Source organism: Mustela putorius, unplaced genomic scaffold (assembly GCF_011764305.1).
Source record: "Mustela putorius furo isolate JIRA1106 unplaced genomic scaffold, ASM1176430v1.1 tig00000738_pilon_pilon_pilon, whole genome shotgun sequence".
NCBI lineage: Eukaryota > Metazoa > Chordata > Mammalia > Carnivora > Mustelidae > Mustela > Mustela putorius.
The window spans coordinates 2096745-2157692 of record NW_025421463.1 but is presented as its reverse complement, the minus strand read 5'-3'; the positions used below and the strand labels follow the sequence as shown (position 1 = coordinate 2157692).

The following is a 60948-nucleotide window of genomic DNA, read 5'->3' as shown; positions in this document are numbered from 1 at the left end:
TATGCAGCCGTGAGCTGCATTAAACATGGGAGCCTCTCGGGGGGACCCCTCCACCCCGGTCTCCTTATTCCCCAACCCTCCCTTCAGCTTCTAAGCAACAGCAGCAACGGTGAACGGACAAATAAAGAGGGGAGTCACCGCTCGGACTGTTCAGATCGGGGTGAAACAGCCAGACCAACGTGGGTCTGTGCCCCCGGGCCCCCCAGGGTCCGCCCCAAGGACCTGGCGTCAACGGGGCCCCCAGTCGCGCTGCCCCAAAACGCTGCCCCTCTCCACCCATCAGCACACGCGCAACACAAGGCATGGGTCGTGTCTTTATTAAAGATGCAGGCAAGCACAGACGTGACCATGTGTGGTGCTCAGCGATATCCATACAGTACTGAAAATAGAAAAATAGAAAAGAAATTTCACAGAAAGCAGCCTCCCTCACAGATACACAGAAAAGGTGCCTCCAAGCCCACCACACACTCTGCCGCGTACCACCTGCCCTGTTCAAGCTGCTCCTTCACAAACAAGACACCGGCACGTGTCTGCTCTGTTTCCGAGACAACGACACGGCCCAGAGACCCTCACCCAGCAGCAGCCCCCGCCTTGGGCACTTCCCGGCCACGTGTGTATCCAGCCGACCCCAGTCCTACCGCAGGAGCGACACACAGCCTGGCTGCCGGCCCTGCTGCTACCTGGCTGAGTCTCGATGCTTCTCCCGCCAAATGTGGGTCAGACAGGTAAGTGAGGGGTGGGCGGTGAAGACACCACCTCCGCTCCCACGGGTAAACTGAGGTACAAAGGCGAGATGGCCAACCAGTCTGAGTGAAAGAGGGCGTTAAACCTGCAAAGTGGTTCTCCCATGGCTGAGAGCCTCAGGTACAGACGGAACGAACCGAATGATAAAAGTTGGGGAGGTTGGCTGTCAAGCACCTGCTCACCCACGTAAACAGGCCCCCGGCACAGGGAACAGGAGTTAGTGGGACAGGAACTCGGGCTCTGCCCACACTCAGGCTCTGGGGCAGGTTCTCAAGTCATGTGTTAGACCCCATCTGCCAGCCTCCCTGGGCAGGTTCCCTCAAGGAATGTTCCAATGGTTTCCGTGGATTGGACCTCTGAGGCCACCCACTGGGAGTCTCCAGCAGAAAGGGACAACCTTTCTGCAAGTGCCTACCGGGTAGTCTCTGCTTTGTTTAGGAAGGTTACAAAGAACTGAACTCATCAAAACGGATCAAGTCCCCCCACACCCCCACACCCAACTCATCCTGTGTCTTCACCTTCCTCCCGAGCCAGGTGAGAACAGAACATCTGTGCCTTACAGAACAAAACTACAAAAATAAAGAGTCAGCCCTGAGATCTTTCTACCATCCGGGTGTGGCTCGCTCCTGAGTCCCCTTGGAAATGAACTTGTATTTGGTTTACTGACATTTATTTAAATTTCCAGTGAAAAGCTCTATAAAATACAATAAATAATGTGGGGTTGTAAAAGGTAGACATTCTAGCTGCATATGTTACAGACTTTATACTTATGATACAGGCCCCCGAGACTGCAATCTTTATAACGTGTGTAATCAGACAGGTAGAGCCTTCACATGCCCAAGGCGAGACAGCTGCTCTAGGTCAGAAGCAAGGCCCCCTCTTCCTCCAGCGTCTCCGCTGCTTCCCTCCCTCCCCCGGGCCTCACACCGCTCCCGGAGTTCGTCCAGCAAGGAACAAATGAGTGCGTACGGGACTTTTAGCTAGTGGAGGGTCTGGGTACTGTGGGCATGCAAGTCTGCTGTCGCTGTTATTACAAATAGAAGTCAAACGCGAGGCCGCACTTCCCCATCTTCTGTTTATACACCAAGTCAAACTTCTCGTTCATGGAGACGGTGAAGATGTCCTTCCAGAGCCCGACTCTTCCTGAAACACAAACGAGAGTAGAACGTGCTGAACTCACTTGCTGTCAGGCCAGATCCCGAACCAAAGGGAGCCTTGGAAAAGGTTCTGGAAGGTTCCAGATCTATTCCTGGACCCCTCTGAACTTGGCCTACAAGGGTAGGACAGGCCACCTGAACTACAGACGAACCACCTGAACTTCCCGTCTCCCTGAGTCTGGCCGTTTGGGTGTCCCTCCCCTGCTGAGGCTCGAGAGCAGGGCCTTGGCCCCTGGCCACTGGCGCATCCCCAGCAGCTGGGCACATGGCCCGGGGGACGGATGGTGTCTGTGCAACGGCTCTACCACTCGGGGCACCATGTGCATTTGGCATCTCCAGGGTATCACTACTCACTCACGACTCAACAGCTCCACCAAGGTGGCATCTGCTTCTGGAGAATTTGCAAAGAGGAAAAAAACCATCCAAAAAGGCAGAACCTTTTAGGATGAGTAGGAAGCCTCCTGACAGAGTCAAGAGTAAAGATTTCGAGAAGCAACCTTGGGGAGGAATTTAAAGGGAACAGAAGAGACACAGTGTAAACGAGCTTTTGCAACTAGATGCCAGACGTGTGGCTAGTGGACTCGAGCCCCATGGAAGTAAGTTGGGGGCGATGCCCAGCCGCTCTGTGCCGCTCCAGCTCCGGGAGGCTCGGTCAAAACAGAGACCTTTTCTGGGCAGATGTGCAGGAGCACGGACCCTGTGGACTATCAAGCAGGCACAGGCTGGCTGCTCGTTTATGAACACTTAGGGGAGAAAGAGAGAGCTCAAAATGCCCAAGGCCACCAAACCCACTTTGCTCAGTAACTACAGAACCTTGGGATGGTCTGCTCAGACAAGAGCAGCGCCCAGGAAGATGGCAGGCGTGGGGGTTCCGAATCCCCAGCTCCAGGTGCCATGAGGACTGTTGCCGGAGCACTGTCCCCAGGCTTTTAAAGAACACCCTTGGGGGACCGAAACCCTCATTTTTAATACCTTCCTGCATCAGCATCTCTGAGATCAGAGCTACGACTGTCTCCAGCCAATATCCGTCATTAGCTCCACTATTACCAGAAGTCCTCGTCCTGGCGGGACTTCAGGAAGGAGAAAATGCAACCCTACAGATGCTGAGCTACTAGACCTGACGGGACAGGATTTTTCTCTCCGGTAATGAGACATTATACATCCATGTCCGGGGCAGGGGGAAAGTGTTCCTGGTACCCTCTACTGATATTTCAGGGACAAAATTAGAAGCTTCTAGACCAACCACACTATAAATATATTTTTCCATGATTATTTTTCTCAGCCGAGGCAGCTGAGAGCTCATCAAAGGAGTCACCCACCTGGTTTAGGGTTTGGAATCAAGACAGTGCAATTTATGCTGTGACATGAATCAAAGTTAAGCAATGCGGCTGGCTACACAGCCCTGCGTTCTCACCAACGCAAGGAGGTCTTCTGAGCAAAGAGGCAATGTGCTAAAAGAAAACAAAATCAAAGAACTGAAATAAAGCAAAACCAAGGTAAACAATGATAAAGCAAACACATCAGAAGGAACATATGGGCACGCAGTATGTTCTCGACACTTCTTTACCACGCAAATGAACCAAAAGGGATATTTTGGAGAAGGTCACATCCAAGGATAACAAAACACAGCAAAAGTGAAACGAAAAAAGAGCAAATAAATTTTAAATAATAAATATTTGTGAAGACGCAGCCAGGAAATATCTGCAGGGTGCTGTGGTTCCAGCCGCCTGCTCTGCCTTCGCAGGAGGGTGCCCTCCACCTGACCTTCAGCACCGCCCCTTTCTAGAGGAAGAGTGGGAGCCGGGGGAGCCCGAAGGCCCGCCCCGAGGCCCTCCCCAGGACGCTGCCATGGGCCGGCACCAGCCTGGATGGAGCCGTGCCTCTGATACGCGCTGCGGACTCTGGCGGCACCTCCGACCTTGTCACCTGAGGAAGGTACCAGCTCGCTCAGCTGGGAACCGAGGGCAGGTGCATAACACCAAGTGCCACAGGCAATTCGTACTTGCCAGGACGGTGGCTCCTGGGGCCACCGCCCCCACCAAGGGGTCAGGGCGCTCTAACACCGAGGTCTCCACCAGCAAGCAGTTTCAAACATCGCAAACCTCGAAGGACAGAGAGCAACCCAGGCAAATGTGCCGAGGGCTCCTGCCTGGACCACATCCTCTGCCTCACCTGTTTCATGCCCAGGAGGCAACTGCGGCGCCAGAAGCAAGCGCCAGTCTCCCGGCCGTGCCCCACATGGTGCTGGGGCCCACGGTACGGATGGAGAGGAGCCTATGGAGCCCCAAAAGGGGGAGACGCCCCTGCTCCTCACGGGGGAGCTTCTTGCAGCCAACTGCAGGCTGCCAGCCTCGGGCTCCCACATTTCACAGCCCGAACCCACCCCGGATATGCTCTGCAGGGCCGTCGGGAAAGGCACCGGCTTGCAGTGTTTGGCACACACAGCCCACATCCCGCAGTCACCCCAAGATCTCCAAGGCCACTCGCACAGTCACAATGCCATGCCAGCAGGGGCCCCCCATTGCTCGAGAGCTCCAGAGACACGAGGCCCAGGGCAGGGAACAGGCACGTGGGGGGACCACGGACCCTGGCTGGGAGGGCTGGGGGCGTGCAGGGCGCGTACCCCGGCCCACGGGCAGGGCCTCGGCGTTGCAGCACTGGTCCACCAGCTGGTGGCAGTGCTCGCTCAGGGCTTCCAGCTGCGCCTTGTCACAGGACACCCCGAGGAATCTGGCCAGCTGCTCCACCATCGTCACCAGGTCCTGGAACACAAGAGCAGAAAGCAGGGAGCCCATCAGGGGCGGTGCCTTTGCTGACCCAAGGCTCTTGGCTGATCACTCACCACGGGCTCTGCACACACATTCTTACTCGGTCCTCGAGACAAGCCTGATCCTGGCTTTGATTGGAAAGAAATGCAGGTTAAGGAACTGCCCGGGGCACTCCGTTCTCAAGTGGCAGGGCTGGAACTGAAACCCCAGTCCTCTGAGGGATCTGGAGCAGACGTGAGCTCTGCACGTCGCTGTGGCCATCTCAAAACAGCAGCAAGACAGGAAAACTCACTTTAGAGCTGTGCCAGGAGCCACAGCGGCTCTCTCCTTCCCCTTTCTTCCATGCCGTCAGCCGGAACCGGCCGGCACTTGGGCGGACAAGGACACTTCTGGGGACCGCAGAGAGGCCCCAGGGCCGGCCCGCCTCACCCGGCAGGAGGAGCTGGCTTGGTGGGAGGGTTCAGTGACGGCTGACTCGAGGGACGTAAAGCCATCTCTGGGCCCCGACACCCCCCCTTCTGGATAGAGGGAGCATCAGCGAGGGAGGGGCACACACTTGCTCACCACACAGCCCCTGCCCCCACCACCCTTCTCCCTGGGAAATACCAAGGCGCCTAATGTTCTCCATCTGTACATTGTCCAATGTCGTGCCCAGAACCCTGACCTGTCACCAGGCCGTCTCCCAACTCTGGCAATGTCCAGGCCCTGCATCAGGAAGACGCTGGCGGCCACTGCCTCCTTGATGGTTTATAAAGCAATTCACAGAGTAAAGCCTCTGAAAAGTCCTACGATAAAGAAGTCAATTTAATTTCTTTACCGGGTGGTTCTGCAAACCTTAAAATAAGAAAAGGTTCTGGGAAAGCTGGATTGAACGTCAGGTCCTCTCTGGATTCCCATGGTAATCACCACTGGGCACCGCGTCCCACTTTCACAGCTGTCCCCCGCTCAGGGGCTCCCACCGGAGAGCGGCACAGGTGCTCAGCTCCAGGGCCCGTGCGCAGAGCTTGGCTGGGATCGGCAGCGCGAGAAACGTCACAATAAAAAGGAACAGGAAGAGCTCCTCTCCCTGCTTTGCCACCCAGTATTTCTAATTAAAAGGCAAAAAGCAGCAACAGAAATTAAAGACAGCGGCACTTGGAGGCGACACCACAGGGGAGGGACCCAGACTGCCAGAGCGGCCAACAGAACCCTCACGGGGACACACACCACTGGTGTCACCTCCAGCCCGGGGAGGGGGGCATACTCGCCAGCACGCACCCAGCTGCCTGCCACCAGCCTGCTTCCCGGTGATGACACGGAGTCACGCGGGCAGGTGGCATCCCAGCCACAGACTGGCTCTGGACAGCAGATGGGACCTCCCCGGCATCCCTGGCCCAGCCCCAGCACTGCCAAGTGGGCACAGTCAAGACTCCTCACCTGTGGCTGGCAAGCACCCCTCACAGGTGACTGCGGGACCTCCGGGGGGACACACCTGGGCAGCCTCGATGTGTCCTGCTCACGTGCACAGCCCACAGCAAATGGGGAACGGGGGAACCCCTGGGGGGACGCATGAGGCGGCAAGAGCGCAGGTGCCAAGTATTATCCTCCAACCCCAAGATAAGAACGTGCCAGGCCTGGCTGCGCTCCCGCAGACCGATGACGTTCACTGGGGACTGTTTTTTTGAAGTAAAGTGTAAACAAGGTGAACTCCTAAAAATGTGATGTCTACTCACTCAACCTCTACCAAAGGTGTCCAGACCCTTGCTGAGGTTTCCAAAAAAAGAATAAACAGTTAGGAATTAGGATCTTGACCACAAGAAAGGCCATTTGGTCCGTCCAGCACTGGGAGCATGAGTCCAGACGGAGACCGGCGCGGGCGGGGCTGGTGGTTTGGACTGCGATGGAAACCAGCCCGTCTATGAACTTTTCGCTAAGGGGCCCAGTAAGGCACAGAATAAACACTCACCATGAAGGGCCAGGAACGAACCCAGCGCAGCCAGAACGAACCCAGCGAGGCCAGGCGTCCGTCTGTGTTTTAGCCACGAGTTGTATGTAAAGGGGGCGGCCCACTCGGTTTAGTGACTAAAAACGGTTTCAGTTGCTCGTTGCTGAGTCTCCTGCGGCTCCCGGCCCCTACAGGTGTGCACGCACTGGTCAGACACCAGGCCTGTGGCACAGGCCCATGGCTCTGAGTGACCATCAGACCGTCAGTGTCCCAGGACGCCCACCCCAGGGAGGCACCCGGGGAAAGAAAACTCGTGTCCTCTAAGACACAGGAACGTTCACAGCACTTTATCTCCAACTGCCCCGAACAGAAAGCCCTGGAAGGGCCAGTGACACCAAACAGACACATGGCACCATGTTCCTGCTGCAGCGAAATTTCCTATGGACGTGAGAACCAGCCGCCACACGAGGCCCAGAGGAACCACGACACCACGCAGAGCACAAGCCGCCTGACGCCCGCACACACGCCCCAGCATCCGCTCCTGGGAGGTTCCAAAATGAGCCAAGCTAATCGAAACCAACAGAAGTCAGAGGAGGGGCTGCCACGGGGAATCAGAGGCATCCACCAGAGAAAAAACAATGTTCTCGATCTCAATCTGGACAATCACACAGACACGTACCTGTAAAAAGTCTATTGAGGTGTGGACTGGTGATCTGCACACTTGACCTCAGCATGTGCTACAATGACAGACACCTGCTGAGTGCCCGCGAACAGCCTGGCCTGCCCACGCCTGGCCCTGCTTGAGGATGAGGCCTCCCGGTCCTCTGTGATGAAGGCACGATCTCGCCTCCCAGCTCTCAGGCCCAGACAGGTCCCAGTGTGAGCGGTCCACCCCCAACACCCAGCTCAGCCCCACAGAGAGCAGGGCGCTGGTTCCCCAGAGGCACCCCTCTGCAGCCATCTGAAGGTCGCCGGGGCCTGGGAGCCTCGGGACAATATCGCCCCCACGTCCGGCAGGCAGGCAGGGCTGGTGGCAGGCCCACTCTTCCCATGGCAACTTCCATGGGACACGTGGGCATCCCACATGCGTTGTGCAAGGGCAAGCCCTGGCCCCTGAGCCCTCCCCAGGCTACTGCTTACAGCGTACCTGTCCAGGTCTCCAAAGTCACGTGGCCTACCCTGGGACTCACAGGGTGGCGGGGCGGGGGGGGTGGGGGCAAACCACTTGTGCCCTCGTTGAGCTTGTCCTGTGGCCCCTGCTCGTGGCATCCTTGCTGGCTACTACAGTCCTCCTCACACTCCATGAGGCCAAAAGCGAGCTCTCCGTCTCCGTGCAGAGCCCGCGCTTCCTTCCGTTTCCCAGCGGGTCTCTGTGTGACCCAGACCAAATTCCACGCCACGCCCTGCCCAGCTTGCCCAGTGTCACCAAGTGCTCTCCCAATCCCTGCTGCCACCTGCACCGCCTGGACCATGTGGACTCTCCTGCAAAAGGAGAGAGCCAGGCCTGGGCCACAGCCTCGGTCAGGGCCCCGGGCTGGTCCGCCTGGTGCTGTCCTCCCCGCCCTCCCGCGGCCACCACGCTGTAGGGAGTGGCTGGGCCCCAGTGCGCACAGGAGCTGGGACAGCCCAGCCCAGACAAGCCCCTCCCTCCACAGGCCTCTGGCTGCTTAACAAGGAAGGGCTTCCACCTTGAAGGCCGGCCGTCCGACCCAAAGATGTTTCCAGAGAACCTGCTACCCGTGAGGCCCTGACTTAAAAGCATAAACCAGCACCAAAACTCCCCGCCCCAGGGGACCTTGTTCTGCCAGGGAAGACAGCGAACGAAACACAGACATGAACGGGCCGCTATGCTGTGGGATGGAAAACGCCACGGGGAAAACCGAAGAGACACGTGCTGGGTTGGGAGGGGTCTACTTCAAGTGGGGACCCGGGGAAGTGTCACTGACGGAAACCAACACCAGGAGAAAGTGAGGGAGTGACCCACGTGGACACAGGAGGGGAAGAACATTCCAGGCGGGGCCACGGCAAACAGAAGCCTGTCCGCCAGGCTGAAGGAACAGCAGGCAGGCCGGCGCGGAGCTAGGTGCCCGGGCACCAGGCCGCCATGTGTGCTCCGAGCTACACCCAGGACAACGTGTGGCCACTGGGCACAGTCTGACTGGCGCAGGTACCACTGGAGCAGACACTGCACGGCACACAGGCCTGAGGGGACACAGGGGGGCCACCCATGAGTCCACACCAGCGAGGATCCAGGCTGGAAGTGAGGGTGACCTGGACCCCAAAGATGGGGGACAGGTGGTCAGATAAGGGGCATATCCTGAACAGAGGCCACAGGACAGGGAAGATGGACACAGGGTACGAGAGAAAGTCAGAAGTCGAGGAGGATTCACGACTTTCACCCAAGTGACCCAGACAGAGCTGGCTGCCACCACCTCACACGGAGGAACTGCAGAGGATCTGAAGGAAAACCTCTAGTTTGGTTCAGACGTGCTCTGGGAGCAAGGTGCAGGCGGCGGTCAGTGGAGAGCGAGTCTGGGGAAGGTCCACGACTGGCCTGGGGTCACCGGGAAAGGGAGCAAGGCTAGGACGGGAGGAGAGCCGCGGCGGGCTGGGCCGCGAGAGAACGGCCAGGGACGCGGGACCAGCCGGCCACAGAGGGCCGGGCGGAGGCGGCAGCAGTCTCTAGTCGCCTGCTGCCAGGCCAGGAGGGAGGGCGGGAACACCGACCACCCACTGAGCAACGGGAGGCCATGGGCAGCCCTGACAGAGCACTAGGGTGCAGGGGCGAGCCCGGCCAGAGCGGGCTCAGGAGTGGGGACAACTCTGAGGGGACCCGCAGCCACGTGCGGCCAAGAAGTGAGAGAAGGCAGGGACTTGGGGAAAGCTCGCCTCTCGTCTGCTGTAAGAAAAGGGAAACATCAGAATGTCCCTCCAGAGATGACATAGCAGAGAGGGGAAAAGCCTTCTAGAATTAAGTGAGCCCAACCCAGAGACCACCCCTGGGGCCAGGGCTGGGGCCTGGTACTGGGGGCAGGGCCCTGGCCGGGAGGACTCTGTGCACCCCGGGAACGTCCGAGTCCTCCCGCCCAGAAGCCGGGGGTCTCAGAGAGTCCAGCTGCGCACTCCAGTCACGCCCACCGTGGCGTCTGAGGGGTGGGAGGGCTCCTGCACTAGGAGCCGCGGGGCTGGGGGGCGCCGACCTGCACAGCGGGCCGCCTGCCGCACTCACCCGGTGCATGTCTTCGTACTTGAGGAAAAGCACATTCGAGTCCATGCGGTGCTCCCAGAACTCCTGCACGTGCTCGAACCAGGAGCCGTAGCCTACTGTAGAGGCAAGGGAACAGATGAGTCATGGCCTTGGGGGAGCAGGTGTGCACAAATAGGGTGGCCTGGCTCCCTGCCTTCCGGAAGGTTCCCCTCTCACTGCCCAGGAGCTGTGGCTCGGGAAGGGAGGAGCAAGCTCTCAGCCTGGGGGTGGTCTCACAGATGAGCCCCCCTGAAGTCCCACGTCCCCTGGCCACGTGCAAGTCTCTCCTGCCAACAGCTCGCAGCCCCCTTCCCTACGCACCTCCTGCACACCCTGAAGCCCCGACCATTGGGCAAAGGCCTCTGCTCATCCGGGGGACGGAAGCTGCTTGGCTCCCATGAGTTTCTGTCTGACACACGGTCGCCGGGAAGAGCGTGAGCCCGGGGGGAACAGAGATGGGGGGGCCTGCTAGCAGGGGGGATGACGTGCAGGAGCCGCTAAGTCCCGAGCACAAAGCCCTGCCAGGCAGGAGGCCCACAGGAAGAAGCAGGGCCTGGTGGAAGCAAGACAGAGCAGAGGTGGAGAGAAGCAGCGAGCTCCATCCTGGCGCACGAGCCTTGCGTCCCACACCACACCCCTGCACCTCCCACACTCCTCGGGGCTTTGGTTGGGGTAAGGGTCACGTGGGCGGGTGGGGGACGCACCACGCAGTGTAGCCAGACTGCTTCAAGACATTCTTTATCGAGGCTACGGGTTCTCACCCCCCTCCTCAGGCTAAGTCTCCCGAGGGAGCTTCCGCACTAGACACAGGAAGGCCTCAGCCCCGCGGTGCCTGTCCCACCCAGCACCAGCAAGCAGCCGCTGGGTACTGGGTGCCAGCCTGGAGTGGTGGCCGCACTGCCTGCAGCCTCGCTCACCGGGGCTCCCACCCGTCTCACAAACCTGGGACCGTGGATCCCACTTCGTGGCCTGGGGCTCAAAGAGCTCCTGGGAGACGGGCAGCGAGTGAGGCTATGGACTGATCAGCGCTGGGAGGGAGGCACCGCGGACAGAGGGGAGCCCTGTCCCATGTGGGCACAAACCCTGAAGGGTGCACAATGGTTGCAAATGGACTCAGAAGGGTAAGGGACACGAGGCCATCAGGGTGGCTCGGGGCACAGCGACTAGGTCAGAGGGGAAAGAGGGAGCACAGCAGAATGGCAGAGGACAAAGCCTCTGGGTGTCGCAGCCTCTCCAGGACTGCCCCAGCTACGGAACCCGGGCAGGCTGCTTCCCCTTCTGGGGCTTCATCCTCCTGGAACATCCTTCTGGACAACAGAACCTGTGCCTCCCGGCACGGCCGGGGGCAGGGACAGCGCGAGTGCAGCCTGCAGAGGGAAGTGAGTCTCCGTTCCTCTCCCTCTCCATTCCCACGCTGGGTCCTGCTCACTGCTGAAGGGCACGGAGGCCGAGGAGTGGCAGGGGACTGTTACCACCCCTGCCAGAGCCACACCTCAAGGAGAGAACGTAGCCTCGGCCCCCAAGCTGCTGAGAACCTTGCAGAGAGACTTACAGGCCAACAGAGGTGGGGAAAACCTGAGACCCAGTTCCAGCAAGGCCAGCCCCTGCAGTCTGCCATCTCGCCAGCAGGTGGCAGCACAGCAGCGGCCTGGCCCATGGCCCAAAGGGTTTCTGAGGGATGGGGAGTGGGCCAGGGGTCGCTAATGGCTGGCCTTAAGGACCCGATCACAACAGAAAGGCCCCTTTCAGGCCAACCAGACCCCAACCCACATTTTATGAGGAACGAAACAGGGGCTCTGGCAGGGTGGGGGGAAAGGCAGAGATGACAGAACAAAAAGAACACAGGTTCAGCCAAGAGGCCTAGTTTAGGGATTTGCGGGGTAAATCCTGGCCGGCAGGGGCCTCGGTCCCCTCACTGTAAAGGTCTAGTGGCTGGGGTCCCTCTGGCACCCCTTCCTCGGCTAGCCCAGCACCTCACACTCCATACACCCTAGGCGGGCCCTGAAACAGCCAGGCCGGGCTTCCCACTGGAGAGAAGACAGGCAGAGTCCGGAGAAGGAATGAGGACCAACTCACCAACAGGCTCATAATCACGGAGGCCCCAAGAGGAGAACCTGCCTCCCGCGTCAGTGCCCAGGATGGCACGCAGTCTAGGTGACCTGAGCCCTGAGACAGAGTCCAACAGCCATGAACACAGAAGCTAAGAAAATCCCTGTTGTTCCAAGGGGCTGCGCGAGCAAACTTGCACAACAGGCAAGCAATGCCCCAGGGAAGGACTTGGGGGCTGAGCAGGAGGGGTGACGTGGGGACAGTGAGGGTGAAGGAGAGTGGTCACTACACACGACAACACAGGTGGGGGGCCCAGGGAGGTATGGGGACAGTGGTCACTCCCGTGGGGTCAATGATCACAAGGACAGCAATGGCCTGTGTCTCTGAGCCCTGACCAGCCAGCAGAGAGAGGGCCACAGACCTTGCTGGTGGAGACACTGCTCTTCCCACTCAGGATGTGTCACCCTGGGAAGGAACCCCACCAGGGCACCCCTACCCTCCAGCCACCAGGGTCCCTCTGTTGTGGGAGGTCAGTGTGCTTATCCAAACAGATTATCCGGGACAAGAGCAGCTCACTCAGCCCCCTCTCCAGGAGCGACCCTGTCTACACAGCAAGTCTCCCACACTCCTGTCACTGGGACGTGAAGCCCCAGGCACGCCTGCCCCAAGTGCACGGGTCACAACACCCACGGGCAGGCCTGCGTCAGCGGCTCCTCCACGCTCGCTCTGTCAGTAAACAGGGCCAGCCACTGCCCCTTCCATGCTCAGATGGAGGAGAGAATGCGAGCCTCCGAGGGCCCGAGCCACGGTGCACCGGCTGCGAGCGCCGGGAGGAGAGAACGTGGGGGCTAAGTACACTGTGTCCCGAGGCTTGGGCGGGATCACAGCAAGTGCCTGTGGCCTTGACCTTCAAGAAGTGGGCTGTGACCTTCAAAACAGGAAGAGACCTGTATTAGGATAACTCTGACATCCCCCGGCCCGAGCAGGAGACTCACGTAAGACCAACGCCAGGTGGCAGTTTGACTGGATGGACGCTAACTCCTTAATGGGGCGCAGGCCCCAAGCTGGTCGCTCTTCTCCAGAGGCAGAACACGCTGGGACTTAAGAACGTGGTTTTGAAAACCACATCAGTGGCTGACTCCGAACACCCAGCAGACCAGAAAGGGCCTGAGCCAGGTGGCAGGGAGGCTGGGGGACAGGGAGGCTGGGCAGAGGGTCTTCTGCAGGCTCCAGGGCAGACTCCACCCCTGGACGCTCCCTCTGGTGCCGCTGAAGCAGATCCCGAGGGGCTCGGGCACGGAGGACCCTGGGAGTGTGGCACCTTCCGTGCGGTGTGGGAGGCAGCTCAGGTCCAGCTGCCGGGCGCTCATCCAGGGCAGGGCGTTCCCGGCTCGCTCCAAGCACCTCACCCCACTCCTGCCACACAGGCTCGCTGCAGAGCCTCGGACTGGGTCACACAAGTGGACGGCAGGGCTGAGCGCTAAGACTGGAGTTGGGACATAAACCATCTGGGCCAGAAGTCGCTCCCCGCACGGACTCAGCCCACCTCCAGCCCTGCAAGTGATCCCTCACCCAACTGCCGCTGGGGGTCCCAGAAGGTGCCAGAGAAGCCACGGATGGCAATAAGGAAGCCACCTCGGCAGGTCCCTGATCCAGTCTGCTCCTGTCCCGGAGAGGGGAGATCGGGGGGGGGGGTCCCCAGCAAGCCAGCCCCCCCCGCCACCTTCTCTCCTGGGAATGAGCTCCGGCAGAGCACCCCTGCCCGTCACACAGCCCGGGGCTGGGGGCCAAGTCTCGGGCCAACCCTCGAGCACAGCTCAGGGCCCCCGGGGCTCTCCCACGAGGCCACAGCCCCCACTCAGGTCTCTGTCACCAACGGGAGAACTCTCCCCGCCTCCCTTTCTACTGCTCAGAATCCAGGTGGGAAGAGGAATGCTTCAACCAGGGACCTTCTCAGAAGCCCAGCGATGCGGTGCGAGCAAAGGGCTCCTGAGCTGGACGCCGGCTCTGCGTCCCCCCACCCCCGCTACGACCCCTGCCGAGCTTCCAGGCACCCCTGAGCCCCGCTTCTCCACCTGTCAGCGGGACAGCGGGCCCCAGCCGCGTGTTTACTGGGGGACCTGGGGGGACCTGGGGGAAACTGGGGGCGACGTGGGCAAAGCGTGAGCACACGCACAGGGAGCCAGCTGGCCCCGCCCACCACCGCGCAGGCTGAGACGCTGAGACACTTACACTTGTCGTTCATGAATCTCCGGCAGAACTCCTGGAAAGTGCCCCGGTAGCTCATGGTCCGCAGGGAGCGGTGGAACTGGTAATAGGACACCACCAAGTCCTTGGGGTTCCGCGCCATGTATATGACCTGTAGTGGGAGGGACGGGCAGCTCAGTCGCTGCTCCTCTGACCCCCTGTAAACCGACAGCCCAGTCCAGCCCCAAGGTTGGCCCCAAGGCTGGCCCCAGGTGTGCGCGGCCTCCACGCCAGAGGCGCGTTCTCCTCCGGCTAACCGCATAGGGGGGATGATGCCCGAGCATCTGATTACACGACGGGCCGGACCCTGGTGATGAGAATCGAGGCCTCATCAACAGAACACGCTGAGCAAACAAGAAAGATCAGAGACGGTGAGCAGCAGCGGGTCCTGGGCCCGACGCAGGAGCAGAGGCTGGACCCGGGCTGGTCAAGCCCAAGTTCGACTGTAAGGAAAAACCCTTATCAGAAACACGGACAAAAGGCTGGAGGTACAAGCTCAAGATGGCCTCTGCGGTGCTCGGCACGGCGGGCCTCTAGGAACCCTGGCGGCAGCCCCGAGCGCAGCGGACCAGCTCTGCCTGCTGGGAGCTCTGCCCGGATGGGGGCGCAGGTTACCTTGGACTCGCCGTTGTGGAGATCGGAGGGCAGGAAGCGGTAGGGGAGGTGGCTTTTGATGAGACGGGGAGACGTCAGCTCCTGCGGATGGTCAGAGGGAGAGGCGTTCAGACGACACACAGCCGCTCATTCACCGGCCTTTCTAACGGTCAGGACCTGCACTCCACCGGGAAATTTCTCACCCGAGATCTGGCCACCCTCCAGACTGGACAGGACGTATCCCTGTCTTTGGGCACCCACAGCATGAGCCGACCGATCACGGTCCCAGAGGTCTGCTCCAACTGAGGGTCTGCCCAGGCCGTGAAGGGCAGCCGAGTAGATGGGAGGCTGAGGCGCGTGGGGGCACCTGCTGACTCAGTCCCACTGGCCTCAGGCCTTCCTGCTGCTCCTGGAACGTGCAGGTCCACACTGTCCATGTCCCAGCTCGCCCGCGTGGCTCCTGTTTCACAACCTTACTCAGCGGGTCCCCAGAGAGGACGGCCGCCCTGGGTGCTGTCCCCACACAGTGCTGATCACCATTTAACCACGGCTCCTTGCTCCTCCCCTGCCAGTCTCCCTCCCTGGAATGCAGTGTTGTTGGTTTTGTCCTCGGCTACACCCCAGGGCCAAGAGCAGTGCCCCGTGGTGGGCGCCCAGCACAGCTCTCCCAATGGGCTCCATGACTGAGTTGGCAAGGGCTGGACCCACGCGGCTCCACACCAGTGAGCAAACAGCTGGGTGCCGCTCCGCAGCCACCGGAGGCCGGAGTGCAGGCAGGGACTGGGGTACGCGGGCCCCTGGACTTTGAGAGCTACGACATGGGGGGTGGGGCGCTCTCAGAGCTGTCCTTCAGAGTGCTCATCCGGGGGGGACGGACAGGAGGTCCGCGCAGGAAAGGAGGCCTGAGCTAAGAGGTGACAGGGATGGGAGGGGACAAAGAATCTCAGCAGTACCCAGCACAAGGAGGGACAGCACTCCAGGAGAATGACCGTTTCGTTCCTGACACTGACCACCGTAGCATCGCATCCTCCTCCACCCACTGACGGGGGGGGGGGGCGGTGAGCCACAGCGGGGGGTCCCCTTTCTACTGCAAAGTCACCCATGTCACCCACTGTTTTCATTTCGGGGTCACTGGCATGGGCTCCAGCTGATCGGTCTCTCACCTGGCTGTCTAGGGGACCGGCAGCTCTCTGCTCTCCTTCTACCATGGGCCTCCCGAACCCCAGGAGCAACTGTCTCTCCAGGTCCCCAGGGAATCCTAGGGGCTGGGTGCCACTGGCCCAGAGAAGTACCTTGATGATGTCCAGGCCCGGCTGCGGGTACTCCAGGACTGGGAGCTGCTCGTCAATGTTCATCAGGCCAATCTCATCAGGGTCAGCCCCCTGGCTCACCAAGTAGACCACCTCCTGCAGCAGGCTCGTGCCTGGAGGGAGAGAAGCCACGGCGGGGGGGGGGGGGGGCAGCACTCAGAGGAAGCCCGCTGGCCAGCCCCACTCTCCAGGCAGCACCTGCTGCCCCAGACTTGGGCCTGAAGACCCACAGCCCAACCTGTACCCGGCCAGCCACTAAGTGCAGAACCGCAAAGAGCAGGACACCCCAGGGCCTCTAGGACACCAAAGAGCATAACCTCCGGCACCTCGTCTGGTCCCCGTGTGTGGACCCCGTGCCGCTCAGGCTATCAGCTCCATGTCACTACCGGCGAGCCCAGGGCGATCCCACCACCACCCCCCAACCTCTCAGCAGAAACAGACCCCGCAGGCCGGGGCCTCCTCCTCCAGACTTCGGTCCTTGTACTCAGGGGATGCATCTGTCGCTCGCTCTCATCTCCCACCCTGCAAATGCTGGCTGCCCCCAACACCGCCTCAGACCCCTGCCCTCCTGGCTGTTTGTGCTCCCTAGAGGGCCTCACACTGTCCCCCCAACAAAGCCAGCTCCGCACTCCCCCGACCGTCCGCGCACCCCGGAACGCGTGCTGCCCACCGCCTCACAGGGACCGGACCTGCTCCACCACAAACGGCCAGCCTGCCCGTGCCCTGCTCAGACCCACACTCAGCAACCCCCAGATCTGCCATCAGGGGGAGCGAAGAGCTGTCCCTTCCACCCCAGGCAGCGCCACAAGATCCCCCACAGCGCTCTGCTTTGGCCGGGCCCACCCACCTGTGTGGTCTCCTTGAAGCAGCAGATCGGCCGTTCCAACGTGGACGTTAGATAGCATCCCTCGTCCACGAAGACCGCACAGGGACCTCATGTGTCCTCAGAGAAGACACCTTCCCTACGGCCTGCAGGCCTGTCCGCAGCTCTCTGTGTCCCTACCCGCACCCCTGACGCCCCGCTCTCCGACCACCGAGCTCCTCCTGGCCTCCCTGCTGGTCGGAGTGCACCCAGCTCTCCCCCCGTAAGACCTGCCGGCGCCTGCCTGGGCCCCTTCCTCCCTCCAGCAGGCCCTACAGGTGTGAGGACGCCCTGCCGGCCACATCTGACCCTCGCGCGCTCCCCGCCGCCCCACACCGCGCATTCCTTCCGCGGCTCCCACCCTCCTGCTGGAAAGACATGGGCCTGGGTTTTTGCTCTACGTGGACAGCCAGCACATGGCCGTGCCCAACCCCTGTTTTCTGAACCACAAGCAAACCTTGGCTGCTGAGTAATCAGAAAACAATAAGTTGATTGAGGAAGACTTCCTGGAGGAGGCAGCTTTGGAGCAAAGGCACTAAAGAAAACAGTGTGGTCGCTTTTCTAAGTCAAACAGAAATGACTTTACCAATTAGCCATGGGATCCTCCCACCAGCCTGAAAGGTGGCAACCATCACCCCCATTTACAGATGAGGAGCCTGAGGCCAAACTGTGTCCCGGGGCACACAGCCAGCATGCAGCTCCCACCCTACTCCTCCTGGCGACGTCTGTTCACCCAACGGCCCGGGACACCTGCCCTCCGAAATCAGACTGTGGGCAGAGATCCTAAAGCAGGCCTCTCCCAGGGACAGCCTCAGGACCCATCTTTAGTGGCCCCGCCCCCGGCCCTGCAGCCTTCACCGGCAGCGACCCAGACAGACGCTCTGCACGTTAACTTCACCTGACGCTGCCAGTGACCCATCAGTTCCACAAGCCCCCACCTTACCTCTACTAAGTATCCACGCCGGAAGACCAGCCTCCTCAGAGCCCACGGAAGCCCCCCACCTGCCCCACTGCTGGCCTGTTCCTCACGGCCCCCTCCAGCCCCTCCATGTCCTCTTCCTGCTCAAGCAACTCAGCCTGGCCTTCAGCGTAAGTCACAGCACTGGGGCGGCCGACGGGACACACGGGACGAGGACAGCGGGCAGTCCCTGGCCTCTGCAGCTGGCAAGATGGGACAGAATGATCATGGGAGGAAACCAGCTGAAGAGGATGACGACAACAGCACTGACAGGTCACCGTAACCAGAGCCCAGACACAGGCTCGCCGTCCAGAAGGTTCTGCACCAGGCGCCAGCCGCGCCCCAGCCTCTCCCTTCGGGCCTCTGTTCTCCACGTCCACCGCTGCCGCCCTGGCGGTGCCTGGATTATCAGCGTGAGCCCAGTCGGCCCCTCGGCGGCTTCAGGGACCCCTCCACCTGTGTCCCCACCCACCACATCCTGGCGGCTCCTGGCCCCTCTCCTCTCTCCACCCCTCCGGCTCTCTGGGCTGTGGCCGGGTCTTCCCTTCCCCCCAGAACTCAGCACCCCCATGGCCCAAGGCTTCACCAGGCCGCCCTCCTGCCTGACCAACGTGGTCTTTGAGCCGCTGCTGCCAGAGGCCTTCTCAGACACCCCGTGTCTTATCTGCAGCTCTCTCCCACCCCACAGCACCCCGTGCCTCTGCTCCGACCGCACGTGGTGCACTGGCACGACTGGGGGGCTCGTGAGGACAGAGAACACGTCTTAGTTACACCTTAGCTCTTAGGGCTGCTGTGGCTTCAAACGGCAGTTACTGTCCCACAGCTCCGGACATCAGAGGCCAACACAGACCACAGCAGGCTCCACCCAGGGTGCGGGCACCACCACTCCCCATTGGAGACTCCAGGGGGAAAAGTCCTTCTCTCGCCGTTTCCGGCTGTCGCCACATCGTGTCACCCCGCCTCCTTCCTCCTCGGTCGGTAACCCGTGTGGGCTCACCCAGCGAGCTGACTTAGAGCCCAGGACAACCTGCCGCCCGGGAGCAGTCTGGTAACCTCCATCCTCCTCACCACAGAAGGTGAACTACTCACAGGTCTGTGCTTCAGGACATCGACAGCTTGGGACTGTTACTCTACTGACCGCACTCACATTACGTTCCTCACACGGTTCCTGGCGCTCAGTAGCTGCTCAGTAAGTACACAGGCCCGACACATGAACAAGGCCCTAGGGTCTCCCCCACCCACCTGGGAAACGGGACTCATCGTGGGCTTGCGTCCACAACTGCCATCCACACGTCCTTCACCCCCGGAGCGGCTCTCCCCCGCCGCAGCCCTTCCCTGCCCGGCTGCAGATGCCCCCACTCAGTGGGGCTATGTGTCTCCCACACGGGACTTAGGTCAAAGTCCTCCCTCAGGATCTGGCGGTGGCCATTCAAGGGCTATCCCTTCATCCACCCCTTTATTCATTCAACCGGCCTGCGCCAAGAGCCACCCTGGGAGTCGCCCCCCCTCAAAAACGTGGCAATGCTCCCCCCTTCTTCACAGGGCTATTGGGGGCACAGCCATGAAGTGAGCAGCTCCAAGCCAAATGAGCGCCTCTCTGAGCTCCCAAGGCCACGACAGGCTCCACTTACCAGGACGGCACGCACACGAGCTCACACACAGCACAGCCTCCTGCCCATCCGGGCCACCCTCATCCCAACAAGGGACACAAGCCATCAGGCCCCTCTTGTCCAAGTCACATCCCAGACATCAGGTGACACCGGGCGGGGGAGGGGGAAGCTCCTGCACCGGTCAGGAGGACAACCTGGGAGCACCGCCTGTGCCCATAAGGCTGCGGCGTCTCCGGTTTGGGCTACTAGCCTGAGGTCAGCGAGCTGGGAAGGGGAGTGCTCCTCCGGAGTGGGGACCCCAGTCTGCAGGTCCCCACCTGCGCCCACCCCAGCCCCAGGGCATCCGAGCACGCCCCAGCAGATATGAGGGCAGGGGAGCCAGCCCCATGGAGAGCCAGCAGGGAAGCAGGGGTGGGGCGGTGCTGCACGGGCACAACCAGGCCAGAAGCACCCATACTCCTGCGGCCATTGGGCCAGAGCGTACTAAAGCAGGTGGGGGAGAAGAGAGGCCTCAGCACCCCCAACCATCCCACTGCCGTCGGAGGCCAGCGGGGGAGGCGGGCGCGGGAGGAAACCTGCACCAGGAGCCCACCTGCCCGCAGGCAAACCCAAAGTGAGGCGGAGGAGAGCCAGGCTTTCCCGCCGGAGACCGGGAGGGTTGGCGGGGCAGCGCCGCCTTCCTGGGCAGAAACACAATCTACGCGCTCCCGGACGGCTCCACTTCCAAGTCAACCTGACGATCCTTTCCAGAAGGGCTTCTGCTGACTCCAGCCAAATCCTGGCTCCCACGGGCGGCGGCAGCGCCTCCTGACGCTGGGCCTCTGGGTCCGGACCCCTCAGAAGCCACTGACATTCTAGGCGGAACTCCCCCGAAATCCAGGGTCCGCCTGTCACAACACGGGGTGGAGCCCATCAAAACTCCCACCAGAACTCTGGTGGCCGGAACCGTCACCCGTCACCCCAAACCGCCAGGATCCTGGGGCTGGGACCCTTCGGCCTTCTCTGACTAAAGCCACGTGTGTACCTTGTTTAAAAACTCACAGAGTACTAGAGGGCGAGTCGCAGGAAATCCGGCTCTCCGCCCCACCCCCAGTCCCACTCAGAGCAAGCTCTCGGTTCAGCTTCTTATCCTCAAACTTCTAACGTGCTTAGATAGTTCGTTCACGGTCCAGTTTCCAGTCTACGGAATCTCAGCAGAGGCAGACAAGGATGGGCCCAGTCCACTCCCACACGCTTCCCTCCTCCCAGTGTAGCCGGAGCAGGAGTTCAGGGCTTATTTGGGAGTTTAACCGAGTGCTCTGCTCCAAGTACTCCGTGGAGGGATCATGCTGACTTTCTTGTACAAGACTCTCATTCTCCTGGAGTAAATCACTGCCTCTGTTTACTTGCCTCGCTTTCCTTGTAGCCACCAGCAATTCCCTCCACAACTCAGCAGCCTGCCCTCTGGGATGCTCTCAGTTCCGCTGAACTCTCCCCTGCCCCTCCGCTCTCCACCACAGTCTGCCCGGGATCCCCTCGGCCTGCAAGCACGGCGTCCCCTCTCTGTGTGCCCCGCTGGGGTCGTCCCACGTGCTGGCACAGCCCTGCCTCTCGAGGCCTCCTGAGCGTGGGGCCGAGCAGGCCAGCATCCGCGTCTACCTCCCTCGTGGCTGGCAGCTTGGCTGCGTTCAGAATCCCGGGCCGGGGAGCATGTCCCCCAGACCCGCGCTCCACAGTCCCGACCCCCCAGCCGCTCGTGCTGGGACCGTGGAGCGCCTGCTGCCCCGTCCTCCAAGCATGGCCCATCTCACCTCTGGAGACGCCGAGACCACACGGCAGCGTGCTCCAGCCAGCTCCGTCCTGCCGGCTCCTCGGGGGGCTCCAGCTCACGCCCTCACGTTCTCGACATCCCTGTTTCCGTCACTGTCTCCCCCGGACTGTTCTGCTCCTGGAACTCCAGGATCCTCCCGTTTCCTTATCCCTTGGCTCCTGTCCGCCGTTTCATAAAGCCTTTTCTTCTACTTCCCAAGATCTTTCCTCCACTTGCCCATCCGAAGCTGGCAACGGAGTCTTCTGAACGTTCGACGACTGTCCTCTTCATCCGAGTTCTGTCCGGACCTGTCCTTGCTCCTTTCTGGCCGGTCGTCTCTGCAGGGGGCGCCGTGTCTCCAGAGCCTGGAGCGCGGGGTGGGGGGGGGGGTGCCCCTCTTGGGTTTTCTCCTGCTCTGTGCTTGGCCCTGGACTCCGCCAAGCTCCCTTCTCCTGCCTTTTGTTTTTGCAGGTCTCTGTCCCTCATTTGGAGATGAAGACCCGCTGACCTTGAGTCCACCGGCAGGGGAGCACGAGCCCCTGGAGAACACAGCCCTCTGTGGGGGGCCCTGCTGACCGCGGGCCTGACTGCGTCTGGGGCAGCCTCGCCCGGCGTCTCCCGGCAGAGCCCGAGGGAATCGTTACAGCTCGTCCGCTCCCTGTGCTGGGGGTCCACCTGCGTCCCGGGAGCCAAGCAGGGAGGGGGCTGGGAACCTAGCTTTCAGGTGACCCCCAACTTCCAACTTGGCACCGTATCCCAGCCAAGAACTGTGCTCAACATCCCCAAGTCCACAGCCTCCCCGGATCAAATTTCCCAAAGAAATGTGCCGGCAGCGGCGCCTAAATGGCTCAGTGGGTTAAGCCTCTGCCTTCGGCTCAGGTCATGATCTCATCAGGGTCCTGGGATGGAGACCCGCATCAGGCTCTCTGCTCATCAGGGAGCCTGCTTCCCCCTCCTCACCTCCCTCTCTGCCTACTTGTGATCTCTCTCTCTGTCAAATAAATAAATAAAATCTTAAAAAAGAAAAGAAAGAAACGTGCCTGCAACAGCCTCCTGTCGTCTGTCCCCAGTCACAGCTACCACCCTCGGAGGTGTCAAGTGCCCCCCACTGCTGGGGCCCCCAGCGGGAACTGCTGGTGCGCCTGCGGCCCTCCGGCTGCCGCGTCCCGGCTCTCCGCCTGCTAGGCTGGTTCACACTCGGCCACCGCATCTGACCGTGGGATCTGCACGGGTTCGAAATCCCAAGTCACTGTCCCTCCCTCTCTGAGGGCTGCAGACCTTCCTACTCCCTGACGGTCCGCAGTGAGGTCCCAAGAGGAAGCAGAGATGAACCCATGTGTGCGAAGTGTGCCCTTCCCCCGAATGCACGCACAGGCATTCTGATGTCACCGGACAGTGACGCATTACAGCCAGGCCCGTCCAGAAACAGCAACAACCAAGCGTGCGAAGCTGCGGCCGCAGAGCAGGCCCAGGCCATCCGGGTGCCCCCTGCTCCCGTGGGAGCTGATCTCTCTGCACAGGCCCTACGGCCTCCGGGAGCCCCCTTGGAAGAGGAAGGAGAGCAGACGCACCTACCGCAGGGGAAGCCCGTCCCTCACCCGGAGAGACGCCCCCTGGGCCCTCTTGGCTCTCCCAGGAGACCCCGGACACACAGGCATCTGCGGCACCCCGGACGGAGCGCTGTGCCTTGCCTGCAGATGGGCACAGCTCACATACGTGCCTGCAGTCACGCCAGAGACAGCGGCGGTGCTCAGTGTCCTGGGCACGGTCATTCGGCTCAGCCATGTCCTCACTCAACTGTCACCAGCCCCTAGGTGGCCACCATCACTGGACTTCACACACCAAGAACCAGCTCAGAGATGAACCACCCCAGGCCACAGACACCAGCAGCCATGAACCCAGAACCCTAAACTCTGATCCAAAACCAAGCGGTTCCTCCCATGTGCCACACACACACATCACACATATCACACACACACCACACTCATACACACCACACCTACACATGACACACACATTCATACACGTATCACATTCACACACACTCCACATCCATACAATACACCACACTCGCACACACATACACACCACATGCATACACGACACAGCCACACACATACATAGGGCACATTAATACACACATTCATACACACCACACGACACATACACACTACAGACTCATACACACCATACACCCGTAAAAACACACACCACACACACATAAACCCCATACACACTCATACACATGACAGATACACATGACACACACACCATGTACATTCATACGTACCACACACACACCATATACATACACGACACACACACCACAAACTAGACACATTCATACACACATTTACACAAATAACACACACACCCCAACACATGATAAACACCACACACTACACATTCATGCACATTAGCACATACACGACACACACACCACATTCACACATACCACACACATGCAAATAACACACAGACACACAACATACATATGCACACATACCACACACACACAGACAGACCCCAAAGCTCACACAGCTAGTGGGCAGCACACCAAGGCCTGGAGCCATGTGTTCTCACTTGCAGGCTTCAGCTCTAGCCCTGAGCCCCCACAGTTGGGGAGGAAAAGGCTGGGGCCCCCCCAACCACTGTGGGAACTTGGCCTCTAGGCCCACAGAGCCCCAATGCCAGCATCTGGGCCACTGCTGGACACCAAGGGGAGACAGACTTGGCAGCTGAGCAGCACTACCGCCTCCCACGGAGATGACGTCAAGTAGCCGCAGCACGCCCGGCCCTCAGACAGCCAGGCGGCCACAGTCCCTGGCCGAGGAGGCCCCTCGAGTCGGGGGCCCAGATGCCCAGCCTCACTCTTCCCGCCAAGTCTGGGGGGCCGGACATAGCCGGCACACCTCCACCCCTCAGGTTCCAAGCATGACACTCTCCTGGGCTTCGAGCTAGAAAAGCATCTGGGCAGGGCAGCAGGGGCCCGCCTCCACCGTGTCCCGTCCACATTCTGCGCTGTAAGCAGGCAGCACCTCGCTCTGTGGCACTGGGCACAACAGGCCACTTGCCGGGGCCAATGCAGGACGCAAAGCCCCAGAACTCTGCTCCTTTGTGCTTCCACCGGCCCCGGGAGCGGGCCGTTCCCCGGCTGGCCTGCAGGTCCCGGCGCTGGGAGCAGCGTCACCTGGAGGAAGGCTGCACAGCCCTGTCCGAAGCCTCCACTTGACCCACAGACACCCCCCCGGGGTGGGGGGGTTAGCCAAGGTCAGGGACAGCAGACACGAGGCTACAGTATCAGTCTGGTTTAAGGCACCGAGTCCAGCGGACTCTTACACAGCAACAAGCCCAGAATGTTCCAGGTGGAGTGGGCGTGAAAGAGGGGACGAAACAAGGGCTAACGAGGTCCGAGGCCCCCGCAGGGCACTGCAGGCCCAATGCCACGTGCCATCCCCCCAACGCCCAGCGACACGGAGCCCATCACCCCCACTTCAAAGAGCAGGACACAGAAAGGGTGAGGGCTTCGCCCCAAACCGAGACTCGGGCCCGGGTATCTGTAACCCACCCCTCCTCCAGCGGACCCGATTGGTGCCCAGCCACCCTGGACGTCACCTGCAAGTGCCGTGCCTGCCTCTCACTCAGCCCCTGGAGGAGGCGGCCACAAAGGGCCAGGAGCCAGCGCACTCAACACCCTCTCCCACTGAGGGAGAGGAGCTGGCCACTGACCACCGCCCTCCCGCCCCCCAAGGGAGCCCCTGGGGCACTTCCACACCATCTAGCAGCCCCAGCAGGCAGAGAGCCCCAGGACCCACAAGGGCACCACTCCTGCGACCACCTCCTCCCTCACCTCCTGAGACCCCCTCCCACCTCACTTCCCCACGCTGACCCTTGCTCCAGGCTCTACAAGACCCAAGCAGAGCGCACCTTGGGGACATTTCCACCTCCCAACCACCCCTCTGCTTGCCTTAATGCACCCCGGGAGCCTGTGCTGGGTCCTCGCTCCCTACCAACAACAAAGCATCGTGCCATGCGGCTCCCTGTCCAACATTCCAGAATCTGCAGGCTTGCCCCCTGCCTCATCTGACCGACAAGAGACGAGGAAGCAGTGACACTTCCCTGGGATGCAGGGAGCTGGAAGAGTGCGGCTCCTGTGCTAAAGAGCAAAGGCTGGAGCCACAAGATCCTCACGCATCAGAGAGCCAAGCTGCAGGGCAGCCAAGAGGCAGAAATCCCAGAGGGGTGGGCCCTCCCCCTCGAAACCCTTCCTCTCTAAGCCAGCAAATCAGAGTCACAAGCAACAACAGATCACCCCTGGGGGAGGGACAGGGTGTGGGGACAAGCACGTGTGGGTCAGGAACAAGGAGGAAAGACCCTCCAGAAGCACAGCCCCATGCTAAGCACAAGGTGATGCGACTGGAATTAAAACAAGTGGTCATTCAAGCGACCAGAGCAACCCCAGAACCCAAATATAGCCCAACTCATACCAGACTGACTCCCCCTCCAAGCTAATGGCTTGGCAAAAAAAGGCAGGCCCATTTCCAAGCATAAATACAACTGACCTTCATCTCCAAAGTCAGTACACTATGTCCAGCTTTCGATTGAAAAGGACTACTCATTAAAAAAAAAGGCCAGAAAAAGGAATTGTCACAGGTCAAGAGACAAATCAATCAACAGAATCAGACTCGAAAGAATTTAAAATAAGTCTGTTTAATATGTTAAAGGATTTCATGGAAAACGTGGACAACATGCTTGAACAGACAGGATATTTTGGCAGCAACATGGAAACTAGAAGTGGAAATGGTAGAGACAAAATTAAATCACAGAAACAGGAATGTGGAATGCTTCTGAATGTCTCACAGACCTGACTTTGTACCTCTGACACAGTAGAGGGAAAATCAGCTGGCCCGAATAACTGAATAGTCAACAGAAATTTCCCAAGCAGAATCACATAGAGAAAGAGTGAAAAAAAAAAAAAAAAAAAACACCAGAATATCCAAGAGCTGTAGGACAATACTGACCTCACATATATGTAACCAGAATTTCAGAAGGAGAGAGAACAGGACTGTAGATATTTGAGGAGCTAATAAATGAGACTTTTTCCAAAATAATGAAAGGCAATTATCATATGATCCCACTGATATGTGGAATTTAAGAAACAAAACAGAGGACCCAAGGGGAAGTGAGGAAAAGATAAAACAAGATGAAATCAGAGAGGGACACAAACCATTAGAGACTCTTAATCGGAGGAAACAAACAGGGTTGCGGGAGGGGAGTGGGGTGGAGGGACAGGGTGGCTGCGGGACAGGCATTAAGGAGAACACGTGATGTGATGAGCACTGGGGGTGACATAAAACTGATAAATCACAGGTCTGTACCTCTGAAACCAGTAATACACTATATGTTAATTAATTGGATTTAAATTTTAAAATGTTAACAAAAATAATGAAAGGCAACAAACCACAGATCCAAGAGGCTCAGACAACCCCAAGCAGGACAATCAAAAAAACAGACACCTGGACACATCACGTTCAATGTGCAGAAAATCAAAGACAAAGAGAAAATCCTGAAGGTGCTCAGAGGAGAAAAGACCCACTCCACAAAGGAACAAAGAATGACAGCCAACTCGTCCACAGAAACTACGTGAGCCAGAAGACGACCGGGTGACACGGCCGAACAGTACCAGGACGGGGACCCGGGAGGCTGGATGGCTGGTCCCATGCTTATGGGACGAGCAGCATCTTGAAGCTGAGAAGGACTCGTCAGGTAATCAGAGGGGAGAGGAAGGAGAAGGGAGCGGGGAGGGTACCCCAGGAGCAAAGGCAAGAAAGAAAGAACCGGGCAGGTTCCACCGGTTCCTGCAAGTACCGAGGAAGCACAGCGCAGGTCCCGGGTCCCAGATCAGGCTACGGAGTTCAATGCTGCCTGACGGCAAAGAAGAGGCAGTGTAGAGGTCTAACGAGGGAGCGACCAAGACTGGATTTGCTTCTAAGAGGTCCCTTCAGCTGCTGGGGAAGAGGTAAACTAAGAGGGCAGGCCGTGTGTGTTCCAGGTGAGGGAGGAGGAAGCCTACGGCTGGGGAGGGGGGCTGGGTTCCGAGAGCTTACCAGGTGCAGCCCGATAGGACAGCCACAGGCCACGTGTGGCTCCTGAGCACCTGAGACACAGCAAAGGCTACTGAGGAATGGATTCCTACTTGCGTTTCATCTCGACTCATTGAATTTAAAAAGCCACATGTGGCCAGAGGCTACTGAAGTGGGCGGCACAGTCCTAACCTGTCACCTGAGTGAAAATGCCAGAAACACGAAAATACTCTTAGCAGTGGAGGGCTGGAGGGGAAAACAGGCTCTAATTACTGCTTTTCCCAGAAATCCCCAGGCCCTGGGAGCCTTGGTTCCCCAGTGGGGACAGGGAGGGGGCAGAGCAGTGGATACGGATCACAAGGTGTGTGCAGAGGGGTGTGTGCAGAGGAGAGGCAGGAGAAGTTGTCCCTGTCGAGGAGGAATAAGGAATCAGGACAAGCCCCTGCCGCTGGGGGGTCGCCAGGATCTCCCAGTCCGCTGGGGTCAGAAGACACTCCTCCCAGGGGCCCCTGCTCCTTTGCTCTCCAGAGCCCTGGGGACGGTGTCTTCAGGCTTTCTCCTCCGAGCCCCTGCGGTAGTAAGGAACAGGGTCCCCCTTGCCAATCCAGGAGCCTGGACATGCCACCCTATTTCCCAATCCCAAGACCCCGGATTACACGCAGACAGTCGGGACGAGAGCAAAGGGAAGAACAGGGGAAGGACAGAAAGGGAAGGGGAGGAAGATGAACGGCACGGCACCTCCGGAAGGAGAGCTCCCATCACACGCTTCAAACCCCTGCCCTCCCTTCCGGGATGCGGGCCACCCGCCGCTGTCGCTGTGCGCGAGAGCACTAGTCCCCCCTCAACATCTCCTAGCCCGCTTCCTGGTCCACGCACTGAGGCCGTGAACCGCCTCCTCCCCGGACAGTGGGAAAATGAAACGAGATGCCAGAGGTAAACATCTGGGACCCACCTGGCCCCGACAGGTGCTCGGCAAATGCGGGTGCCCATCCCCCCATCTCTCTGGGGCTTGTTCATTGCCACCATCTACAAGTAAAAACTGCCCGCTCAGATGCTGGGTCCACCCCTTCCCCCACTCCCCTCACTGGACCTGTATCGATCCACAAAATGGAAACAACCACAAGAACACAGGGTTGTTCTGAGGCTCAAGAGAGGCAGACACTGGGATTGGGGCTGAAATCTGGAATCCCACCCTGCCTCACATCAAGGTCCCAGGCCACCTCCTCCATGCAGTGCTCCAGTGATCCTCCTTCCTGGGCCCCTGACCTGACCCTGTCAATTAGCTTTCAGCCTCAGGAGCCTGGCTTCCTAATGTCACCCCCTTTCCTTGAGGAGTGTGTCACCACATTAGCAACACTCCCCAACCGGCCTCTCCTAGGCACGGTGACGTGCACATATAAAGAAAAGGAAGTCATCCACCTTGCCTGGGACCTGAGGGTCTCCCTCTAGCCTCCCCCACCCCACGCTGTCTTCACAATTAAGACTCAAGGGAGTCCATCAGGTCCAAGCCCCTCATGTTTCACGAGCAAACTGAGGTCACCCGGGGACAGGGGCAGGGCCAGGACCCAGGGGCTCTCACCCCTCAGCGGTGATTCACTTCTTCCCTCCTAACCAGTGATGGGAGAGTGTGGATGCCGTTCAGAGCGCGAAAAGAAAACAACATCAGGAGGCGGGTGCTCTGGCCCAGGCAAGGAGCATATCCCAAGCTGATGGTCCGTGACTTTGGGGACCAGGAACCTGCTGGCAAAAACACCAGCAGTGATCCCCATCACCCAGCCAGACAGTCCTCAGAGCTTCCCACAGACGAGCCGATTTAACACTACGACCGCCTTGGATCAAAGAGGCTATAAGAACAAATGATGATACACCAGGATGGAGATAGACAACAGTCGTCCCCAGAAGGCACAGTGGGTTCCCAGGATCTGCAACACAGTCTGAACGGGTGCCATCCCCGAGAACTCCAGCCACGATGGAAGTCCCCGACGTCCCTGTAGTCCAACATGACAGCCACGGCCACGTGTGGCTCCTGAGCACCTGAGACACGGCAAGCGCTACTGAGGAACTGAATTTCGACTTCTATTTCATCTCGACTCACTGAATTTAAAAAAACCACATGTAACCACTCCTAGAGTGGGCAGTGTAGTCCTGACCTGTCCCCTGAGCTGAAATGTCAGAAAAAAACAAAATCCTTCTAGAGCATAGTGGAGCATTGGGGGAAAAAAACAGGATCTAATTACCACGAGAGACGCTCCAGGCCCGTGAACCCCTGTTCCCCATCAGCGGGGTAGTGGGGAGAGGACAAGGGGCTCTATAAGCCCTTCCAGCTCTGACCACTTGCAAGGTCATTCCACTGGACACGCGACAGACTTTGGAGACCAGTGTTCCACCCCCTTGCTCATTTCACGTAACCAACTTGAGGAACAGCGGTGGGGAGAACAGGAGCCTTCAGAGGACTGGTAAGAGCCTGGAAAGGCCATAAGGGCTGCTGGGAATTTTTTTTAAGCTTTAAAGAGGTGGCTCTCTAGGGTTCTTGCAGGGATCTCACGCAAGGCACGAGGGTCCCAAGGCCACCACTGGGTTTTCTGTCACCAAGGGAAAGAGCCCTGTTTATTCTTCTTAATAAAAAGTTCAGAGTGTGCTTTCATCTGTCTTTGAAAGATGCAAGTTACCAACCAGATTTGAGCTTGGGTCATCTAGAAAAACCTCCTTAAACTAACACCTCATTCCTCATCAAGGTGCCCAGAAAGGTCCCTGCAGAACCACGCCAGGGTCCCCAATGGAGGGTCCCTCTAAAGCAGCCCCACGAGCCCCAAGTACACAGCTTTCCAAGTGAGGCTTTTGGCCCGTGCCACCTCCCCCACCAGCTTCTTAACTTCATAAAATGGAGGAAGGTACACGAAGCAGAACCCCTCATCTGCAATTCAAAAATCCTAAAGCTCTCCCCAAACCAAGTTTTTCACAATTCATTTGGAGGCAAACCCTGTCCTAAACTGACATGAGATGATTTTTAGTCTTGATCGCTCTCACTGTTAACGTGGGTCCAAAGCACAATCCCACACCCAGCTGGGGGTCTCAGCTGTATGAGATCTACGGCTCTGAAGGGAAAAGGCTGAGTCCCCTATCCCCATGGGGCTGTGGGGCTGCTGCAGCAGGAAAACCCCTCGCCACAGCAAGTGTCCTGTGTGCATCTCCTCCCTTTCCCCCTTCCCAAGGACAGCCTGGCAGCACCTTCAGACCTCTTCAATCTCCCCTCCCCCACCAACACGCATCCCACCTGCCGCTGAGACCCCGTCCTCAGCCTTCCTCAGAGGATCAGGCCTACCCCTCAGGAGTTGAAGACCCTGCAACAGCTGGGAGACCTTGGCAATCAGCTCTTCCAGCAAGCTACACTGTTGCTGAGCCAACATGACCTCCAGGCTGGCCACTGTCTAGACCAGTTACAGACACACTGCCCAGTATGGATCCAAGTGTCTCCCTCCTTCTCCAATACAGTGGCAACAAGGGAAACCCTCGGGTGTGCTCCAGGAACAGGGAAGCGGCCTCTTTCCCCTGCAAACCTCAGAAGAGACACCACATGATGATCTCGTACGTCAAGTCCTGGGCAGACCAGCCTGGCTTTAAATCCCAGCTCTGCCACTTATCAGCTGTGTGACCTTGGGCAAACCACTGCCCCTCTCTGAGCCTCACTGCCTAGACTGAAAAGTGAAGATGGCCGTCTCTACCTTACACGACTATCATGAGTATGAGGTCAATTAATGCTGGGAAATATGAATGCCCTACGTCCTGCCTGACGCTCCCTGAGTGACGGGGGCCGGGCCTGAAACAAGGCAACACCGGGCATGCATGGCGGCTCCCATCCCCCACCCGGCGCCCACGCAGAAAATGAGGGACGCCCTGACGCCCGTTTTAGCCCCCTTCCCAAATGATCACCAAGACTTTGCACTCATCAAAAGCCGAACCTGGCCCAGGAACAGAGAGGTTAAGTGACTGCCCAAGGTCACACAGCCAGCCGGGTAACGGGAGGGGCTCCAGGGAGGGGTAGCGAGCAGCCCTGGGCCTGTCCTGGAAGCTCCGGCCTAACAGGCTCCATCCCCAGGACGCACGGTCCAGTCCAGCCGTGGACAGCCGGGCCCACCTCGGAAGGTCTCCGGCCTTGGTTTCCCCAAATGCCGGCCGACCCCCCACCCACACCCCCACCCCACCCCCACCCCGCCCGGCGAAGTTCCGTCCCCTCCCCCCTCCTTCCCCGCCCCCGACGGGAGGCCCCTGGCGGCCGGCGCGCCGCAGAGCCGGGCGGGCGGGGTCTGCGCGGGGCTCACCGGACTTGGGGTAGGTGACGATCCACACGTCGCTGGGCCGCACCGGGAAGTTGGCGATCTCCTCCATCTTCCCGCGGCAGAAGGGCGGCAGCCGCACGCCGTGGAACTCGAAGTACTTGCTCTCGAACTCGCCCGGGGTGCTGGGGGTCTCGGCCTCGCTCTCCGCCATGCCGCCGCCGCCGCCCGGCCCCGGAGCCGCGCCGCCCGCTCCCGGCCCGCCCCGCGCCCGCGCCCGCACCCCGCACGCGCCCGCGCCCGCACCCCGCACGCGCCCGCGCCCGAGCCCGCCGCCCCAGCCGCCGCGCGGCGCTCCGCAGGCGTGACGTCACGGCGCCGCCCGGCCCGCGCCCCGCCCCGCCTGCGCTCCGCGGTATGACGTCATGGCCCCGCCCGCCGCGCGCCGGCTGCCCTCCGCAGACGTGACGCCGCGGGGTCTCCGGGCCGGGCCCGCTCCGCACCGAGCCGCCGTTTTCCCGCCCTGCGGTGGGCAGGACCCCTGGCCGCCGCCGCCCTCGCGCCCGCAGGCCGCATCCCCCCCCGCCGCGCGCTCATTCATCCACCGGCGGACGCCGTCATTCCGCGAGCGCTCTGCAGGCTCACCAGCGCTCCTGCCAGAAGTGACCTTAAAGGTTCATCTAACAGATATTTAGGGACCCTCTGATCCGTACCAGGCACTGGCCCAGGTTCCCGCGCTACAGCAGGCAGAAGCCCGGCTCTCCTGGAGCTTACATTCGTCAGTAACCGAGATAATCTCAGGTGGTGATGGGCGCTACGAATAACACGCTTCGTAATATCCCCCGGGCGGAAGGGGGGGTGTTAACTGCAGGTTCCAGGGCCAACCCCGGACCTCAAGAGACAGAGTCGGTCGGGATAGCGCCTTCAAATCTGCATTTAATAAAGCACTTTTTTTTTTCATTCTGCAATTTGAGAAAAAATGATTTCTAAAGGGGTTTCAGTCCATTCGGTCATTCACTCAGCACAAGTGTACTAGGCATCTACCACGTGCTTGGGGCTGGGGGAACACAAGATGAGAACAGTGGGGTCGCGGTCTAATTCTCTGAGTCTAGATGTCCTCCACTGCGGAAAGGGAATGATCATCTCTAGGCCTAGGCGCTATAGCTGGGAGGGCGCAGAGACGACTGTAGCAGCAAGAATCCTGAGCACGGCAGGTGGGCAGGACCTACTCCCTCTCTCTCTTGCTCTGGAATGATGTACTTGCATAGAGACACACACGCGTGAGCGGGGTCGGGGGGGGCACGGGCCATGTGTACACAGTGGGCAGAAGGAGGAAAGAGGAATTAACCTTGGCTCTGGAGGCTTGTGGGTGTCTTCATCCAAACGGAAGAGGACAATCCAAGCACCTGAGACATTAACGATTAGGTAATGACACGGACAGGTAGCCAAAGGCTGGAGAAAATGAACAAATGAAAGAACGATTGCCTGATGTTTCAGATGAGGGCTCTCACTACAGGAGAAGCCAAGGGAGAAGGTTTTGGATTGGAATCTGAGGTACTGACATGAACTTACTGTTTTTTTAAATCCCTGTTTATCTTTGCTGAAAATGCTTTTAGGTACTGGTATTCTAGTAATAACGAGGCACACCATGTGTCCAGATCTTTGGCCCTAAATACTTCCCCACCAAAAGGAACCAGACTCTCTTGGGGTGGGGGAGGGGAGGCAGGGAAACAAGGCCAAGTCCAGGGCTGGGGAAAAAAAAAAAAGTACAAAATGAGTCTAAAGCATCTTGGTAAAAAATAAAATGTTAAAAAATGATAGGATGGGTCAAAAGGACACGGGGGCTAGACTGAAAAGCCTAATTAGAAAAACTCTGTACATATTAGACAAAAAATAGGAAATAGCTTGGGACACCTGGGTGGCTCAGTCAGTTAAGTGGCTGCCTTCAGCTCAGGGTCCTGGGATCAAGCCACATGTCGGACTCCCTGCTCAGTAAGAAGCCTGCTTCTCCCTCTCCCTGACGCTCCCCCTGCTTGTTCTATCTCTTTCTCTCTCAGACAAATAAATAAAATCTTAAAAAAAAAAAAAAAAGGAAACAGCTCAAATGTCTATCAGTGGTAGACTGAATAAATTGTGATATGCCCACACAATGAAAATACTTACTACATAACAATTTTATTTTATTTTTTTTCTCAAAGATTTTATTTATTTATTTGACAGACAGAGATCACAAGTAGATAGAGAGGCAGGCAGAGAGAGAGGAGGAAACAGGCTCCCTGCTGAGCAGAGAGCTCTATGCGGGGCTAGATCCCAGGACCTTGGGATCATGACCTGAGCCGAAGGCAGAGGCTTTAACCCACTGAGCCACCCACGCGCCCCTACATAACAATTTTAAAAAGTACACATACACATATGTGTGTGCATGTTGGTGATGGCATAGGTTCATTGTTTTGCTAGTTTTCTATTACTGCTGTAACAAATTACCACAAACTCAGTGACTTAAGACAAAAGTTTATTACCTTATTGTTCTGTAGACCAGACATCTAATGAGGGTGTCACTATGCTAAAATCCAGGAGTTTCTGGAGATTCTAGGGATGGATTCATTGTTTTTCCTTTTCTAGCTTCTAGAGGCCACCACACTCCTTGGCTTGTGGCCCCTTTCTCCATCTTCAAAGCCAGCAGTGGTAGGTCTAGTCTTGCTCACATTATATTACTCTGACATTGACTCTTCTTTTGTGTCCCTCTTCCACTTTTAAGGACCCTTGTAATTACCTTGGACCCACTCAACAATCCAGGATAATCTATATTAAGATCAGCCAACTAGCACCTGTAATTCCATCTGCAACTTTAATTCCCTTTGACATGTAACATAACATATTCGTGGGTTCTGGGGATTAGGGTGTGGACACAGTGGGGGGACACAGTTGGGGAGACACAGTGTTATTCTGTCTACTTCGGTTGTATTACTTGAAACTTCTCTATGGGTTCAGATTTTTTAAGAGTAAAAATCTGAAAAAAAAAAACTTTAAAAGAGCTAACCTTGAGGATTCTACCCCAAAAGCTATTAGGATTAATGAGTTTATTGAGATCGCAGGATACAAGGTCAAAAGGCAAAAAACAATTCCATTTCTACATACTACCAACAAACAATTGGAAATTGAAATTCTTAAAATTGAAATTTTAAAAATATAATTTGCAGTAGCATCAAAAAACATTAAATGACTTAGAAATATATTTTAAAAATATGTGCAAAATTTGTATGACAAAAGCTACAAGACATTGATGAGAGAAATTAAGGAGAACCTAAAGAAATGAAGACATATACCCTGTTTGTGGGTTGGGAGTCTCAACATTGTTAAGACACCCATTCTGGGGCACCTGGGTGACTCAGTCATTAAGCGTCTGCCTCCGGCTCAGGTCATGATCCCAGGGTCCTGGGATCAAGCCCCATATCAGGTTCCTTGCTCGGCATGAAGTCTGCTTCTTCCTTTCCCTTTCCCTTTCCCTCTGCTTGTGTTCCCTCTCTTGCTGTCTCTATCTCTCTGTGTCAAATAAATAAACAGACTTTTAAGACTCCCATTCTCCTCAGATTCATCTGTAGAGTCTGTACAGTCTCAGGCAAAATTTCAATGGCCTCTCTTGTGCAAATTAACAAGTTGGTTCTAAAATCTCTATGGGAAAACAAAGAACCTAGAATACTTAAAACAACCTTGAAAGTGAATAATGAATTTGGAAGATGACTTCAGGACTTACTACAAGGCTTTTTACCATAAGGCTATAAATCAAGACAGTATGGGATTGGCATCAGCACAGACATATAGATAAATGGAACAGGATGGAAAGCCCAGAAATAGACACACACATACATGATTGATTTTTGACAAAGATATCCTTATGGAGCAGAAAACAGAAATTTCTTAGGAGCCCAAACTGTCCACCAAGGCCTGGTCTACCCTATGGGTAGAGAAGGCCCCTCTCTGGAGGTGTGTAAGAAACTGGATAACCTGTCTTGAACAGACCTCTCCCACAAAGTTGGATGCAGAAGTTTTGTTTCCGATCCCTAAGGGTGTTGAGGCAGAGGGAAGCTGCTGTGGGCTGCTGTCCGTGGTGCTGAACGCTCCCAGTGCACCAGATCCTACTGCCCTCCAGATTTCACATCGGGGACTCCGATAGCCATGACTCCCTGAGGCCCAGGTTTTGCTAGTTTTGTTTTTTGTTTTGTTTTTTTTTAAAATATTTTATTTATTTATTTGACAGAGATCACAAGTAGGCAGAGAGGCAGGCAGAGAGAGAGGAGGAAGCAGGCTCCTCTCGGAGCAAAGAGCCTGATGCAGGGCTCCATCCCAGGACACTGGAATCATGACCTGAGCCTAAGGCAGATGCTTTAACCCACTGAGCCACATAGGCACCCTGGTTTTGCTAGTTTTATGTTCTGTTTTGATGTATATTTTCCATCTGCATGTGCTATCCAATTTTTAATGTTAAGTACTCGTTTATTATGGAAATGTCAAATGTATACAAAATTAGAGAAAATAGTTATGTGAACTTCTGTGAACTCATCACTCAGTTTCAACTGTCACCAATCCACGTTTCATCAACTCTCATTCAAGATTATTTTGAAGCAAATCTCATGTATTATTTCATTCATAAGTATTTCACTATAGATCTATAAAATATCTCTAAAAGACAAAAACTCTTCAAAACACAGATTCCCAATATATTAACACAGCGAAAAAATAATGCATGTTCCTTAACATCACCGAATACTTGGTTAATATACAAGATCAGACTTTGGAGGTGGGATTTAAAGTTCAGAGAGGTTGAGGTATCTCCCTGGGGATGCCTGGTGAGCCAAGATTTAGTGCTGGGGCAGAGGTCACCCCACCAGCATCACGTGATCCCAGCCTCAGATTAGTACATACAGCCTGCTTGGCACAGATGACAGTAAGCAAGTCTGAGGCACAGACTGCTGGCTCAGGCAGGTATTCACCCTCACACAGTGGCCCCTGAGGACACCAGTGCCCAGGAAATAGAGGCTCCAACCATACTCCTGCCCAGATAGATATCTAGATCAAGATCATTTACATCAGAATCCTTGCAGAAGACTCTTCAATATTTCCACCGAGCATTCTAGTGTTCAGAAAGAAAGGAACCTGATCTGGGTTTGAATGCTAATCCCACCCCTGACCAGTTGTGGGATCTGGTACAAGACACTTCACATCTCTGAAGCTCATCTCTGAAGCTCAGATTCCTTGCAGGTTTAACTTACCATGGCCATCTCCTACCTACCTTTGCACCTACAGTATCCCCTCCCGGAATTACTTTCTGCCAACCCAAATTCTAGGCTTCCACGAAAACCTGGCTCGGAAACCCATTCCATTGTGGGTAATCCCCTCCTGGAATCATATCTAATACAGTGGTATTAATCATCTATATTATGGGCTTCGGAGCAGAGCTGGAGGCCCCTTGGAAACCAGGTGATCCAACCCCTGATTTTAAAGACAGGAAATGAGGAATTGATCAAGGACAAAATTTGCCGGCTGTTGTAGATCTGGTGTACTATGAAGCTGTAATGGTCTAGGGATCTCTCTGTTTCCTGGAGCACAGACTTGGGCATTTCCAGCTCTACCACTTACCAATCAACATAACCTTTCTGCACATTTGTTTCCTCATCCATAAAATGCAAAGTATATTACCAAACTCCCAGAGTTACTGGGAGAGTTGACATGATGGGCTTTGTAAAGTGTAAAGTGAGTGCACTTGAAAGGGTTAGATTCCTTATTATGTCCGCAGAACTAACAGCAGAAGCATGAGAGCTGCTTGGGACAGGGATCTGCCTCAGGCATCAGGATACACCCTGCAGACAGCTGGCACTCAGAAAACCAATCTGGGGCAGGCATTTGCAGTCAGCCTGGAAAAGTGCATTGAGAATAGGAGCCATGGCTGTGCCAGGGCTCCAAGGCCCAGAGAGGTCCTCGGCTGGAACATTGGGAGAAAAAGGAGCATGGCTGACTCATGATTCTAACTCTGTTGATGGAAGAACACGGCATGGGTCCAGAGGGGACTTTGATATTACACAGGTCTGGGCCCCATCACGCCCCCCCCTGAGTTTTCTTTGGACTAACCCCCACCCGGGGTGGTCTAAGGCTCAGAGGAGGCCCAGTAGTCCTCCTAGTCTGGTGTCCAACACACAGCAGACATGAAGTTAGTGCATTTCACTTCCTGCTCCCTCTTTCTTATCATATGATGCAGTCTAAAAGGAGCATTTACTTTTCTCAAGTTAATATTTCATGAGGAATATGCTGTTCGCTGCATTTTATGCAGCGGGAACCTGAGGCTTGGACACGAAAGGGCATTTCCCTAGGTTACATTCATGCTCAGTTGCAGAATTGGGACTCGGACCCACGTCGACCTCTGTTCAGAGCCCTAGATCCCTCCTCTCCTCTGTAATGCCTCTGGGCTCTGTACTAGGAGGCTATATGGGTTAACAAGCAGGGAACTCTGACCTGGATCAGCTCCCAGGCTGTTTGCTTTGTCAGCAGAGCCCCCTCCAGGCTTAAGGAAGAACATAGCACGGTCGGTGGATGGCTCAGTGAAATCCACAGGCGTTGCCCAGGCTAAGCCCATTCATTCTGAGGCTGCATTCACAGAGGCACTGACGAGTAGGTGGGAGGTGAAAGGCAATTTAGGTGCAGTAGTGGTCATATTGTATCAGGGGCAGCACTGGACTCCATCCTCCTAAAGGGATTTGAACAAACTAGGGGTAAGGGGTTGTAGTTTACTGAGCAGAAAGTCTGGGTTGGGGATGTCCCTGAGAGTGGCTGTAGGGCACAGGCTATTCACTATGGAGAAGATCAGCCCCAGAGGGGGCAGTTCACCCCCTTTTTATCTCTGCCATGCTGTCCCCAGGCAGAGGGAGCAGGCAGGGTGCATGGTCCCAGGGTGCAGAGCTGGGATCAAAGGAGAAGGCCATAGGCAGGCAGATTTTAAAGCCACGTGAGAAGAGGTCTAAGAGTTCAATAGGAGAGAAAGTGGGGAAGCTTATAAACTGTAAAGCACTGTGGATGAGGCTTGTGAATAGTCACTGCAACCCCAAGTTGTGAACAGGTGACCCTGATGCATGAGTCACAAATAACAAAGACCAAAAAGAGTTTTATCAGCAATTGAGATATTCAGCCAAGTAAGCTAGCAATATTTAGCAACGTGCTGCTTGGGGAAGGAGGAGGATGAAGAAGAAGGTGGGAGTGGCCGACTATCTTTCTCAGTCTAAGACACAAAGCAAAGCAATGGGGGCAAAGTTGGCTCTCGGGTGAGCCCCAAAGAACCAATGGGAGAGGTGGTGATAAAGGGAGGTCTGTTTGCCCACGGGAATAGAGGCCCACGTCCTTGATACAGGACAAAGGACAGGGGAACAAGAATATTCTCAGAGCCCCCCAGAGCCTGTAGATCCTCAAGCTGGTGTCTCGGGTGGCCAGTCCCCCCCTTTCGAGGAAATCCCAAACCCAGCACCTGGGAATGGGGATAGGGCGTCCCAGCTCTGGGTGAAGAGAATCCTTGGGGCTTCGAGATCATATGACTCAAGGTAGGACAGCCCCCTTTGTGACAGCCAGAGGGGACAGAAGCCAGCTCAATCCCAGGGGATCCTAGATCCTGCAGATGAGCGGGGAGGTGGACCCTCCTGGAAGTCCTCACTCTCTATGCCTCTTCTCTCCCTTTCAACCTCCCACCCCCGAGCCCAGACCCTCCTATGCTCCACTCACTCACTCTGCACTCACCTTCTTGCTTCCCTGCTCCCAGCCCTCCACTGACCACCCAAATCCAATGTGCTGATCACCATGACCGTGGCCGCTATGACCCAGCCTCTGCCTGCCCTCTGCCTGCCCCATCATTCACAAGGCTCTGGCTGGCCTCACGGGCTACTTTCTGTTTCTTAAACACAGTGACTGCATTCCCATCTCGGGGCCTTTGCGCCTGCTGTTCCCTCTGCTTGCAAAGCTCTTCCCTCAGCTCTCTGCCTCTCCTCTGAGGCCTCACCCCTGACATCATCTTCTTGGAGAGGCCTCCCTGGACCACTGACCCAATGTTGCTCCCACCCCGACCACCATCGTGTCCATCTTCTCTTGCTCTCCTCATGGCACTGCCACCCCTCAGATGGTCTCATTTTCAATTTCCAGTTGGCTGTTCGGCATCAGCTCCCCCCACTAACCCATATCAGAGTGTAAGTCCTTTTTTTTTTTTTTAAAGATCATTTATTTATTTATTTATTTGACAGACAAGTAGGCAAAGAGGTGGGCAGAGACAGGGGAAGGTAAGCAAGCTCCCTGCTGAGCAGAGAGCCCAATGATGTAGGGCTCGATCCCAGGACCCTGGGATCATGACCCAAGTGGAAGGCAGAGATTTCAACCCACTGAGTCACCCAGGTGCCCCCAGAATGTAAGTCTTATTCACTGCTGTGACCCCAGAGCCTACCACCCATTAAGCAAAAATCAAATAAATGAATGAATGAAGGAAGGAAGGAATGACTTGTTATCTCTTTTGTTTAGATTTATTCCTTTTCTCCCTTTTTCCCTTGGACCTACCTCCATTTCCCCACCGCCCCCCCATCCCTGCTCAGGCTGAGTGTCTCATAAGGGCCTGGCCAAGACACGCTGTGGGTTCTGCTCTGAGGACAGAAAGGGGGTCAGCTCCCAGGAGAGACTAGAGGAGGGCTGGTGTCCCCATCTCCTCTCTGCCTGAGAAAGAAAGGGGCCTGGGGGGGGGCGTGCAGGCACTACTGTACCATGAACTTTCCTAAAGAATAAGGGGGTGGTGTCACGGTGCTGGCAGCCTGGGGCCCTTGGGCACCCCAACAGGACACATACAGGTGAGATTCTGAGATGCTGATGCCCCCTCTCTCCTCCCACCGTCACGTCTCCTGCGGGGGGGCTCCCGCTGGATGGACCCGGTAGGAAGCCAGAGATCAAGGTTGTAGGAATGAGGCAGACCATAGGGGTCACCCTGGGGCAAGTGCAAGACAAAGGAAGTCAGAGAAAGGACCTGAGGGGAGGCACACCCCAGCCCATCCTTTCCATCTGCCTTCTGATCACTGACACTTGATCTTCTGTAAAGCACTCTGAAAACTGTTCGGTGAAAGTACCCGAACCCCGCTTCTCAGTAGATGCTGGCCCAGGGTCCTCAACATGGAAATTCAAAAACCAAGATGTGTGCCTCAGCTCCTACCTTCCTTTTTCCCTCTGATGTCAGAGTGACCTGGACACAGCTACCAAGCGACATACCAACAGGCTGGGCCTTTCCCAAAAAAGAAGTCCTCAGGCCCCAGGGAGGGGCTCCAAGGAACAGGGGCTACAGAGGGGCTGGTGGGACCCCTTCTGGCTCCTGGGGGCCACCGCCCACACAGTCAGGGGCAAGAGTGGAGGGCAAAGGGGAGCTGTCCCTTCCGTTCTCCGTTCAGCAGACAGCACGACACGGAGCTCTGAGCTCCAGAAGACTAGTCAGGACCCGAGGACTGGGGGCAGATCTGGGCACAGCGTGAGGGCCAAGGCAAGGACCAGGGGAGGTCAGTCAGTGGGCTGGCCCTGCTGACTGCCCCTCAGGCCTGATGGGGAGGTCTGAGCCCTTGGCCAGGTCCACAAGAAGAGCTGCCCCAAGCTGGAGGGGACTGGTGATAGGCAGGCTGCGGAGGAAACAGAAGCCAGTGAGAGCAAGGTTTTAGAGCGCAGGGATGGGCCAAGGGCAGGGTGGAGCTGTGTGCGGGCAGCCCTCACATTCAGGGAGCCCTGCGGTCATTCTTCTGCCAGATCCTGCCAGGTGGAAAGCCCTGAGGCCCTTACTCTGGTCACACAGACATGGGTGAGAAGGTTCCGGGATGCTGTGAAGTGGGCTGGAAGGACCACGGGGTCTCTCGGCAGTAGGGAGGGCAGGTCGGGGAGAGACAGGCAGCCCCGACCCAGGCCCCACAGAGGACATGTGGGGACAGCTGGAAGGCTCTTGGACGGGCTGATGGGGAACTGGCCGAGCAGGGAGATGCACTCGTCCTCTGGGAGCTGGTCCTGCAGACTGACCAGCGTGATGGGCATCAGGCCCAGCACGGGTCTGGCCACAGCGGTGACCAAGCCTATGCCAGTGGCTGCACAGGAAGGCTGGAGAGAAGGACACGGAGGGTGTGGACGGCCCGCCCAGGGTCCAGGAAAAATAACCACAGCCACACCTGCTCCACCGCGGGCCCGTGCGCCCACCTCACCTGACCAGCTGGAGGAGCTGGTCCTTCGACCTGGAGTAGATCTCGAGGGCGAAGCTCTGCAGCACGCCCCACATCCACCACAAATCGCTCGGCATATTGGGCAGCCACACCGCCAGCCTGGAGGAAGGGGCAGAGAATGCTTCGCTCAGCTAAGCCCGAGCCTATGGCCCCGCGGAGCCCACCTTCCCCGTGGGCCCAGAGCATAGCTTCGGGTCCCTGCCCCTGAGGCCCTGAGGCACCAGTCCGCGAGGAAGTGGAATAAGGGGTGAGAAGCACCGAGAGTATGGGCTCCACTGCAGAACTGGTTCATGCCACGGGGCACAAGTGGCAAGCACGAGGCAGGGAAGAGCTGGGCTCTGGGGCCAGGCTGGGGTGGGTTTGCAGCCCAGCTCCCCTGCTCATCAGCTGTGTGACCCGGGCGGGTCGGGAACCTCTCTGGGCCTCAGCTGCTTCGCCCTCCAGAAGAGGACCATCGGCTTACCTGCAGTTCCTAACCGCCTCCCTCTCTCTCTGTCCCTCCTCCTCCTCCCCAGACCTGCCCTCCTCACTCCACAGACCTCCCTCCGCTCTCCCCTGAGCAGCCAGTGACATTGCCAAAACAGATGTCTGATCATGGCCCTTTCTTGCTCCAAACCCTCCCACAGCTCCCCACCTGGGCCCTGTGGGGTCAGCAGAGGACCAGGTCATCCAATTACAGCTGAGAGAGGGCCTGACTGGCCACCATCTCAGAGTCACTGCACACAGCGAGGCCTCCCCCACAATGTGCTGCCTTCAGCAGAGCCTCTCAACCAGGAACTCAAATGGACAGACAGGCCACAGGATGTAGTATGAGAAGCAAAATATAAGCTAGAGCATCACCTCCCTTTTTCTGGACTGTCTGCCTCTATTATTACAACCTACATACACATTGAGCATGTTGGTTACAAAAAATGCTAAGTCTGAATTTCCCAGCGGTCTGGACAGGTTTCTCCATCAGTGCTCACATATGGACCCTTTTTTTCTAGCTGAAAAGTCTAGCCTTTACCCTTATCCTGTTTGACTTCAACCTGTGACTTCAATCTAACAGCTCAGCGTGAGGAGAATCTGAGTTAGCAGAAAGCTCTCTCCTGGCTTTGGGTCATGAGCAATTTCAACAGCAGGGCTGATCGAGTCATTAACCTAACACAGAGCAAAACAGACCTGTGACTCATTGTCATTGACCTTTTAGGGAATAAAGAATTTAAAAAAAATACAGCTCTCCCTATGACACTTCTCTACTGAAACCCTTCACTGCCTTCTAACACTGGTAGGATAAAGACCCCATTCTTCACGTGGCTCTAGAGGCCTGCTTGTCTAGCCCCTGCCAGCCACTGCCACACTGCCTCACCACCACCCCTTCTTATTTCCTCTGTCTTCTGCCCCCGGACCTTTGCACATGCGGTTCCATTCCTCTGGAATGCTTTTCCCTTCCCTCTTTGCCTAATGGACACCCACCCATTCGATTATAACTTCAGAGTTACCTTCTTTAGGCAACCTTCTCTGACCAGAGAGCCCCTAGTGTGAGCCACCTCAGTTCACAGCCAGTATAGACCTCTTTTAGGAATCACAACCAGTATAGACCTTTCTGAATATTTCTAGGCAGAGGTGTGATTGCACAGATGAGTGTGTGACAGTTTGGGGGCTATGAGTTCCACAAGGTCAGGGCCTGGGTCTGAGTCAGGGCTGCCTTCTGATCCTCAGCCAAGGCTTGGCCCCTGGCTAGGCCTTTAGTATAACTATCGGTGGAATGAATGAACAACCAGTGCAGAGTGATTCATTAATCGGCCAAGTTAGAGTGGTTAGTGAGGTCTTACCCACAACCAGTCTGCCCTGGAAGGGCCTTGTTTTACAGAAAAGGAAGCTGAGGCCCAGAGAGGTCAAGAGACCCAGCCCAGGCCACACAGCTAATCTGAACCAGACCAGCCCCCAGAGTTATTTCTCCAGAAACAGCACATCTCGTCTGAGGCTCTAACAGGTAGAACAAAGGGCCAAAGGTCGTAGAGAAGGGGAAAGGCCAGAGCTTCGACCAGGAGGCCCTGCTCCTAATCCGCTGGTCACAGCTGCCCACCATCTCCCCACCAGTGTCATCTTGCAGAGGAGAACCCGCGGGATTCCTCTGGGTTGTGCAACCAGCACCAAGCGGCCCGGGGGCGCCAGCCAGGTTCTGCCCACCCAGCATGCCAACTGCCCCTCCTGCCTGAGGCAATGGGCTCCCCCACAGCCCCAGTGACAAGCCAGCCCCCCCTCAGGACCCTGGCTGGACCTCACCTTCTGCTCCGGAAGTAAACATACTCGAAGGGTAGTGTGTAGGGCAGCAGCAAGTAGGTCAGTGCCTGCCCAAGCCCCGACCGGCAGAAGCGGGCCCAGGGGCTGGGGTCCCGCATACACGCTCTCTTCAGCGCTATAAGAAAAGCCATGGCGTGACCACCCATGCCAGCCCCTCACCAGCACCCCTAGGGCAGGTGGCCTGAACCCCTTTCCACCTTGTGCAGTCCACAAACTGCCCACCTCCCCGCCCCCCAGCCCTGTCTGCAGAGAAGGAGACTGCACTGATCCGGCCCCTAGTCTGAGGCAGCAGAGCGCTGGGCACTCAGCATGTGCTCTCTCATTATTGTCCCCAAACCGGCAGGGAGTGCCCCTTTCACAGATGAGGAGACTGAGGTTCAGAGTAGGGGAGTGACTTGCCCAAAGACCAGGCAGGGAAGTGGCAGGGTCCCCAAGATGGACCCAAGGACTGAGGCTCCCCGAGTTCCTTCCATCTCTCCTGCCCCTCTCCCAGCAGCAGCAGAGCCGGAATGACAACAACCACGTCCTGAGCCCCCAGTCCCTGAAATGACCAGCGTAGAGAGGACTGGCATCCCTGCCAGGGCAGAGCTGGAGCCCAAATCCTCATCTTCAGACCATGGCTGGGCCGCCAGCCTTGACTCTGGCTAGCGCTGCGGAGAGACAGCCACGCGGAGGGGTCACAGAGGACGCGGCACAGAGACCAGGCTCCTTGTTCACCTGCCGTGTTTCCCAGACCGGGTCCCGTCCCTTCCCTGAGCCTGCGTTACCTCCTCTGGAAAGTGGGGCTCAGCAGGACCTACCTCCCAGGCAGGTGGGCAAGGACTAAGGGGGGGTCTGTAAAGGCCAGTCAGGTAACTCGGGGTCGGGGGTGGGGGGGTGGGGTTAGCTGGCTGCGGGCGCGGGGGGGGGGGGGGGAGGGTTATCGCGGAGGAGGCTCTCTGGTGCCCCCGTGTGGCTGCAGGGATGCCGCCTTGGCACCACAGCTCCAAGCTTGGACCTCAGGGGCTCAGCACACATTGAGGCCCACTTCTGCAGGCCGTGTATGGTCCCCCGTGCAGAGCAGAAAGAGGCGCCCTCTCCGTCCCCTTTGCCCACCCACACTGTCCTTGATTTAGACTCAACCACCATCATCTCTCCTCCCGGGCTCCCCGCTCCTGCCGCCCAAACCCAACCCCTCCCAGCTAGGTGCGGTAAACACCGGGCCTACACTTCAGAGCAGCAGTGAACTCTGGAAAGGATGGGTTGCTTCTAGTAAGCCCCCCCCCCAGTGTCTCCCCATCTCTCTGCTCGTGCATCTTTCAAAGCCACCTGCCTGACCTCCCAGCCTCTGCTCCCCGGCCCTCAACCACGACCCTGCCCCCACTAAACCCAGGACATTCGCACAGGCCTCTGCCTGGACGCTCCTCTTCTCCGTTTTGTCTGGCTGATTCCTCCTCTCCAGCCTCACTTAGATGCTGTTCAAACCCACATCCCTGCCACCAGGACACATGCCTGGACCCTCCTGCTGCACCATTGTGACTTTGGGGTCACTAAGCAGGAGAGCAGGCCAGATGGCTCAGGACGGAACCCCTGCTTGGGCTATTTGTTAGCTGTGTGACTTTGGACAAGTCACTTAACCTCTCTGTGCTATGGCTTCCTCATCCATACAATGGGAACAATACAGTGCCGTCCTCAGAGTATTGCTGGGAGGATGAAACGAGTCCCTCTCCAGGTGGAGAGTCCAGAACCTTCTGTGTGTGCCTCTGTCACGTCCCTCAGGACTTCCTGCCCTTCCCTGGCCCGTGGGCCAAGACCTGGCTCTCTGAGGCACAGATCTGGGTTTCAATCTCCCAGCTGCCTCTCTGAGCTTTGGTTTCCTCATCGGGGAAATGGGGTAAGGAAAGCACGTAGGCCACAGTTGTGGTGCAGAGTGAATGCCACCTCAGGTCGAAAGGCCCTTGGCACCCAGTAGGTGCTCAATAAAGGAGTCCTGTCTTCTTCTAGCCCCTGAGCACCAGCAGGGCAGGGTCTCTGCCCCCTGTCCCCTGGATGCAGGGCATGGGATAGGGGAGCTAGTGCATGAAGGAAGGACCCATACCTGCCTCCAGCTCTGGTGAGAGCTGCTCAAAGTCGGGCACGTCCCTGACCAGCACGTTGGGCACCGCCCAGTTGAGAGACAGGTCCCCCTTCTGGCCTCTGTCGTGGCCGGTGTCCTGGCTCCCATCAGCCGGGGGTGGGGGCTCCTTTGATGCCAGCATCCAAAGAATGGGTTCCTTGGTAAGTCCTGGGTCAGCGGAAAGGAGGGATAAGACAGGTCAGTGTGTCCGGAGCCCCCTGGTGACGGCGACGCCCCTGGCTCTGCAGCCATCCATCCTCTCGATCCGCAAACCCTGCGCTGGAGACCTGCCTGCTGCAGGATGGATCCACGGCTCCTCCCGAATGACCTCTTCCTGCTCTCCCCTGGCCCTTCTCCGCTCCCCATCTCCTGTGCACTTTCTAGTGGTTCATCGGAGCCCAGACCCTGAAGACGCAGACCAAGGTTCGAGCCCCGATGTCAACAGCTGCTAGCTGGGGGACCTAACTGCTCCGTGCCTCAGCCTCCCTCTCTGAGAAAGGAGAAAATGAACATCTGCTTCAAGTGATTGTTCTGAGAATTAAACACCTAGAGAGAAAACCTAAAGCTCAAGCCCAGATTTGGGCACGTATTAAGTGCTCAGCAAATTCTTCCCGATGCTGTGTGCTTGAGGCTGTCGTGTGGGGTAAACGACACGGGTTCAGGAACCAGATGGCCTGGATTCAAATCTCAGCTCTGCCATGTCGAAGAGCATTGGGTGACCTCCAAACTCTTCAGCTGAGAAGACCTCTGTAGCCCACCCCTTCCCCCATGACTAAACACACACACACACACACACACACACACACACACACACACACAATCCTGGGGCCGTACTGAGTTTTGTGCCCCAAAGGTACTTGCCTCTGTTCCTTTACTCTCGCTCATCTTCCCTCTGCTTGGAATGCCCTCTTCCTTTCTGTCTTCAACGTTTCCCTAGTCTTCATAACTAGTCAAAGCCCAGCGTATCTGTGGCCGCCTCCAGGAAGCCCTCCTTGCCCACCTGCCAAGCTGGGTCAGGTGCCCCCTCTTTGAGCATCCCTCCACCTCCGTGGGGACAGGTCTCCCCACACCAGTCTAAGGGCAGCTCAAGAGCAGGACACCCGTGCGATCCTCTCAAGGTCCCAAGCCTCCAGCTGAGGCCAAGCATGGAGCAGAGACTGGGGGAGAGAATGCGGGAGCTGAGGTCCCTAACAGTGCAAACACCTGGAAAGCAGGATCTACTCGGATTGCCCCCCCCCCGCACCGCCACCATGGGGGCTGTCACCTACCGCGTCTCTCCAGGAACCTGAGGGCATCCAGGTAGCCTTGTCTGCAGCTGTCGGCTACCACCTGCCAACACACAGGGCGGAGAGGGATGGGCAAGACCTGGCCCTGGCCCTCAAGTTGTGGTCAAAGGCAAGACAATCATCTCCTGCTGGAAGCCATCCCTGCCCAGCCCGCGCTCCCCAAGAACCCCCTCGGCAGGGCTCGAGGACCCCAGTGCTGGGCCGGGAGGGCCACGGGACTGCAGACAGGATGAGCTGCTCCATTTGCTTTCCTCCCCGCAGCCCCGTGGCACTTCCCTTCTCTAAGACTCCTTGGTGGGGAGGCGGCTCTAGCTCCAGACTCTCCGCTCTCGGTCTTAGTTCTCACCTCTGGAAAATGGGATAAGATGGCCTGGCCTAGGACACTCGGGACACTGCCTGCTTCCCTGTGCGTCAGGCATGGTGGCTGCCTTTGCCCTTTGATGTTTATTTCCAGAACCAGCCTGAGATAGCAGAGAAAATTGGGGGGCGGGCACACCCGCCTGTCCCAATCACAGCTCTCCTATTGGGGACAAGGCACCTGCAGGTCCAGGAGGGAGCTCTGCCTTCCCTCACTGTGCGGCCTCAGAATGGCCACCCCACCTTTCTGGGAGCCCCGGCTTCCTCGTCTCTAAGAAGCGGCTGAGATTTTCCGTCCACCACACAGGTGGAGGGAAGGTCAGAGTAAATGAACACGATCTTGCTGCATAAATTACAAACCACGACAGCATCGAGGTGCCTGGCTGGCTCAGTAGGTAGAGCACGGGACTCTTGATCTCAGGTCATGAGTTTGAGCCCCGTATGTGGTGCAGAGTTTACTTAAAGTAAAAAACAACACAAAACACTACAGAACCATAGGATGAATCCAGGAATAGGGGAAGGCCAGGGCATGGGTGGGGTAGAGGAACAGGTTATGGAGATAAACTCTTTATCTTTGTTTATAACTTTTTATATCTTTAACTTTTTAAAGATAAAGATGTTTAACTTTTTATATTTTTGTTTATAACTCTTTGTTTATCTCTCTTTGTTGTCAAACTACCCATTTTCCAGAAGTATCAAGGGCATAAAACAAGAAATCCAGGTCTACAGTCCCTTTTTGTCTTGCCTATGCCTCGCCTTCATGGGGTGGCAAATCTGACCACAGTTTAGGGCAGGGGTTAAGAGTATGGTTCTAGGCTAGCTGCCGATTTGAAGTCTGGCTTTGCTGCTTCCAGGCTGTGTGACTTTGAATAAGCTGCTCAACCTCTCTGAGCCTTGGGTTCTCCTGTGAGAAACAAAGATGGTCGTAGCACCTTCCCACAGAGCCTGACCCGGGGAGGAGTAGCAGCAGAACCCTGGCTCACGCCCCAGTCAGGGGACTTGTGCTAGCCTGCCTTGATGTGGGGCCAGGCTTAACTCAACGTTCCCCCAGGCAGGGGAGGAATAGTAAAGACGCACCTTGAGCCCCATGCCGCAGGTTCAAGAACTTGGCTGTAGGACTCAGAACATGTATCCCAACTGCACTGAGGTCAGGTGGGGTGGGGTGGGGGTGGGGACACAGCCTGATTCACAAGACCCTGGATCATGGCCAAGCCTCTAACACCATCAAGGCAGGCACCGGGGCCCGACCTACCTCAGGGCTGGGGGGTACGAGGGCGGCGAACCCCAGGAAGAAGTTCTTTGTGGAGATCTGGAAACTGGCATTGAAGGCATTCAGCTCATGCATGCTGGCCGATGAGCTCTGGGGGCAGATGTCCACTGTCCCGTGGAAAGGGGACACAGTGATGGTGGAGGGCGAGTCCGCAAAGGGGAGGTTGTTGCTCAGAGCCCCGTCGATGTAGCGCTGCAATTCAGGGGGACTGTCTGCTCAGAGTGCCCTCTCCTGTCCCCACACTGCCACGCAACCAACCAGCCGGAACTGGGCTGCAGCCGGTGACCTCTAGCTGCCCCCAAGCCACTAGGACCATCTAGTCCAGGATGCTCCGAGCACCACCCCCCAGGAGCAGGGGCAGGGGTAGGACAGCACACAGTAGGTGCTCAGGAAGCACAGTTCCCTCCACCCACACGGCTTTCAGCAGAAGGTACCCTCGGCACCCAGAGCTCAGGGCAGGGACTCAGCCATCAGGCCCCCAAAGTGCACTTACCTCCCCTCTGAATTCGGGGGGAATTGTCCCACAGTAGAAAGGAAAGTAGAGGGTGCAGACCAGAGCCTGGGAAAACAAGTCAGCACAAACACCATAGCTCATGGTCCTGGCGTTCAGAACCCGCTCTGGGCATGGTCTCTAACCCCAGAGCTGCTGGCAAAGTTTGCTGGCGTCAGACTCGTGTTTAACGGAGGAAAATGAAGCCTAGAGAAGTTGGCACATCCCAGCCAGATGCGCAAGGCTAAGAAGGTACTTGAATGCAGGCCTGTCGTGACACCGGCCTCTTCTTCCCGCTGATGGGTCCTCGCTCACTTGCGACTGCTGCTGGGATGCCCCCCCACCATCACAAGGACAAATACAGGCACCAAGTACCACTTCTCCTTTACCGAGCAGGCAGGCATTCTGTACCGATGATCTAGATATGTCCCCCAGAGTGTGTTCCCTAGACACTGATCCAACCAGATGAATTTCAAACAAGAAACCCTGACTTCTGAGCGCCTGGGGGGCTCAGCTGGTGAAGCATTTACCTTTGGCTCAGGTCATGATCCCAGGGTCCCGGGATCGAGTCCTATGCCCGTCTTCTTGCTCGGCAGGGAGCCTGCTTCTTCCTCTGCACCTCCCCCCACTCATGCCCACCCTCTCTCTCACAAAAATAGATAAATAAAATATTTAAAAATAAAAAAGAAACCCTGACTTCTTTATCCACTTGGAATTGGAAAACACTGTCTACTCTTTCCCATGGAGGCTCTGACAAGTCCTGCAGTGGAAAAGATGCTTAACATAGTCACATTTGGGGCTTGAGAGCTCTGTCTTGGGAGTGGGGGATGGAGTGGGAGGCTGTTCTCCTGTACATGGTGTAATACTTAGCAACATCCTTGGCTTCTACCTGCTAGCTGTCAGTACTTTGCGCATGTGCACACATACACACACACACACATGTGCACATGGATGCACACACATGCATGGCACACGTGTGTGCACACAAACACATATACACGGAATTTTGACAACCAAAACCGCCTCCAACATTGCCAAATGTTCTCAGGGAGGAAAAATCACCCCTGGTTGAGAACCACTGACCTAGAGCTAACCAAGCTCATGGAGCACAGAACGTTGTCTCATGGTCTACTTGGAAATACCCGTCCAACCCTCTCTGGGAGAGGCAGAGCTCATCCTGCCTCTAACCTGCTGGAGATGTAAGTGGGAGCCTTGCTCCCACAGATTGATAATAATGGTGACAGCAGCTAATGTTTAATTGAGCACCTATTACATGCCAGGCCCTGTGCTATGTGCCATCCAGGCAAAGATGCTGGGCTAAACTTGAGGCTCCTTGGCTGGCTTCCTCGAGAGCCCATGGACTCCCACTCACAGCAAGGGTCTGGCCCCTCTCCTGCACACACTAAGAATCTGATCATCACAGACTCAGAAACAGTCCCCATGTTGGGTGCTGGGGTCAGCAAGATGAAGCAGATTCTACATGAGGCACCTCTGTCTTCGGGGACAGCACAGACCCTAATAAGAACGGGGAGCAGAGCTCCAGGTCTCTCTCCCTGTCTCCCTCCCTGCCTGAGCCTTCCCAGGGACCTAATCCCTACTTGGCCCACCTGAGCACTCCCACAGCCTGTCACTGGCCTCCCTCCCTGACCCTGTGGCTCTCTGTCACCACATCCTGTTTTAGGACAAAACTGGATTTTTTCCTAATCCACTGTGGGCGGGCACCCCTCCCTGGGAAAGCAGGGGCCCTGAGTACAGAAGCTGGATTTTGCCCCTCCCCAGCCAGTCCCTTCTGTGTTCCACCGAGGGACCTTCCCAAAGCAAGCAAGAAGTCCCACCCTCACCTTGTGGCCCCTCTCTGTACCTCGACTCTGTCATTCTCTCATTTGTAAACAAACCCAAGCCTCAAGTGACCAAGCGACCATCCCCCGCCCCCACTCCTGGGAAGGACTGTCTGCCCCTTGGAAGCACCTGGAAGTCACTGCAGAGATGGAGCGAACTCACCTGCCTCTAGGCCATGGGTCCCACCACAGGCTCACCTGGATGACTTCATCACGGGTTGCAAAGTCGGTGACTATGATGTTGTGTCCATCTGGCCAGCGAGTCAGCGAGATGCCCAGCCGCCGGGAGGCGAGGATGTGGATATCGGAGGGCAGGCTGTCCTGCAGCTGCTGCCTGATGTGCTCGATGGGTGCGAAGGCGGGGTGGAGGATACCCAGGCTCAGCCTGTCCACCTGCTTGACCATGCCCAGGAGATGGGAGCAGCAGAAGTCTGCGGGCGTGGGGAGAGGTGGGGGTCCTCCGTCACCCGGGGGCCTGCCCACATCCGTCCCAAAGACTTGACCTCCTTCCCGGGTACCATGGGAGTGGAGAGTCTTCCCCCTCTCCAGCTCAGAATATCTGTCCCCGGCCCTACATTCTAATGCTGTGTCCACCTTTTGATCTTGGGAACAGTCTCCCCAGCTCTGATCAGTCCTCGGAACAAGGGTAACCGTACCCCAGGTCCTCAGGGACCTTTTCGGGATCCCCTGGGACCATGTTGGGTGTAAAGGGAGCAGGGCAGAGCGCCAGGCACCGGGCCCTGAAACGCCCCTCTCCGCGCCCTCTCCCTCTTGCGTGAAGCCCACGTTCCCTACCCCCGTACCCCCAACCCCACGCACCGACGGACTTGCCGGCGATGATGGCGATGGCGTTGAGCGCCCCGGACGAGGAGCCGTAGAAGCGGCGGGCGCCCTGGAGGAGGTGCGGGGCGCGCTCGCTGAGGCAGCGGGTCACGCCCACATGGTAGAGCCCCAGGAAGCCGGCGCCCGAGAAGGACAGGCTCCAACTGCCCTCGTCCTCGTAGCAGCGCATGGCAGTGCGGTCGGCCGGGCTGGGGCGCGGCGGCCGGGCGGGGGGCGCTGGAGCAGGGCGCAGGAATTCCGCCCAGATGAAAGGCTCGGGCTGGAGCCCCGCTCCGCCCCGCGCCGCGCCCCCCGCCGCCCCAGCCAATGGGATCCCCGGGCCCCGACGCCCCGCCCCCCCCAGGTGCGCGGCGGGTCGGCCCGGAGGTGTTACCCGGAGGGTACCCCCGCGTCGCCCCCGCACGCCCGCTGGGGGGTGGATCGCGGGCGGTGACTGCGGGATGACCCGCCCCGGAGCAGTGGCGCCGGCGCTCCGCCTGATCTCTGGGAGCAGAAGGGTTACTCCCGCCCCCGTTTTACAGATGAGGGAACTGAGAGGCAGTGAGGGAAAGTGCTAGCGGGCAAGTGGCAGGGCAGGACCCGCAACACCCGCCCTTTGGGGTCAAGCCGGACTTCATTCTGCAGCTGTGCTGGTTCAGGTACCAAGGACAGCCGGAGTCAGCCGCCGCAAGCTGTGTGACTTTGCGCGAACTCCGCACTCTCTGGGCCGCAGTTTTCCCTTGGAGGCGAAGACCTACAGAGCCCTTCCTGCTCTGGTGGCGGGTCCTCTGGCGCAGACCTGGGCGGGGGGGGGAGGGGGGGACAGCTGGGACAGCAGCGCGGGCACTGGGCTCAAGTGTTCTTTGCAGTCGCCCTCACAGCGCTGCGTGGGTCAGGACCGCCGTGCCCGTGTTCCTTTGGGGACACTGAGCCCTGGAGAGGCTTAGGCACCTGTACGGCCAGGAAAGGCCTCCAAGAAAAAGTGCCCACACCCTTAAAACTGGGGCAGTGGTTCTGGAAGTCGAACAGGCGAGGGGTGAGATTAAGCGCCCCCAAACAAATGACTTGAGGCGTCCATCAGGGTGTTGCAGAGGAGGGGGGGTGGGGGTGGGGAGTAGCCTGTGGCTATTGATCATAGGGGTGACTCCACCCACCACTTCCCCCCACCCAGGGAATGGATGAATAACGAGGATGGGACAGTTCCCCGAAGGCCATAGAGCCCGAGATATGATGAGCAGAAGAAGGAGGTTTATTGCCTGGTGTCATTTATGCAAACGTTTAAAAACACTCCCAACGCATTGCTATGTATTTTTAAAATAATATACTACCCACCTGCGAGATGGATTGGTAGGTCACGCTCTATCTATGTATTAGAGGGCGAGCCCCAGGGAGTGGAAGGGAAGGAAAACAGAGGTGGGCTTAAGTCAGACTTGCATGCTGGGTCAGTCCCTCCCCCCACCACTCCCAGACAGAGTAAGGGACAGACCAGTGGAATAGACCCTCCTGGGCTCAGTTCACTCGGCTCTAGGGTGAGGGCCCAGAGGCCCCTTTCCTTGGAGGGAAGTCAGGCGGAGTCTTCACAGGCAGACCCGTGAATGCTGACAACCTTCCTTGGCAAGCACGCCCCTCCTACCTGACCCTGGGCTAAGCGCTGTCTCATTTTAATCTCACAACAGCCCTCAGAGATAGACAGTACTACAACCCCATTTTGCAGATGGAGAAGCTGAGACATAAACCAGGAACCCAAGAAAGCCCAGCCAGGAAGGGGCTGAGCTGGCACTCCACGAGTCTTCTTGTCGCCTTCACAGGAGAGGAGGGTGTGAGCAGGAAGTGGAGGTGAGGGGTGCCCAAGCTTTAGGCTGGAGGAGTCCATAGGGACCGGGGTGGTAGGCATGATGTTTCGTGACTCGGGAAGTAGAGGTCTTTCTGCAGGAATCAGGGCAGAATGGTGCTTCTGGGAGACTCCCAGAAGCCTGACCCTGGGATTTTTTCTTATGCCAAAAAGCAAGAAAGTGTTTGAAAAATGGTGAGGACTTGTCTAAAGGATACAGAAGCCAGCTTGGATACCACAGATTAAGGGATATTCTACTAAGTAAGCTGCCCATACTCTTAAAAAAAAAAAAAAAAAAAAAAGGCGGGGGGGTGTTTGGGTGGCTCAGTCATTAAGCGTCTGACTTTGGCTCAGGTCATGATCTCAGGACCCTGGGATGGAGCCCCACATCAGGCTCCCTGCTCAGCGGGAAGCCTGCTTCTTCCCTCTCCCACTCCCCTGCTTATGTTCCCTCTCTCGATGCGTCTCTCTCTGTCAAATAAATAAACAAAAAATAAATAAAAATCTTTAAAAAAAAAAAAGGCTAAGATTATAAAAGATGAAGAAATGCCACTGACCAAAGAAAACCAAAGAGATGAGACCACTGAGAGTTGACCCTGACCCGGAGGCAGAAAGAGCCAGGAAGAATGTAATTGGGACAACTGACAACATTTAATGTGAACTATGAATTGAATCACAGTGCTGGTTTGATGTTCCACTTACCAATTTTAAACATTCTACTGTGGATCCACCAAAAAAATTCCTGTTCTTAGGGAATACCCTGAAATAGTTAGGGGTAGAGAGGCATGGGGTCCGCACCTACTTTCCAGTGGTTCAGAAAAATACCTCTACTTCTCTGTACCTGCGTCTACCTCTCCGTCGGCATCTGTACATGGGGAAAGCAAATGTGACAAGCGTTATTGATTCAAGACTCTGAGTAAAGGGGGCACAAGAGTTCTTTCTTTGCACAAGGCACGGGACGTCCTTGAAAACATGAGAGCGTACGAAAAGAGAAAGGAAACAGACAGCCAACAGTTAATGCCTTCTGGTCTGGCTCCTGGGGATCTAGAGGGAGTCCATCTGCCACCATAAGTGGGGAGTCCTGTCCAGGGCCAGTGTTTCAGTGGAGCCTTTGGATTGGAGACCGATCAGGGATCCACGGAGGGTGTGATAGTGACTCCACGGAAAGCCAGTCAGAGTATCTGCCCCATGGCCACGTCTCCTTTTCCACGGATCCTGCAGAGAGAAGTGGTTGGAGCAATAGTAAATGTCCCCAAAGGCAAGAGAAGCATAAGAATGAGCATGAGGAGAGCCCTCCGGTCACCCCCGAGCTGAGCAAGAAGGAAAAGAAGGGGGCGCCTGGGTGGCTCAGTGGGTTAAGCCTCTGCCTTCGGCTTGGGTCATGTCCTGGGGTCCTGGGATCGAGCCCCACATCGGGATCCCTGCTCAGCGGGGAGCCTGCTACCCCCCTCTCTCTGCCTGCCTTTCTGCCTACTTGTGATTTCTGACTGTCAAATAAATAAATAAAATCTTTAAAAAAAAAAAAAAGAAGAAGAAGAAGGACAAGGAGGCCGGGGCCGCCGTAGCTGCGAGATGGGGACAGGGACACCAATGAAAAGAAGACAGAAGGGAGGAAGAGGTTTCAGACCCACGAAGGCCACTTTAAGCACTGTTCTCTTCTTCTTGAAAGAATGCGGCATTGGTCTCCAAAGGGGGAAGTTCCAGAACGCTATGCTTCTAGCGACTCGGGCAATGCTCCTGCCTTGTCCTATTTTAAGAATGGGGTGATGAGGTCGGCCTCTTGTGAAGCTCCCTACGGCCACTGGGGACGTCCCCATGCCCTGAAGAGCTCCAGACCCCCTCCTTTCTGGAGAGCCAAGAACCTGGTGCCACATCTGGCCTGCACATCTGCCAGGCCTAGGTGCTCGGTGTCAGAAGAGCCGCGGGGTCTGCCAGGGGTCGGGGCTGCTCAAGGGCCACCGAGTGTGGTCCTGTGGATGCCCGTTGCCATCACGGTCCCACCGCACGTTCAGAAGTCTGTTAACAATGACACGATGGTCACTGACAGCAAAGGTACCCTCAAGTTCCCGCGGTTTTGTAAACATCGAGACAGCTGGAAATCCTGCACAAGGCAACTGTGCAAAGCCACACGGCGTCTGTCTGGCTGTCTGCAGAAAGAAGGAGAACGTTTGCCATGACCCCGGGGACACCGACTGTGGAATGTTCTCAAAGGTGCTCCTTCTCCAAAGTGTGTTATGAAGCCAAAAAGGTGTTAGACAAGACTTTATGTGTTCTGGGAGCCCTGATGAGCACAACGACTGACTCCCTCATTGTCTCAGAAGTTTTCCCGAGAACAGGAAGGGCCCCGAGACAGATTAGAAGATGTAATCCGGACAAACAAGCCCAAAAAAGACTTAGAGCATCCGGGTAGTCTGGGGAGCCTGACAAAACCGAAGCAAAGTGGTCAGAAGATGGGAACTCGAAAAAAAATGCTGCTTCCTGGAACATACCACAGCCAAGGCTCTGTCCAAGGAAAAAATAGACTTTCCTAAGACGTGTGATCATTTCTTGGGCAGAACATGGCTCATTTTTAAAGTTGGTTGCTCTCCTAAAGCCACAGCAACAAAGGTAGCAAGAATCTAGCTCCCAGGACGGAACGTGAGGGATAATGCATGCCATGAAAGGAACCAACGCAGCAGAAACAGAATCGGGGTTTTATTTTTCTTTAATTTTTAAATTTTTTTCTTAGAATCAGGGTTTTAACTGCCCAGAGGGAGCAGTGACATGAAACTGAACTGAGACACATGAAGTCGGGCATGTAGGTTCACACTGCTCATCGCAGAAGAGCAAGTCATCACAAAGCCGGCGTGGCATCTGTTCCCGGGGATAAAGACCCGGGGATTTACAGGTGAGTCAAGGTCATTCTGAATTCCGGGTGATCTGGCCGAGAGTATCAAAACAAAACAACAGAGCCAACCAAGCAAGCAGCAATAATCCTCAGCTGTTTCCTTGGAAAGGGCGGTGACGGGTCCCAGCGTAACCTTTGGTACACAGGTGGTATCTGGGTATCGCCATCGGGTCTGTTGAGACGCAGAGACTCTGGAACAACGAGATTGATTGCACTTAGAGAGAGGAACTGGCACTTACTGGGCGCCTGCTGGATGCCGGGCGAGCAGACTTAAGAGTCTGAGACATATGCCTTTTAAAGGGCAATTGAAAGAAACAGATGTTCAACCTGATATGATTTAGGGGGATGGGTTCTGTGTCCCCCAAGAACTCTCTCAACTGTCTCACAGAAGAAGGAACCATTTTATTGTCTTTTGTTTTGAAGCACAGCATGAAAACCAGTAAGTAGAAAAACAGAAAGTTCATGTTGACTTAACACCAAGGATACATTTTTAGGGGCGCCTGGGTGGCTCAGTTGGTTAAGCGTCTGCCTCGGTCTCAGGTCATGATCCTGGAGTTCTGGGATGGACCCGCTCATCCCTGTCCCTGTTCAGCGGGGAGTCTGCTTCTGCCTCTCCCTCTGCTCCTTCTCTTTCTCTCTCAAATAAATACATAACATCTTTTTTTAAAAGAATACATTTTTATTTTTTCCATCATGATATACGTACTCTTGAATCCCCATCACCTGCTTCACCCACCTTAAGAAGAAAATTTTAAGTATCCCACCGTTTAGACTTTATCCTAATAGATCTGCAAATCAGTGTATTGGGATTAAATTATGGGAGGATTTACAGAGGAGGGTTAGAGCACCTATGTTAACGTTGCGGTCCGAGGTTTTATCTCTACCTCTCAGGAATATTCCAGAAGAGGTTGTCATACACCAGCCTAGACCACATGCAGGGTCCTTCTGTTGGGGAGAGAGGAAGAAAGGAAACCACGGAAAGCAGCGTATGGAGTAGAACGCAAGAGGTGGGGAATGGCTTAGTGTGAAATACATAGAATTGGGGTGCCTGGGTGGCTCAGTGGGTTAAAGCCTCTGCCTTAGGCTCAGGTCATGGTCCCAGAGTCCTGGGATCGAGCCTCGCATCGGGCTCTCTGCTCAGCGGGGAGCCTGCTTCCTCCTCTCTCTCTCTCTGCCTGCCTCTCTGCTTACTTGTGATCTCTGCCTGCCGGTTAATTTCAGGGGCGCCTGGGTGGCTCCGTGGACAGGTGGAACCAAGCCACATGGTGCACGGCGTACAGTCGCCTCTTCTGGTGTCATCCCAGGCCTGGCAAGGACTTGCAGGGTGCTGTCCCGTCCTCCTCTGGCCTGGTAGCCCCCCGTGTACCTCCCCGCAGCCTCTGTGCATGGCCTCCTTCTCCTAAGGCCATCTGGCCATTCATATTTGGGATGCGTTTGTGCAAGATCATCCCCATCCCCTCTGGTTTTAGCCTTTATTTATTTTTTTTTTAAGATTTATTTATTTATTGTTTATTTGACAGAGAGAGAGAGAGAGTGAGAGAAGGAACACAAGCAGGAGGAGCAGGAGAGGGAGAAGCAGGCTCTCTGCCGAGCAGGGAGCCTGATGTGGAGTTCGATCCCAGGACGCTGACATCATGACCCGAGCAGCAGGCAGACGCCCAACGACTGAGCCACCAGGCGCCCCAGCACTTATTTACGGTTAAGAGGTGGAACGATCCGTTGCTGGGAGAATAAGACAGTGACTTCTACTTACTGAGATTTACATGTCGAGGTTCTAAAGTTAAAAAGAGAAAAGAAAAGAAGGGGCAGAACCGAGCCCTTGGAGACCCTGATGGACCAGGGTCGGGCAGCGCAGGGGACACCGATCTTCACCAGCCCAGCAGGCCTGGCAGGTAGCACGGGCCGGAAGGACTGGGACGGGGAGCAGGTGGGAGGAATTATCTGTAAGACGGTAAGAGGCAATGATTTATTTTATTTATTTTAAAGATTTGATTCATTTATTTGACAGAGAGAGACAGAGCAAGAGTGGGAACACGAGCAGTGGGGTGTGGGAGAGGGAGAAGCAGGCTTCCCGCTGAGCAGGGAACCCGAGGCGGGGCTCGATCCGAGGACCCCAGGATCATGACCTGAGAAGACAGATGCTGAACGGACCGAGCCACCCAGGCGCCCTGAGGTGGAGGTTTAAACCAGAGAGGTCAATGGCGATATGACCAGGCCATCGGCAGAAGAGGAGGAGGAGGAGGAAGAAGTGGGGGAAGAGGGGGAGGTATTAGCAGCTGGCAGATTCTGTTTCCTACCAGCCCACGGCTCCTGCCTCCGTCCAAGCTGCCGACCAGGCTCGTGATGTGCCAGGATCTCCCAAGATCATTTTACCCTGGGGCCCCAGGCCCAGATTTGAGAACCAGGCTGCCTCCTCTTGAACCCTGGAGTGGATTCTGCCCTTGAGGTTTGGAACAAGTCCGTTTCTATCCCCAGGGCCTCAGGGCCCGCACCTGTAAGTCACGGGCATTGAACTGTGTCAGCAGATCCTAAGGTTTTCAAGAATGAGAGACCTGCTTAACACACACACGCACAGATGCACGCACGTGCACACACATACACAAATGGGTGTGGGATGGGTATCAGGTGACAATTACTGTCATTATAACATCCTTTGAGAAAACCCGGAGTGACTAAGCGCTGTTGTGAATCCAGTAACACTCTGGAAAAGATGAGCAGTTTGTTGGCCACAAGGAGCACTGGCAAAATGTTTGCGTGTAAGGAATCGGATTTGCCCACCGACGCCGGCTGCGTGCTGCGGACACGGATGCCGGGGCCTCAACACGCATCTTTCTGCGGGCCGGTGCACACCAGGCCCGAGGCACACTAGGTGTTTCAAAACGAACCTGCTGCTCCCTGATCAGGTCAGGAGGAAGCAGGCCGGCCCCTCCGGGTCCGCCTCACGAGAGCTGGCTTTGGAACAGGAAAGCAGACCCCAGTCCCACTTGACAGAGCCAAGAGCAGTTTCCCATGGAGCATTTATAAAGAGTTTCGGGCCAACCAGCTCAGAGGCTTTGCCCTCCGGACAATGGAAGCCTGAGCTATTCCAGACAAACGGGACTGGACGGTCTAGCAGTGCTGTCCACAGGCTTACTGTGAGGGCATTCAGGGCAGACAGACAGACAGACAGACAGGCTCACTGAGATGGCAGGGGGAAGAGGCAGCGATGGCACCTCGGGGACCCCTTCGGGACCCTGGGCCCAACCTCCTAATTGTCCCAAGGAGGAGGCCGAGGGTGGACAGTCCCCATGAGGTGACCTTCCAGGGCAAGGGGCTCTCCCAGGGAGCAAACCCCATCCTCTGAGGCAGGGTACTTATCCCCGTTTCCCAGATGAGGGGACTGGAGCCCAGAGACACCGCGTGGTTTGCTGGAGGCACCCAGCAGAACAGGCCTAAGTAGGGGCAGGACCCTGGGCCTCCAGACACGTGCTGCCCCTGAATGCTGACTTAATCCTGCAAGGGAGGAGGGGGCCGGCTCTTCACAGCGTCCCCCAGACTCAGCCCACGAAAGAGAAGCCTCGGCCCCGGGAATGACCCTGTTACCAACACGCCGAGCCACGCCCGCCTGCCGGGAGCTGGAGCCCGCGGGAGACGTGGCCCTGGTGATGCGGTGACTCAGGGCCTCAGCCTTCATTCCTGCCCCCGGGCCTCACCCGCCCCCGAGGGCCAGGTGGGGCTTCCGCCTCCCTTCACGAAGCTGGGCCGCTGACCTAGCTTAGGGATCCCCGTCCCAGCCTTGGGGAGGGGCCAGGAGCCACCATCTGACCCCCCAATTGATGACACGAGAGAAGAGATCCCTGGTCTGGGGATCCCCGGGACACGAGGGCCGAGAACTCAGGCAAAACAGTACCCGCCCCTTTTCTAGATCCGAA

General features: G+C 56.9%; 2 protein-coding genes across 4 annotated transcripts; both read right to left on the bottom strand.

Annotated features, from left to right (window-relative positions):
• Positions 1–301: 301 nt before the first annotated feature.
• On the bottom strand, positions 302–31899 carry SULT4A1 (sulfotransferase family 4A member 1). 2 transcript variants are annotated; one of them, XR_006607784.1, is made up of 8 exons: positions 31662–31899; positions 16023–16153; positions 14752–14832; positions 14122–14248; positions 9823–9917; positions 4525–4663; positions 3221–3352; positions 302–1887 (listed from the first exon to the last, which is right to left on the bottom strand). XR_006607784.1 is itself a non-coding variant. In XM_013045196.2 (7 exons), exons 1-7 carry the CDS (start codon positions 31828–31830, stop codon positions 1775–1777), a joined length of 855 nt encoding a protein of 284 aa, XP_012900650.2. In that variant the 5' UTR covers positions 31831–31898; the 3' UTR covers positions 302–1774. The 2 variants fall into 2 exon arrangements, 1 of the variants encoding a protein (XP_012900650.2); XM_013045196.2 differs by lacking the exon at positions 3221–3352 and having other exon boundaries at positions 31662–31898.
• Positions 31900–39889: 7990 nt separating this feature from the next.
• Positions 39890–52562, bottom strand: PNPLA5 (patatin like phospholipase domain containing 5). 2 transcript variants are annotated; one of them, XM_004771163.3, is made up of 9 exons: positions 52317–52562; positions 51696–51928; positions 49663–49728; positions 49152–49361; positions 47525–47585; positions 46239–46424; positions 44144–44276; positions 41858–41974; positions 39890–41290 (listed from the first exon to the last, which is right to left on the bottom strand). In XM_004771163.3, exons 1-9 carry the CDS (start codon positions 52507–52509, stop codon positions 41179–41181), a joined length of 1311 nt encoding a protein of 436 aa, XP_004771220.1. In that variant the 5' UTR covers positions 52510–52562; the 3' UTR covers positions 39890–41178. The 2 variants fall into 2 exon arrangements, with proteins under 2 accessions (XP_004771220.1, XP_004771222.1); XM_004771165.3 differs by lacking the exon at positions 44144–44276.
• Positions 52563–60948: the final 8386 nt, after the last annotated feature.

Bases quoted from the DNA above. Each gene is read 5' to 3' on its own strand.
- SULT4A1 (XM_013045196.2), bottom strand. From the start codon at position 31,830: ATGGCGGAGAGCGAGGCCGAGACCCCCAGCACCCCGGGCGAGTTCGAG. The intron at 14,249-14,751 runs GTAACCTGCGCC...CTCCCACTACAG, and splicing joins TCCACAACGGCGAGTCCAAG to GTCATATACATGGCGCGGAA. The intron at 9,918-14,121 runs GTAAGTGTCTCA...TTGCCTCTACAG, and splicing joins GAGATTCATGAACGACAAGT to TAGGCTACGGCTCCTGGTTC.
- PNPLA5 (XM_004771163.3), bottom strand. From the start codon at position 52,509: ATGCGCTGCTACGAGGACGAGGGCAGTTGGAGCCTGTCCTTCTCGGGC. The intron at 49,729-51,695 runs GTGAGCCTGTGG...TTGTTTTCCCAG, and splicing joins CCCGTGATGAAGTCATCCAG to GCTCTGGTCTGCACCCTCTA. The intron at 47,586-49,151 runs GTAGGTCGGGCC...GTGTGTTGGCAG, and splicing joins TCGTACCCCCCAGCCCTGAG to GTGGTAGCCGACAGCTGCAG.